The following is a 64816-nucleotide window of genomic DNA, read 5'->3' on the forward strand; positions in this document are numbered from 1 at the left end:
TGCCTGTTCTTCTGCATAGCCCATTTTATGTTTTCATTCATATTCGCTGTAGCATTTTGGAGTTAAGCACTTTATCATGTGTTTGTGATATTTGAACAGCTGGCCTGGTCAATAATATACTCATAGATGAATCAGTAACTTCCAGGACACTTAACAGGAGATGAGATTAGACATAGCAGACAAAATAAAGTTATGGTACGTGTGTGTGACACATTTCATTTTCAGTCTCGCTCCATTATGGTTTGCATTTTAAATCTAAGCCTAGATTTTAAAGAGCCACGTCAGCCAAGATTCTTCTGTTGATGAATGGAAGAAGAAAGGTACCCTGTCAAGCACAACATGCGTTCGTTCATAAACCATGTGCCAATTTTCTCAGATCTTCAAATTATCCTACTGATACCGAGTGCTTACAGAAACAAAAATTTCGGCCATTTCCGTACAAATTCCTTGAGTGATGTCATTTTCCTGGAGCGACGTTATTTTTCCTGAAGTGACGTAATCTGCAGCGTCTTCAATCACACAAAAGCTCATTCACAGATGACCTGGTCATTTGAGCAGAAGACTTCAGCTGGAGTTTTGTGAAGTCATAGTAGCGTCAAATGGAGTAATATGATGTCACACCAGGAATTAATACCGAAATGGCCGAACATCTTGTTTTTTGCACAAAATTGTACTACATGACCTTTGAATTGCCCAAGAAGCTTAACATATCTCATGTGGTAACTGTTTGTTCATACTATGTACCTATGTAGCATACTAGCAATTATAGCCTGAAAAGTGTGTGCACTGGAATGACTCTTCAAAGGTTCTGAGCCTCCAAAATGTGCATTATAAGTTGTTCAGGTCAGATGGCAATTCCTTCATGAACCCATATGAATTCATGGCTAACGAGGTTCTGACCACCCATCGTGTTTTTTTACCCACTGCTGTCATTTATTACTGGCCTTCACATCTAGTAAGATTCTCTATGTGAGTGTTATTAATGTGCAGTAACAAACTGCTGAAATTTGTCAAATTTAGCTACCCACTTATCATATTATGTGAACAAAACATTTTTTAGAATGAATTATCTTATGCTTCAATCATCATGAATCTGATGAAGAGAACTGTTGTACATGTATGTAGCTTACCCATCTTGGCCCTAGACTACTAATCCTTGAAAAAGCTATAATGATGATTTTTGCAGAACATTGCTTAGTCAATTTTTGCTAATAGTTTAGAATGCGACGAATAATTATCTTTCACAAAATGTCTATTACTGTTCAAAATCGGTGATAGTGTTTGTAAAAGTCATAAAGTAGGTTGAGTTATAACGTTTTCAAACATTAGAATCATTTTGACTCTACAAATAGTACAGGTACTAGTCTGATATTTAATGAAGGACAATAGTTTGAGCTGCTCTTGGTTAATACACTGACTTATTTGACTGGCAAATATGGATTTTTTTCCTAAAACCTTTGGTATAGTCTTTTTAACTGTTGTAGCTGGCTGTTCGATCCGTCTGACTGTTTGATTGAGTTACATGTATTTAGGTATTTAAGGGCTTATAAAGCCAAGAAATACTCTGGACAGGATGATATGAAGTGTTCATAGCCAGATGTATTAATTCTGACACATGTTATAATATTACCTTGTGAACATTATTGTAAACTAGCGTATAAAGCCTATCTGTACATGTACGATTTTTACATAAAAATCTGTGTAACCAGGATTTGCATGCTGTGATAAGCCGTGTTTAAAAATGAATCTCACTGTAGTTCTAATGGGTGGCGGTTTAAATGACAGGTATATATCTTAGATGTTACCTTGTAGCTGTTTTCATGTAACGAACATGTGTGTAAATACATACATATGCTATTGAAGACAAGTAGGATATAGTCTGTACAAGTATATGTCGCCGCGTGGCACAGCTGTTAATTTTCACTTTCGTTAATTAGATAAACTTGCCCCCGGACTGTGATTTCTTCAACCATAATGCACACCCACTAGTCAAATATTCTGGAGTACAACGTAAAACACAAGTTAATTAAATAAGTACGCAAATGGTTTCTCAGTTGCACTGTGACATTTGATGAAAGAATATAATATACGGACAAATTGTAGTCGTCATATAATCGGTGAAGTGTATCGGAACTAATAATTAAATGAGGGTTTTAAAATGAGCCCTCAACCAGATTCACGTCCCTGTCCTGTAAAACATCTCCATGCCATTCTGGGCTTCCTCGGAAGCTTGCTCCAGGTCAGTGCAATACTCCACACTGTTCTGTAGAAAAGTGATGTAAAACAGTATCTACACTGGGGCATGTGTTCATTGTTGTTTCGATATAAACACATATACTTTTTAACAATATAGGTGAAGCCGGTACGTATGTGTAATACTTATGGCTATATGTATTCAGACTTTTCCATATCCATCAAATGGACAAGCTGTGTCACAGATGGTGAAGAATACTTGTAATGCAGCATGTAAGTTATGTAGATATTGGCATGCTATGATGAATTGTGTGAAAGGTGATTGTTTAGCAAATATACATAAGCATATATAACGATGAACAGCGTTTTTTGTTGCTTGACAGTAGGTATACGGATATTTCCACGTGTTCAGAATCCCCGGTCGTTTAGTTAGAAAAAAACGTAGGCATTCATATTTTTCTAGTATATCTTGATCGCATAGCCACAAAGGACCTAGGGTATGTATAGTTTTCTGTATGAAGGTCACATAGCAACAAAGGGTTTTGGGTGTGGATAGTTTTCTGTATGAAGGTCACATAGCAACAAAAGACCTTGGGTAAGGATAATTTTCTGTACGAAGATCACAAAGGAGCTTGGGTATGGATAGTGTCTTAATGAAGGTCACAAAGCCACCAAGGACTTGGGAATGGATAGTTTTCTGTATGAAGGTCACAAAGCCACAAACGACTTGGAAAGTTTTCTATGAAGGCCACATAGCCACAGAGGGCCTTGGGTATGCATAGTTTTCTATGTGAAGGTTGCATAGCCACAGAAGGCAGTGGGTTCCTGTGCCAGGGTCATTTTGCCAGAAATGACAATATGAATTTTTTTTTTCCGTGTCAAGATCGATTTGCCAGATGGGCAGAAGGTATTGATATTTTCCCGTGTCAAGGTCGTTTTGCCTGAAAGGACAGTGGATACTGACATTTTCCTGCGCCAAGGTCTTTTTACCAGAAAGGACAGTAGATATTGGTATTTTCCCGTGTCAAGGTCGTTTTGCCACAAAGGTCGATAAAAGGGGTTGATATTTTCTCGTTAGCTTAGCTGAAAGGAACTGTTGATGCTCATATTGCTGTTTTTTTTTTAAATTTTTATTCATTATTTTTATTGTTTGGCTTTTTTGGTGGCTTAACTTGAAAGGTCTATGGATATTGATTGTTTCCATTCTGCAGTCCGCATGGCATACTGGAAATGGATCCACGATATGGCATGCAGTATTCGAGTCTAGATCTCATGCATGGTTTTTGAGCTACTTGGAAATTAGTGTAACAGGAGGGTTAATTTTTCCAAGCTGTCGTCCGTTTCCACCAAATCGGATCGTCGTAAAGAAAGAGTTTAGTTTATTCTGGTCATTGTATCAACCCAAAATGGTATGGCTGCATTTCATTCTTATTCGATCTGATATCAGAACGGACAAAGCGTTTTGTGATCGCAGCTATCCTGCACACAAGACTGGAATACCCGTCTGGACAAATAGTCGCTTCTCGGGCTCGAAGTTTTATAGTCGTGACCAACTGCTTACATCCAATTGTCTGTGTATGCCGAGTGTAAGGCACAGCTCAACTCAACTGAGTGTACAACTGGTTGGTCTCGTCGCTGATGACCATACCACTTTATACTGATCCGGCATACACCCAAATTAACATCTGGAATACAACTCCAGTGGAATCGTGTCGTTATTTGGCATACAAGAGCACTTATAAAACCACGCAACAGTGGTCTGGTTGAGTTCAGTTGGGTCAAGCTACCGTATGTGCCGAGCCTAAGACTTCTCTCAAAAACTCAAACACAGCTATAATTTAAATTTAAATCGCACCTTGTTCTCTTATCTGAGTGGACAATGGCTCTTTAAGCACTTGTAATTTATGATTTAAAGGCAAAGAATACAATAAAATAAAGTATTTATCAGATAAAAGACCATTAAACACTGTCCAGGAAGATACAGTAGTTTGATTTATTGTTGTAGAATTTTTCTAACCGACTAAAATGCATTTAAAACATTGGATTGTATGGTGGTCTGTTGGGACCCTGAGGGCACCAGTGACGTCACAGCAATATTTTGGCTTGGAATAGTTCGTTTGGGTCCATTGGTTGAAGATGCATTTTGAATGATGATGTGTAGCAATTTATGTGTGTCAAAAGGGTAAAGTGACATCACTGATCAGAAAAGTGTTCAGAAAAGGCCACTGTCGAATCCAAAATTTTAAATGCATTTACTAGGTCGAAAAATATTCCAAGAAATACATCAAACTATTTTCCCGGACAATATTTAATGGCCTTTCATTTGACATGTACTTCATGTCAGTGTGTTCTTTGCCTTTAAATCTTACGTTGCTTAATAATTATAAGCCCAGATCTTCTGATTACGCCTTTACGATGTCTACGTGATGTTTCATAAATATCTACTCTGTTCCTTTTGAACTGATACTGCTGAGTCTTTTTCAAGAAACATTTTCCATTTGCGCTGAAGCACTTTTTACACAGTATTTTGTTGAACATTTTGCTGAGCAATTCCGTGAGACTAAATCGACTAAATCATTTTTACCGGAGCCATCAAGAGCTGGATCCAAACTCGTTGCCTATTCGAATGTTTAAGGAAACAATCTGTTTACCAAGACCAACACAAATTAACAAACACACTTTCACAACATCTCGAAGATTTCATAAAAAGAGTGTAAGCAATAAGGTAGAGGAAACTCCTGATCTGTTACAGAAATCACACAGCGTGCTACAAAGTCTAGGTAAATGATTACAGCGTGTTTCACCTCCATTTCCAGATGACCGTTGGGTTAGGGCAACCGTATGCATGGCACTACACACATTAGGGCATTTCACACTGTCCTGTAAAACCAACTCTTCTAGCAGGAACTGTGATAAATGTCCAAGAAATTGTCCTGAGTTTATCCATATATCAAAGGTTATATCCACTGAAAAATGAAATCTGGTTCTTTCCGCCAGTTTGTTACAGTTGTGTCAGAATTCGAAAAAACTGGTTGTGCCAAATGAAAAAAATTCTCTGTGCGTCCAATATATTGGACAATATACATGTACCATTATTCCTGTTTAAAAATGTTGCCACTGGCAAACCAATATCTGAAAACTATTATGCTAACAAATGTCCTATATATCAAAGAATACGACAAGCTTCAAGACTCTACTGTACATGAAATACATGGGTTTCTTACTATACTATAAAACTCAACTCAAGAACGATATACATACCATATATAAAGACATGACTGGTGTATAAATATTTCAAACGGATCTCTCGTTAGGGTTATAGGCGATGGTCAATATTTCCAAATAGAAAATATCCCACATCAAAGAATACTGGGGGGTATAACAAATGCATTATGGCAGTGAAATTATGGCAGTGACTTTCTCCTAAAAAATCGTACAGCTAACCTTGTCGCAATCGTGGACCGTTTCTTAAAGGGCATACAGAACCGTTGCTGATCTGATTGGCTGGCCTAAGAGATAGACTAGACTAGATAGATTGACTATGCCAAGGCTAAGCTGAATATTAGATATGTCACCTTTATTCAGGCATGACCAAAACTAGTGAATTTAACCCGGAAAATCCTATCTCCGCTATAAGCCAATCAGCATCGATTACGTATCCCTTTAACACTCCAACATCAATATCGATTACATGATGGCTTCCTCTACGGTCGTTTATGGGGCGGTTTGCCAACAACTTATGAATGGTTGTGGGTTTCCTTCGGGCTCCGTCTGAATTCCTGCCAACATAATGTTGGCCGCCATCGTGTTAGTAAAATATTCTTCACTACGGCATTAAGCATCAAAGAAATAAATAAATCAATATCAACTGTGTCTTTCAACACTGACCATCTGGCGTAAGACTCTTATTGCCTTTTTGGGCTCATAATTTTTGCAGTATCAAGGTTTAGCACCTCTTGTTGGAATAACGGAATCTCGGTTCACTTGACTTGGTTGAGTTAAGGTCTTCCGTCACAAAACAGCATTAATTCTGTGCAGGTATATGTTTGTCAAACTACTACAGGATGGCAGAACGATGTCACAACGACCTTTTAACTTCTTTGTACATCCATGTACTTTGTCGGACTCATATTTCCTACCCACTCACTCCAGAAGCTACACAAACACTCATTCAACACGCTCGTGAGTCCCACCAAAGTCTCATACTTCCTAAATATACATGTACATGTACGAACCCGACCACGTGAGTCACACTGAAAAAATACTGTTGCACATCAGGGCAAAAAATCGTTCAACCGTTTTCAACAGACGTTCCTGTCATGGGTTCTTCCATTTTCTTTTCTGGCATTTCTTCTTCTTGCGAAAATATTCCAGTTTGTTGTCGATTTTCTGGTTGTAGTTCCTTACGTAACTTTTGTAGTCTATGGTAAGACGCAGTTGTCTTTCCTTGACAATGCTTGTCCGTCCCATGATAACATATTCCTTGCCTATCTTCAGCTTAGGGCAGCGGCATTTGTATGGCACCCATACGTACTCCCTGGATAGTAGTGGGATATCGTTCTTGTACGACTTAATGATGCGGACGTCATAACGGGTCTCGTTCTTAGTGTGGTAATAGTCCGTCACTTGTACACGACTTACTGCAAACGCAGAAAAATGCACCGAAGTAAAATACAGCAGTTAAGATACGAAGTACAGCTTGCGATCATGAAATGTAATGGCAATAACTGTAAAAAGCAAACACAAGCAAACATATTAACTCGTCACAGCGCTAAGAATATCAAGGATATATCTAGGGCTCAATCGTTTAAAGCGTTGATTTTTTAGATTAGGCGACGACGGCCACTGGCCAATGCGGTCGCACGCTCGAAATCAGCTCTCGCAAGTGAGTGTGGTGTTAATGTCAGGAGGTTAGCAATATATTTTACGAATAGACGGTTTGCTTCGCGCCACCTACATAGCCGTAACCTCCGTTGCATCAGTGGAAACTTTTTGAGTAGGGTGAAACCCAAATCACATAAATAAATAGAATAAATTAATGATTATCGCTTAACAGTACATCGCCAATATTTCATCTTTACTGTGGAGATGTAAAAAAATAGAATTGCCAATGTATGTTGAACAGTAGTGTAACCATTTATACCGTACCATGCACCTCACGTTTAATTACACCTGTATTGTTTACTTATTACTTACCGAAGGCACTAGAGCAGAACTGTTTATTCCTGTCATGTGGTCTGTGACAAGGCTTACAAAATGCTGGAAAAGAAGACCTCAATAAGTGGTACAAAAAAGAAATTTACAGTAGTAAGCCTGCAACATGCACTGTTGGAAATTTTCAGTAGATCTCTGGGATAAACGTTTGATTGTCCTATACATTTTATGTACTTTTCCAGCACATAAAGATTTATAAAATGTAATACATGTACATGTATATCAATTGATGCATATAAATATGCCGTAGTCTTACCTGGTTTTTCTTTGGCTTTCTTTCTCTCTTCCTTGGCCTTCAGTTTTTGCAAAAGTTTCGCCTCCCTGGCTTCCTTTCTCTTCTGTTTGTCTGTCTTAACTTTTCTTTTCTTCTCAATTTTGGATCCCGCATCTTGAAAGCTCTTAACAGTGTTGCTATCTGACAGCGCATGTCCATTTATTCCTGCAAAACTGCGAAGCTGGTTTTTGATTGGCGCAGACTTTGTTGCTCTGACGATCGGTTCTTCCGGTACATAATTCTTGTGCCCTGGCGTCCCGCGCCGCAAATCTGTTGTATAATACGTGTATTTCACAGTTTCATTTTCCCCTTTGTACTTTATCTGAAAGTCAAAATTAAAATTGATAACATATGAGAATTCAGAGGTTACAATAGGGGCAACTTTTACACCATAGTCTCATTATCAATAAACTGCAGTATTAACGTTACTTTAAAAAAAGCCTTGGATACTTGTAAATGACTCCCAAACATATGGTTAAACTATTAGGGGACAGTATGCTTGTTAGATACATTTTAAACGGTTGTAGTGGGTGTGGAAACGACTCACAGTGGGTTAGTGATAAACTAAAAGTTTTGAATTCTTTGAAGAATTCGTTTTGAAATCTGATAATAAAATCTTAAGACCTCCGTAAGCCGTGGAATCAACATTGATAACATTTATATTAGATTATTACCGTTTTCCACATTTATGCTATGTCTAAATTCCAATACGAATTTATTTCCAGTGCTCACCAGTAAGAATATAGGATCTGAAGTTGGCCCTGTAATATGGATAACCTCTCCCTGGTTGTCAAGGTGACGAGAATACGTCAGCTCCGAGCCAGCGGCCTCTGCTCTAAGAAATTTGTCAGCCACACTGTTCCCATTCAACAAGAAAGTACCCTTAGAGTCCAAAAGAGCTGAAAAAACAAAAATCCAGTCAGAAAAATGCGAGGAAAAGTGACGCGCAGGTTAGAGTAATTTCATCATCGTCAGCCGAATCAGCTTTCTCCAATTTTTGTAATGAATTAGTCTCTGTTCGTATCGTCACGAAATGCTGAGTTTGAGGGAAAACGTTGGCACGTAAATCGAAGAGACACGCATGGAATGTCCAGAGCAGACGGTCTAGCCGTTTGTGATTTAAAGAAGAGAAAGGTTAATCTAGGTGTTGATTCCTTCGAGAAATAGTATGACCCAGGTGTTCAACATTACGACACCAAGATAGAAGAACTGGCTGAGATGAAGATTGCATCTTACCATAACAGAGCACAGCAAGGAACTCTCCAATCTTCTTACAACAAATGAAAGTCAAAATTCCCCCAACCTTATGTAACGGAGGTGTTATGTATTACATAAACAGTAGGGGAATTTGATACTGACCTACGTAATTTCGGCTGGTTTCTCTGATCTCGATGTTGGTGGACTCTGCGGGTATCTGGCCTATATAGTAATAACCCAGAAAATCTGGTGGCAAAGATATAAATGCATAGCTTAATAACAGACTAATGCTTGTAAACGGCATTGTACAATGTTTTGGCCGATAGGACTAATTTTTTTATTTAACCATAATAAACTGATCGAATTAATTTTCAATCTAACTGTGACATTGCATGCTCTGAGCGTATGACACTGCAGGCATATACGTGTATAGGCCTGCATATGCGAAATGTAATTTTTTGTTTATAAATGAAAGTTGCACAATTTGCAACCGCTTTCTGATCGTTTGGTCGGGTATTGAGGCACGCATAGCCTACTATAAAGATGTGTTGCTCCAACCATCAAACACACATCGTCGCGCGGCATGTTGGCATAAATTGCTAAAAAAAATGCCATATTTCTAAGAGTATTTATAAATATCGTTTATTTCCAAGGTGACTACTTACGCAATCAACATTTAGGAACAACTTGAACTATCATAGGGAACAAGAATGCTAGCAAATTGTTGTCTTTCCAAGCTATAGCCCTTTTACAACATTGTTAAGTGATTAAAAAAAGTTGCCGTCATAATAGTTGGTAATCACTAAAATATTATTTGTTCATTGGACTTGTAGTTTGAAAAACCTGTTTCTTCTAAATATATGATTTATATGATTACTGGTCGGCATCTGCAGGGATAAAAGGCCAATCCCTATTTGCTGGTTGCGGAGAGTTGCTCTTACAAATGATAATGCTGACCATGATGGTAGATTTACTGTTATGGGCTCAAAAGATGCTCCCAACCACTGTGTCTCAGCGGACATCATATTTAATCTACCATATAGACAGAAGCGCTAATTAAACATCATACTTCTTAGTTGAATTGAAAACCATGAAGCGGCATTTGATCGTCGACAAAAATGTGCCTGAGGCCTGAGTTATCAACAACTCGTTTCCGTGATGCCGTTGTTGTTGTTTTCATAGCAAATACTTTTGAGTTAGGGATCCACTAAAAAACAAACACTTACATACATACTAGGCCAAGGACGGAAAATTTAAAAAATACTAGGCTATGAAAACACCATGTGTGATGCACATGTTTCCACAATCTATTAGAACAGCGTTAAAACCAACTCATTAAAATGGGTTGTAAGGCAAAAGATTGAGGTTACCTTCCGGAGACATCTGTTCTGTCTTCCTACAGAATACCGCAAGAACTGTCTAATAATACCTCTGATCTAGAAAAAGTCCTTCCTCATAGAATTTCATAGTGTAAAAATGCACAAGCCTATATGCACACGTGGTACCAGAAATAAACCTACCATACGGGCAACTTCATGTATTCCTTAATGCGTCATGTTGGGACTACATGTATGTAATGACATGCAAATTCTACACACTGAGAGGCCCCACGTTACAGGAAGAAAACAACTGCCATGATGCAATAATTAACGGTGTATTAACACGTGGTATTTTTAACACAGCTGACGGTACAGTGTACGCCATAATGTGGTTAAAGCTGCTAATTTTTTAACATTATTTTAATCTTATTCCACATGTACCAAACAATCGTCTTAAAACCGTTGACACTATGGTTCATATATGTTTTGGTGTTCCGCTTCATGACTGAATCCAATTTCGCGTAACCCGCGGCTAAAGGGTGTATTATATTCATCTTGTTGAACTGGACCACCACGTTGAAAGTATGAACCGTTGCAATCAAAGCGCAACTGAGATACATGTTTTATAATCCACAACTTATATTCTTGTATGGTGCACGATTTTAGCACTGATTTCACTCCTTCACCTAGAACATACCTTGCGTCTTTCAAACATTATTGAAAACTGCTGATCGCTTCTCTTTGCATGATTCCGGTTTAACGTCATACTTAATATAATTTCTAAGTTCTTTAGTAGTTCGTGTTATACGTCGTTTTGGGAAATTGACCTTGCGATTTTGACCTGGACCGTTCTTTATGGTTGACGGCTGGTTTACGAATGTCTGTTTCCACGCATAGACTCTACATGTTTTAATCATGGGCGTTAACACGTACAAAAAAAGAATCGAAGATAAAAATGAATAGTTCAAAGGCCATCGAGATTTGAAGGTTTATGCTTTTTCGTGCCGTAAGTAGAACGTCATGGTATTCTTCGTGTACGCCCTCAATTTAACTCTTTCATAGTGTAACAACTTACCAGACTGTCGAGATTTCAGAGGCAATACGGACTTCCTGACATGTGCACAGGAGCTGTTGTTTCCTCCACAAACTCGGCAGTTGTCAAATGTCAAGCCGGATCCCAGTTTGTTGTCACAGCCCACAGTCTGTCCAAATCATAAAAGTGATACATTAAGAATAAAACACACTGCAAATGTTAACATGCCATCAGTCTAAAAATGACACAATATGTTAAATGCTGTACAGTATGAGTGCCAAAATCTTAACCCGTTATGCTTTGTATAATGATTGTTTGGTGGTTGTAATATAACATGATGTTAGATTATCAGATTTTTAATAATGGTTAACACGTTAAAAAGTCTTAACCTACCGTTATAAATGTCAGAATTTAAACTTAGTAAAGTTATATATCATTTTAGATATAAGACAGCAAATCTCGACGCACTGAGAAAGATATTTTAAAGAATAGCCGTCAAATTAGAAAAAAAGCATATAGATTCCTGCTATTGTCATATTTCAAAACTGCCATCAGTGCGTATGTGATTATTTATATATATTCTATATAAGTTAACCTCATGACTTACGATAAAGAATGAGCTCTGGAAACCCAAGAACCCAAGATATTATATACTCTTCATTATATCAACAAGTGTAACCTGTGCGGATTAGGTGGTACCATATCCCGCAGGGAATATTTCTTGCCAGAAGTAATTACTCTGCAATTGCCACTTTGTGAACAGACTGGTTACGTAATACCCATTCATTGCACAGGAACATTGCTCAATTCGGCTTGGACCCCAGTCACCACTGAACCGGAAACGCCAACAAGCGCCACATCTAATAAATACTGGGTTTATTTTATCCGATGAAATAAAGCTATCTCTCTCTATAGAAAGTTGTATACACTGACAGAGAAGTTTGGGTCAACAGACTAAAAAATCTGAGTTCTACAACTGATCTAATTCGACTCAAAAAACCGATTCATGACCTGATCAGCTGAGTCATGAACGACTCTTGCGAGTTTTCCGACTAACCAAGCGAGTCACAACCAGATGAGTTCCATGACCCCGATCATATGACTCGGTTTTTCTGAGTCTAATTAACTTAATTGTAAAACTAAAATTTTTAAGTCAGTTGATCCAAACTTTTCTCTCGGTGTAGCTACGAATATTCTTTCACGTGACTTACTCGACAATTTCCACCAGCACATACTGATCTGTGGTCATCGGAACAGGGTGTTCCGTCTCTGGCATAACCGAAACTCTGTTTAAGCGTATATCCCTCCGCTTTACAAGTCAGGTCACAAGGATTGTCGGCTTAAAAAAGTAAAACAGCGACTTACTAACATCGATCTGTGTAAACCAGATTTATTTATTTATTTATTTGATTGATGTTTTGCGCCTTACTCAAGAATATTTCACTTATACGACGGCAGCCAGCATTATGTTTGGAGGAAACCACTTGTGTTCCACCTATATGGTGTTAATGAATATCTACACGTCACACGTGAAGAAGTTTGTCAGCAGCTTGTCAAAGGTCGTTGGATGGTTTCCTCCATTCATAAAACTTACCGCCATCGTACACGTGAAACCTTCTTGGGTATGGCGTTAAACAACAATCAAATTAATCAAATCTAACGAGGATTTCATGTGTCTCAAAAGTCTCAGACAGACTGTGACAACAGTTCGTTCGGCAATTTCAAATTGAAAACTTCAATCGGCTAACTGCTAACGGGGAGACGGGAGTTTATGGAAAATAAGCGAAATATCGTCCAATTTGCTTGCCATTAATATGAAAACCGAACCAAGTAACCGAAGACCTTTATATCACTTTCGATGGTAAGAAGAAAATGGATGTACACTGTGTAAAAACTTGAACCACTATTAAGATAAACTATTGAATTCGTACCGCTTACGATGGGCTTCCAAATATAGGATGTCCCCAGCAGGAAATGACGACCGTTGTTAAGCGAACACTGGTACGCTCTGAAATCGACGTCTCGAGGAGAACAGTCCTGCAAAAAGAGCAATGCATTCCACCATAGATCAATTTCTTCTTCAAACTTATTCACGTGGAAAAACTGCACATTATCCTGACCAGTCACAAACTGCACTATGTTGGATGTAGGTGAATTTTAATATTGATTACAAAATTACCAGTTCTCATTCTGGTCGAGTAATCGAATGGTTTCTGCTGAAATGTCACTTGTATTGGCCGCTGAGGTTGAAGGTCTGAACCTACGCATATCATTGCCTGGCACAAAAATCACTGTAACTCACTTTTGAAGTAACTCACCTGTTCCGAATATAGCTCACCTGTCTGGGACACAACTCATCTCTCTTGGACATAACTTACCAGTCATGATCATAGTTTACAATTTTGGATATTAATAAGCTACTTCGAACACTGGTGATTTTTTTTTGACATAACAAACAGTAATGGACATCATCCATCTGTCATTGTCACAACTCACCTGTGTTGAACAGTTTACTTATCTTGAACACAAACTAATCTGTCATCGACCCAACTAAAGTCTTTACTTTTCGTCTTCGACTTAGCTTTCATGAGTCATACAAGGTTATAACCTTTCGTGAATACGACTCACCTGAGTTGAATACAGGTGATAACCTTTCCTGAATATAACTCACCTGAGCCGATTAAAGGTGATAGCCTTTCCTGAATATGATTCACCTGAGCGGAATACTGGTGATAACCTTTCCTGAATATGACTCACCTGAACCAAATACAACTATATCCTTTCCTAAATATGACTCACCTGAGCCGAATACAGCAGATAACCTTTCCCCTAAAATGATTCACCTGAGCCGAATACAGGTGATAGCATTTGCTAAACATGAACTACCTGATTGAAAGTCAGTCTTTTCAGGAAAAATCTGTACTGGATACAGCTTATCTGTCCCGGACAAACATATGGCTCATCCCCGATCCGTACGTAACCCACCTGTATGTGAGATGTTACAAGGACAAGTGTACAGAACTCACCTTATCGGTACACAGCCTGTACTCCAGACTCCGCCCCTTGCAGTATGTGAGCACCGTGTGGAGGTACTTCTCCCCTGTCCACAGCAGACAGTCACGTGATCGCCTACTGACCCCCTGACCACATGTCCGCGAACAGTCAGACCACCATGACCAGGCGGACCACACAGTAATGTGGTCACGTGGTCGGTACGAACGTCCCGTCTGACTGAAAACCGGAAGTGCCTGCAAATAGGTTATGTAAATTTAAATCTTCATTTGCTTCACTAACATTTTGTCAAATATGATCGACATGGTGTGCCATTTAAAGTGCTTCCTCAGTGACAAAACATCGTATCGATAACACAGGACGCGACAACCTGCCATATCCCAAGTGGACTGACACCGTAGCCGGGTTAGCTGAACCATTTAAATTGGCCCCACTTTCACCCATCATTTTTCTATTACCTTTTTGTAAGTGGCATTAATTGTGCGGGTTAGAATGGCAAGTCACATACCTAAAGCGGCACGAGTTATGGAAAAGTTACAATGGTCTTTATTCTGAGCTTTAAGTTTTCAATATAACTCTTCTCGAGGTTGATTACAACTATTTATAGCTGTGCTTAGGCCTACGCGTGATGTTACGTGTTGATGTTGTGTACATTGAATTAAGTGCCATCGAGACTTATTGATAAGACAGAGAATTAAGGAGAACTATCAAAAAGGAAATCCGCCAATCTAGGTTCTAGTGGTCGTTTTACCGCTTTAAAGACAACAAATAAATAAATCCTGATTTGAAGGTCCAGTAATTTTCTAGAACAATGAAAGGAAAAAGGCTTTATGAATCATAATAACAGCAGATCTATCTTTTTTCTTTTTAATCGTTGTCAAAAAATTTAGTTTGACGTGAGAAAGACAAAGTCTCACAGGCGTGACTCGGATATATCCTCTGCGGGCTTTAGCAACCTCTTCGCTGGAGGTAAGACGAACTTCACCGCCACTGCCCCTGAAAGTAGTCCCTTCGGAGCAGGTGCCAGGGAGATACCCGATATTGAGTAACCTCCGCTGTGCGGCAGAGGGCAGAGGACTATGTGTAACAGTGTGGGGTTTATTACCGCGGGATAAATGAATCCACAGGGTCTGTTTACCCAGCAGATGGTGACATTTGGTTTTAGAGTCGCACAAACGGAAATAAACTGGTATTTGGCAGAGGTCTTCTTGCCTTTCATCTAGGGACTCATTACTTCGGGCGGAGAACGCCTGTTTACCGCAATCAGGTTCTGCTTACACGAGCGCAATGCAGCTGCTACGAAATTTCTCTTTCCTAGGAAATAGAAATTAATTCAGCGGCTGAATTGAAGCAGTCAGCAGCATTTATTAGCTTGCCGGGTATACAGGGAATTTTACAGACGTATGGCACGAGAAAAAAAAACAAGTCTACATCAGATAATTTTAAATTTTAGCGCAGATATAATAAATGTTCCTTGTAAAAAAAACTGTTTATTCGTGTCCATGGTAACCATGGAAGTTTTTCACAAAACACACTTTTACAGTTTCATATGAAGTATGTGCATGTACGGGCATTTACTTTAGTGTTGTTGTTGTGTGAAAAGTATTGCACAGCAATCCTACAGCTGAATTCTATACAGACGTCAGTAAGACAACATCTCTGCCTTGGACCGCCTCGAAGTCGGGAGTCCCGGGATCAAGCCTGGGTCACGCCAAAGACTGAATGGTATACTTATTGCTGCCTTGCTTGGTGGTCATCACTGAGAGGTCAGAGCAAGGAAACAGGACTGATTGGCTCTGTGTCAGTATAATACAATATAACTGTACGACGTTAAACGCCAAGCATTCATTCATTCATTCATTCTGCCATTTCACCGGTTGCCGACTTAGGAAGTTATTTTGTCCACGGGATATGAAATTTTTAATTAGAACTGGTATGTTTTCAATAAGAAAATGATAACGTTCTGTTCTAATTAAAAATTTCATATCCCGTGGACTAATAACTTCCTAAGTCGGCAAACGCTAACCTCTGCCACAACTAAGTGTACGAATTGTTTAAAAAAATCGTATCTCGTTCCTAGAAATTCCACCACCACCCAAGCAAAAATATGTACATCCTTTCCTCTAAATCCGCCCATAACTTTTCTCATAAAGTTGTGCGGACACAAACAGGCAGGCAAAAATCATTCGGCAAAAACCTTGGCGGAGGTAATTAGGAAAGAGTTAAACTGTTTAGTAAACTGACGATTTTGAAGACACTGAAAACAAATATTAAGGCCACTATAAGTTATCTGAAATACTGGTTAACACACCGACTGTGAACAGAGAAACAGAATAAAAAGAGAAAAAAAAACACCGTCGACTTTTTCCCAGGTCTTGGTAGAAATAAAGCGGCACATACTGACTTAAACATGTGTGCGTTTATTTGACATCTGTTTCTCTGATTTCTTTTTCCATCAAGTTTCTATATCTCGTTTTATGGCGCTTGTTAACATGAACAGATGGCGCAGAAGAGTGGGTACTTGCAAATTCTAATTCGACAAAGTGCTTCAGTGGGAATAAAAACATACAGAATCTGGTCCCACCACACAGTGACAGGTGTCTATAGCGGGTGAATGCTAACAGCACTGGCTTGTATGGGAACAAACCAGCAGAAATTTTTCACCGTACAAACCTCAAGACATCCGGTTTTATCTCACAAATTTGGATGACACACAGCCATTATTTGTTTATTCTTCAGGGGCGGGTTGACGTAACCGACAAAATAAGATGCTTGTCTTACAATCGCTGTGCCACACGAGGTGTTGATTCAAACCCGGCGTCGGACATGACTGAATCCTTGAGATTAGATAGATAATTAAGCTTACTTGAGATAACTGAATATACACTGCTTTTAGGACATGTGTGCCCTGATTTGACATCTGGTAGAGCTATAGTAGAGTCGTTTAGGTGGTCCAATACATGAACGTCATTCGAGATCACATATTTTTCACCAAAGCCACCTCTATGTGTACGTCACATGCAACGTACACAATCTTCGTGATGTTAGCTTATATATTCGGTGGTTTCTTTGGAGTAGCCTACTTCGGTTTTGTATGGCATCTCGCCTTATACCATTTGTTATATCTTGTGATTTCAATCAACGCCACAGGTTATTACTACAAAAAGTAGTGTGGCAAGGTTATTCCATTAAACACCCTCACTCTAAGTTTCTTAAGTTTTACAACAAGTATAATTCTCTTGTTAATTAATACGGAATCTCTGGTACTCTGTGTTCAGTTCAGCTTAACCAGGGGCTACGGGTAGTATATTCATATATAGTGTTGTACTTGATCTCTACATTGGATGTATGAACGAGATACATATTTTATGATCGACATCTTTTATACAAGCTCGGTACATGATTTGAATACTGATTTCACTCATTCGCCTAGAACATACCTTGCATCTTTCCAACATCGCTGAAAACTGTTGACTGCTTCTCTTTGCACGATTCCGTCCAATATTCGTACTTCATATACTTTCTTAGTTCTTCAGTGCTTTGTGTCATACGACGTTTTGGGAATTATAGCCTACCTTGCGATTATTGACCTGGAAGGTCCGACTAGTATACGAACGTTATGTTACGGCGCATAGATTCTTAGGTCATGAAGTAGCCGCCGTCATAAAAATCACAAATTTAGGAACTAATTCATGAGCTAAATTTCTAGCTTTCCATATAGTAAATTTCATAATAACGGGGAAATAAATACTACCACGATAATAAATGTGTAGTGATTTCTTGATCGTAGACAACTAAGAGACTCACGCCGTGGCAAGATGTATGTACAATTAACTGTTTCCGTTACAATTGTGAAGCAGAATCCATCTGATCGTTAAGTATCTCCTTGGCAAGACAGCCCTTGCACTCTTTTTGTACATTTACAACTGGTACAAAATGCATACTTCAAAGACAGAACTAAGACATGTTTGAGAATAGTAGTTACGACATCCCGATGACATCAAGATCCCTTTTACAACTTTGTGGCGAAGTATGGGAGCTGCGATCGCGAGATGTTGTCGAGATTTGGTCAAGATTCAGTGGAGACGCACATAGGGCTGATGACGCGATATATTGACGCGAGAGATTACGACGAGAAACCACAATGGAGACGCACATAGGGGTGATGACGCGATATATTGACGCGAGAGATTACGACGAGAAACCAAGAGGCTTAGCAAGAGCCTTGTGCAGATCGAGCGTTGCTGAATCTCCACCAAAACCTTCTTTAAACTGTACCTTCATTTTGGTTTTATATCTCTGAGAATGTCGGGTGTTTTGTGCATCGCAGTTTTGATGAAACAACCAGCTTATGAGATTTGAACGAGAATTTTAGCGCGACATTTTGCAGAAATACAGGTATATAGACGCGATGTATTTGACACCTTGAGACCTACAGAGGAAAGATCTTAAACAACATTTCGACTCAATCTCTCTCGAACTTGCCCGCAAAAGACGTATGCTTCTAAAAACAAAATTCATAAGAAATAAGCAAACTTGTATTAAGTTGATGGTTATACTGTACAGAAAACTATTTGACTCAGAAGCCGGTGACTGAAATGTATTGCTGCACAGAGGTTCTCACCCACACCATGTGTAGTTCGTGAATGCCAGGCTTTTCCCAATTTACATGGATCCGAACGGATAACCAGCCAAATTAATGTGTCAGCCTTCTGCATATTTGACTGTGGGCTGTATTTGGGTAGATAAATTTATCGAGTGAAAAAAGATTGTAAATTTAATTACATAGTACCGTTTTGCACTACCTAGCGCCATCGTTGTATAGCAATTAGTTGGCATGTCGGTTGAGTCGACCCGTGTGGTCTGCTCGTGTAACAAAGGTGTGAAGACATTAGCCTTATCACCCCTCGATCATCCATCTCATCATATTAACCTCGCCCTATGTCACACGCTCTCTGGACTGTTCACGAGTGAGTATATATACGGGGCTCCCAGGGCTTATAACAGTAGAGCACCGTGGTGGTGTTCAGACACCTATATGTTTGGTATACAGTCGATCCGTTAACGTGACAGAGAGACGCGAATGTGTCGATATAAGATAAATTAATTTTATTATCTACACTCGACTAGTAGATAACAATCTTCTCTACCTTTTGTTTTATTCTCAGCTAATTTTCCACGTGGTTAAGATGGCAATGACATTGAATGAATGAATAAAAAACCCGAAAAATTTTGAGTGAATGGAGACCGTCGTACTGAATTACCATAAATGTGGTCTTCTCGCCGCTATATCTAACTTCTACTCATGTATTTGCTCATAAATTCAGCTTGTAATTTATTCTAGAACGTGTTTTACCCATGCATCCTATTTTCACATAAATTCTCCACTAGTGCATAGAGATAAACTCGCGTAATTTCAACCAACCTATTTAACACTGAAGGTGAACACGTATTTATGGCGTTGCCAAAAGCGGGCTTCCTTTGATGTTTCTTTGGCAAAGAAAATCTGGTTTGTTTTCCGCGCGGATGGATAAATTACACAGAGCGTGAGGAATGTTCATAATGTAAGGTGCTTTAGCTGTAAACTGGTTTAAATAGAGGAATAACTAGAGCAGTCATGAATATACATGTATCCTTACAGATTGATTGTAAGCATACTTATATTATCTCCTCGCTTCACAGGGTCGATTTTACGCATGGCAGTTGTAGTCCTTGAAGCGGTGTGTTATGAGGTTATCGTATGGGATAGGTGCTTGGATAATAAACAAGGAATTATTCAACAGTTAACCACTGCAGTAATGATACAGCTACATGTACGTCTAGACGTCCACAGATCTAGACAAAGATATACCGCCATTTTTTTTTAAACGATGTAGATAAACCTATGCAAGCTGGTTGGAACAATTTCATGGGCCGCATGTTTTTACGTGCAAACATTCGCCACTGTTATGGTGAGGAGTATACAAAGAATTCCAAGAGAGTATGACCATACTTTCTTCTTATCATAAAACAGCACGAAGCCTACACACAAATTTTCCTGGCAAATCGACAATATGATCTGATCCTTTTAGACACAGAACATTAAAGTGACAAAGAACACCAAAGTGACAACAGAATAAAGCTGAAATATACCACTAAAATAGATCACGCGAGAAACAGAGCAGGACCCTGTAGGTGTTGTCACCTACAAGTGCTGGAAGAAACAGAGCGCTTTTCACTGGTATAGAAGAGGCATTTTAGAACACCACTAAGACGGCCGTGAATGAGAAAGTATGTAAGCGGAGACAGACATACGAGCAACAAGTTCGGTTTCATAATACCAGTGTCCTGGTTACATCAGGATGTATTTAGCGTGCAGCTTGTATAAATCTGTGTCATAAATAACCGGGGTCTGTTTCCTCAAAGTTACAGCAAGAAAATGTGGAAATCGTCACCATGGTGATGACTGTAAATAAACGGGGTATATAGGCGGCCGTATTTGTGTGGGTCATCTTGCCCGAGGGAGAGGTAGTATATATATATATATATATATATATATATATATATATATATATATATATATATATATATATATATATATATATATTGTCCTTAGCCCTCATCTGAGGAAAATGCATGCTCGGTAGCTCCAATTAATATTACCCCAAGTAAAATGAATAACTTTACGTCGTTATATCACATCTTTTCGCCTATAAGTAAGGGAACTGTGGCCACAGAACCCATTTTTCTGACCTAAATCAACATCTGAAATACATTTTTATCCAAAGACATCGGAATAAGTGGTGTAGCAAATTTTTCTTTATTGGGCCCTTCTTATTAAAATTTTGACTACCGCATAGGAGCAGGGCACCTTGCGATAAATATGTCAGACTATCAACTTCCAGTACAAAAAATTTTGGTTTCAGTCAGAAATGTCTATGAAATCTGCTTCTAGGCCTATGGTCTACACAATTTATCTTCCTTTAGTTGTATTTATAAAGACATTTATTACGCGCTGGACTGAATCTACAGTGACAGTGGGAAAACTGTAGCAAGTATATCTACAGATAATTTAAAATTTCATGCAATGGTGTATATAGGCCTACCGCAACAGATATAGTATTCAATAGATATATCTACCATAGATGAATTTATTGTAACAGGAATGAGCCAAACATAACTCCTCTCCGTGAAGTGTAAAGCATATACGTAAATCAAACCAACTATGTAAAGGAAGACCTCTATACTTTATTTGCTCAGGACGACAGACATTTCCTTTTTCTCAAACACATAAAAAGCCCAATCCATTAGGGACGACATGAAAGGCTGACATTTTTCATTGCCTCGATTATAACTCATTGTTTGACACTTTTGCCCTGGGACAAGCCTAATTATCTGGTGGACAGTACTAACTTACTCGTCAAACTGTTCATTGGTCACATACCTTATACGACAAAATGACAAGGGGTCAGATGGATTTGTCAGCAAAGGCTGTAGCCACTTCACCGTGTCAGTGTGGGCAAAGACAAAGGATATCCACGATTTATAGTTTTTGTCAATTTTGATGAAATGTGTCTAAAATATCTCGAACAGGAAATGACACAAATGGAATAAAAATAAAACAAAACAAAAAAGGCTAATCAATAAAAGCATACTGTAGCTTCATTAAACAGAACGTTTTAACCAAGGCACTGCACATGAATTAAGAAAAGGAAGTTTAAGAAAGTACAGTTATTCTTGTAAAAATCACACATGGACTTATGTATACAAAAAGAATAGACTTAATAGTATTTTTCTATGTGCAAATATCATGCAGTGTGCTGTTTATTTCCGAAATACGAAATATTTACTCAGAACCATATATATATATATATATATATATATATATATAAGTGTGTGAATTTTGGAGCACACATCGAAACACCCAGTCAGAAACACCGTGCAACTGCATGAGGAACGACGCCTAGGCTTTATACAGAACAGTCTATGCTTTAGGTACATACATATTCGGTGTTAAGTCAGCCTTAAGCCCTTATGAATGGGCGACGGTTGAAACCAGAGCTAGCCTTTGGGTTAATATCTGTGTTTGTTCTTCATCAGGGTAAGGACGGTTTGCCAAAGTAAGTAAGTCAGGTTCAGGCCACAGGTGGTTGGCGGATGGGCTCAACATTAAGAGGTCATGGGTTCCTGCAAACACATCCTGTAATAGTCTTGATTGAATAGGAATTCTCGCCTGCATCTCGTATTTCAGTGGTATACATGAAAGATAGTTACTCCTATATATAAACAGGGTATAATTTCTATAAGTTACAAATGACAAACCTTTAATTCACTGCAGGTTTGTCTGGCTTAGAATGAAGTTAAACTGTTTTTGGCCAATCACATACTGAATAACAAGCTTTGTTCACGCAGAATTATTCCACAGCATTAATACATGTCTACAGAATATGTTTGCCCCGTGCTACTTGTTGTTTTCGGCGAATGAATGTCTATAATGTTTTTAATGAAAAAAAAACTTTTACAGCTCCTATCTAGCGATATAGTCTTTCCATCTCCGGTACGTGCCTTCCTCTCAAGTGCTGAACTGTTTTGAAAGAAAACACTCTTCAAGCCAATGCTACCCAGCCCATTAACTTAGGACTACAGATTAGACCTGGATTGGTGTACAGGTCACAGAATGTCAGTCATTCCTATATTAATGTCGTCGATCTGGAACCCTTGTGGCATCGATAACGTCGTCTAAACATCGCTGACATTAATAAATATTTTTCATATCGAGAATATATTCCTGGCATAAGGATACATTAACAACATTTAGTTTTATCGTGAGTGAACACTTAATGCCAATAAGTTGCTGTACTCATCGATGTTGATAGCGATCAATAATTTATCGATATCCCTAGATGAATCAGTCGATATTAGTCACGTCATTTGTAATTTCAAATTTGTAGATTTGTGGTTATTAGAATAGTTGTAGGACTATACGCGACAGTGGGAAAATAAGCCTGAACTGGGTACGGTGTCGGTTAGGGTGTCCATAGCCTGATGCTTCAGTATAACAGCACGATAAAGTAATACTGGCTACAGACACTTTAGGGGCTGTACTGCCGAAAGAAAAAAACATCGTGTTACGACAGCAACAAAGTTGAAAATGACATTTTTCACAGAGTAAACTAGCAGGCAGGAAGACGCCGATATAAGCATACTGGGCTCTGGTTACCATCATACATGTATCTGTACTTACCAAGAGAAGTGTTGGAAGTATGTACCAACATCCGCTTATCATAGCCTGAGATGACATCACAGTGTGTGTTCGTGTCAAAGAAACCTGAACAGAAAAAGAAACAAGTGTTTCATCATGCAATCTAAATGTATAATTACATGTAGAAGCATATCTCCTCAGACTTTCTCACGTTTTTACCAATGCGGTCGCTGTGAGTTCATGTCCAGCTCATGCCGGCCCATCTCCGGCCGTACGTGGGAAGGCCTTACAGCAACTTGCGGATGGTCGTGGGTTTGTCCCGGGCTCTGCTAGGTTTCCTCTCAAAATAATGATGGCCGCCGTGGTATACGTGAAATATTCTTAAATACTGGGAAACACCAATCAAATAAATGAATAAATAAATAAATAAATAAATAAATAAAAAAAATAAAAAATACATTTCTCGTATGGGTTTTGGGACAGCCTGTCATGAATGAATACATGGTTATAGTTTCAACAAAATTTGCAGGCCTAATTAACTGTAGAATTAAACCTGATGTCAGGTTCCAAATAGCGGCCATGTCGTTTTTCTGAGGCTTTCTAATTCCTGATAGACGATAATCAGATTTTCACTCTAAAAGAAAGAAAGAAAGAAAGCTCTCTAGATTAGATTTACATAACTGTCATCACAAGCAAATGTTCTACAGAAATCTTGAACATCACTGAGGTCACTGGAGTTACTAGGATGTCAGACGACACAAACGCTCTGTTTCAACCTTTGTTTCTGAGAATACTTGATACAAATGTATCCTCTTTATCTACAGCATGCACAACATGATTTTAACTAGTACCTGGAACAATTTTAGTTACGAACGCTTCTTAAAGTTCCGCGCGAGGATGTCAGTGATCAGGCTAAATTCACGTGTCTCACACAGACTCCAAAGGTCAAGCTCGTCTATTGGTTGCAGTGATGTAAAGCGAGCGTAGAGAGCGGCACATGCTCTGTCAGGAGTACGACATAGATAACCATGACGTTAACGTCGTTCCACCAGGTTTTTGTAAGTTCACGTTATATACACACTCCGATTACATTTAACCATGTGCTAAGTACGGCTGATTACTCTGCATGTTGATTACACCATTTATCCTGATAAATGTCCTACAACATGCGAAAATTAAGTTTACACAGCTAAAAAATTCCCAAATGTCTCTAGGCCCACTTGCTCAAAATTCTCTTACCGTTAGGTGCACGTAACTGCCATGGCAACCAGCGGAATACATGTAATATTACAGTCACATAACATTAGCAATCACGCGCATGTCCGTAACGTCAAGAAAGGTTCGGGTTATAGTGCACGGAAGTAGAATGTTAGCATTTACTCTAAAGCAAACTTTAGACAAAACTACAAAATGCCTCTCTTTAAAGAATTATTCCAACAAAATACATAAACAATACAAAATGAACTGCTTTTATATGCAAATTTTAATTATTTTTATGGAAATAAGGCACTTTTTAAAACCTTTCTTTTAAATGCTAGATGGAAAGAAGATTTACCGGTATAGATACAATTTCTAGACTATATCAGGTACCATGTCTTATTTCGCCTTCATTTTATGAGGAAAATGATTTTCATAGCCTGTGTGACATTCGTGCACTTCCACAGAATTCTTGGAGCTTCTAATGTATAACATTCGATATGAAAACAAATATGATAAACAAAGAGAGCCTCACAAAGTGTGTCGGATAATATAGTTTTCCATATTTCAAAAACAGGGAGAGCTATGTCTCTTGTCAGATTATTAAAAGAATGGAGACTATAGTTGGGTTTGGTACAAGTATAGATGGCTCCGTCAGAGATCGTCCTGCGTGGTTTGTAAGGCTTAGTTCTGTATGCTGCCCGAGTGTAGTGTGCTTTCTATTAGCACAGTTCACACAGGGAGCTGTCATAGTGGTGGATATCTGATACCATACTGCGATAAATCATGCTTAATATCTCAAGATAACTCACTGACCATGTCGACGAACAAGAAAGAGATCCCAGCTTACTCTATATATTAACCCGTAAACTATGAAAACAGATGAGATGGGCTGGAAATTGACTATTCAGCTAAAGCAGCTTCATAAATATTGACAAAATCTCAGACCCAGTAAACGACAGACTTTTTTTGGTGAGGTGGGGGTGGGGTGGTGGAGATAGGGGGCGGGAATGGTTGCAGCGGGCGTGTAGGCTAACTTGAAGAGATATCGGGATACTAAAAGACCTCGCCCATTTTTACTTGGTGCCCAACACGGGTGTTTGTTACTGATACCCCCCCCCCCCCCCCCCCGCCTGCCTACTGCCTGGTCATACACTGCTAGAAGCTACCAGCGTTCCTGTCCAGAACTCACGTCTTGCATGACCTCGATTAACCCTCAAATGGACCGGATTACTGACCGTATTTACCCAGATTATTGACCAGAGAAGATCTGACCGGTGGTCAGCGGTTATTTATGGCCCTCACACCACTTGAATTAAATTCTTTTCACATCTGAAAGTACAGTGGAGATTATATCGACATAGAGTTAGAAGTGAACCTTGCCTAACTCTCACAACTTTCACCAATATACATACTATAAAATCGTCATTATTAACTACAGTTAGATAAATTTAAACATAGCATTGACTTTAAAATCAACTGACACAATAAAACAGTTTGAAAGGGGAAAATAGGTCAGGGTGAAGGGAATAGCTGTAGGGCAACATTTGTTTATCTGCGAGATTAAAGAAGTAAACGGTCCGCCTAGTAGTGTGCTGTACTAACGGTTCTACAAATGGTGTGGGTAGGATATAAATTTCAGTAAGTAATTTTTGTTTTACCCACACACAGATACCCTAAGAGGTCACTTTGCATTGGTATTTACCTAACATGTCTTAAATATCTTCATACATATATTCGAGTTGTTCGTTGGCCATTGCATCGGAACACGCAGAGCATATATACCTTGCAGTATCTGCAAGTATATTTTGATTACATTTCTTAGCATCTTAAATTCAACACCACACCATAGAAAAAGAAAACATTATTCTCTCAGCTGGTAACTTTGCTGAAGACAAAATATAAAAAAAGACGAAGATCATCAAACTTCAGCGTGATAAACCTTTAATTCACGTTTACAATAAATCAAATATTCTCTGAAACTATAGAAAGCAAACTTACCTTAATATGACTTTGAAAACTCGTTCCTGGACTTGTTTAATACGTCACATGTATGCCAGGAAATAAAACTGATATTCTTCCAGAGGCTTTACATTTAACGTACCAAGATATAATGCAGTGTAAGTGACGTTCCTTTATCCAAGCACAAGAATTCGCGAAATCCACTTCTCGAATGCACAGCTTTGTGAACTGTCGTCAAAGAGGTTGCTTATCTGCTTAATATTTGTCTGACGAAGTTAGAACAACAGAAGGCACAGTCAAACTATGAGATGAGTGATGATAGGTTGTGTACAATATGAAGACAAGATGGTTCCCAGGTTCGCAGATGATACGTCTCTTGCACGGAAAGTCACAAACACAAGGAGATGTTCTCACAAAACAGTTGTCAGCACTCGAAGTACTTGTAAATGTCTCCGCCCATGAATTGAAACTTCTCCCCTTGTATTCGTTTCAACCCTGGAAGCATAATGGGTAATCGAATATATAACATATGGAGAAGATTCGAGCATTCTTGGCAACGAACGACCCTTTCTTGGGGGTTTCTCAGTACTGTGGGCTGTAGAGGTAGAGAAAAAATCGATAGCAAAAATCTTCCGATAATTTATGTCGGTTTACCATGCAAATGATCTGATGCAAGATGACCTAAAAATGTGTAATTCACAACATATCCCTTGTGTTCAAGAATTAGTAATGAGCAATATCACGCAATCCATTAGGTTAGATGATTTTGCACCTTGCCAGAGATAAACAGAAAAATGTAATAAAAATATACACAATTTAACAGCTCAGCTGTTTTACCAGTGTCTTCATTTTTCACAAGTGGAATGTGATTTTGTCATCTTTCCCACCAATCTAAAATACTCCCTCGACATGCCCTTGTTTGTCCAGGTGAAATAATCCGCTCTACATGTTACGCTTGTGTCCATGAGATGTGCTACACAGTGTGTTATTCTGTACGCACGTGGTTGCTCTCCCGTTCTACAACTGCCTGGTGTCTTTAACACAGATTTCTAGTCTACACAGTGAAGAGCCTGGGGCTCAGGATTTAATTCTCACCCCACCAGAATGTAGCACAGGTTTACAGGCATCCAGAATGCGACATCCGTCGTCCATTATTCCGCGAGCGATGGCATTCGTCTATACTTTTGCACCAAGATAGTATTACAGAACTATTGTAACATTAGAAATTACACCACTTTTCACGACCAAGAAATTCTATTCACGAAAAGGAGGTACAGTGTTATTTTTAAAGACCGCTGCTATAAGAGCTGGGCGTCCCTCCTGTCAATCTAGGATCTATCCGTGCTGTGATTGGTCAGAGGAACACGTGGCGTTAGCTATAGCGCGTTCTACCCGGGATCGTCTGTTCCACTGTCATCACAAGTTTTACAGATTGATTGGAGTCACTTCATGCCCAATGTCCCGTAAACTTGAACACCTTGACCGCTTTTGTGCGTTACAGTAGGTCAAAATCAAACAAAAATCTTGTCTTGACAGTGCCAAACTTTGGCGTTAATGAGATTGTTGGAGGCTTTATTAAACTTTTAATTCCAACAGTGCACAGTGTAAAGTGTCTGCCCCAAGGAAAATACACTGCATGTTCCTTGTTTCGACGGTCCACAACCAAAAAGTCACAGTGCCAACATTGCAAATGGAGATGACACTTAATGCACAAGGCGTTGAAGTACTGCCGGTTTCTTCTGTTCGGGACCTGCCCGGATAGCACAGTTGGTAGAGCGTCCGCTTCGGGACCGGTAGATCCAGGATCAATCCTTGATCGAGTCACACCTAAGACCTTAAAAGAAGAAGTTGTAACTTCCCTTTTTCAGCATGACCCGTATCAGTATAATGGCTCGGGCATGGGCGGCTTACTTGCCTTCTCAGTGAAGCAGCACTAGATAAAAGAGCGGTGGAAATCCGTCCTGCTACAAGGAGGCACATTACACGTACATGCACCCTAAGGATTCCTTCGTCGTCACATGACTGAAAAATTGTTAAGTACCACGTTAAACCCCAAGCACTCACTCACTCTTCCGTTGGATCAAACGTACAGTGGAGAACAACAAATACAGTATAGAAACCTCGTCTTTCCAGGGACAATTGATAAGTGAACATTTCCGGTATCAGTTAACTCATTGGATGATTAGTTTGGTGTTGAGTTTAACGGCACAAAGTTTCCCCAAGATAAAAATTAAATACACGTCTGTGACCGGGACAGCGTGGCAACTGGAAAGACATCTAAACGAAACGTGAATGAGATTTAATAAACCATAAGATCTCCTAACTTCTAGTTGAATTAAGGGCAAGTGGGAAACTATGTTTGTCCGTGCTACGAAAGGCTATTTAGTCTCTATTCAGTCCCCATACATCTTCTTGGATCATTTTAAAATGCATACGCTTCCGCGAGATTCATCCGATCTGCGTTATTAACACAATAATATTTGTTTTGTTACAAAAGTATATACATGTTTTATCTACCAAAAGCCATCAAACTCGTGAATTTGACGGACACAGGTCTATCTCACCAGCGTTTAGTTTTAATATTACAACAGTTAAATATATTGGTTAGCACATCATTGGCGAGGCTGAGAGCTGGAATCGAGCTCAGGATGTAGGTCGGATACATTAAGAATGGCCGTGGTTTCTTTCAAACACAGCTTGGTTTTTCCCGTAATAAATTTTTTACCGCAGTCAAGCTATAAGTGAGTATCGCTTGAGCACAAGAATGAGAGCAAATGAAATAAAACTCCGATAAAGTCATTAAAAATACTTGTTAATAAAGATTGTCGCTAAGACATCTTTAAATTCAATTTTAATTTTTCAGAAAAAAGACTAGTCAACTGAAAGAAGCTAATGTGCATTGCATTACTCCCGGACTTACCTCCCTTGTGTGGTAACTTAGCCCAACACAACCGATGTAATAAAATAGATTGCCTTTACATGGTGATAACTGCATTACTGACAGTGTTTTTTTGCCACCCATGTAAGACATGCATGCAGTCATACACGTAGATTGAACTAGTTGTAGACGACTGATGTTAGTTTCTCAATAAATAATCAAATGTTTTGGCATATAGGTTGATGCTAAGACGGAGTTTTTCTGTCCACGCCTCAGCTCGCCCACTTTGATAAGCTTTTTCACTTATACACATCGGTATTTTGAAGGTTTCTCTTTTACATGCTAATCAGTTATTTGAAGACAGCTGAAATCGACCGCATCGATGTCCCAGCTCGTAAATATTCGAAAAATCCCAATGTTTTCGAACATTAAAAAAAAAACAGAAGAGCAGTGATCAGAATGCGAGAACCAACAGTTTTAACAAATGATTTCAGATGTGTTTATTTACTTTCTTTGTTTTAATTTTGTGGAACAAATCGGACAGAGCTGGGAGAGAACATCTGCGAGTAGACAAGTAGGTCAGTTGTACATGCATACGTGTGTGATAAATATTATAGAAAGACATACATAGGTAGGGCCTACATATATGTAATACAGTCTGTGGCAAATCCCCCACATCTCCGATACTACGATATATATTGCAAGTCAAGTGAAACCTGCTTTTGTCACAGCTGCACGTGTTTTCTTGACACTATTGTTAATAACACGACCTTACGACCTTAGCTATGGTTTTACACGCGCAGCGCTAAACGTCTTCTACATGATGGTTCTGAGACTGAAATTAAATGTCGGTATTTTCTGCAAAGTTTTAGAAATTTCAAATACATGTATGTATGAATGACGTAGTTTTCATTTCACAGTTTCTATCAATAGGTTATAGATTGGTAAATAATGCTGGGCGCGTGGTGTTATATGAGCTTTTGTCATTCACAGGTGAATATATCCACTAAATCCATTCTTCAAAAAAAAAAAAACAAAAAAAAAACATAACTTTCTTTATATCCGTGCACTGTGTGAACCTAAATCTTCTGATACGTTCCCTCCCACCTGATTATTTCACAAATGTATATACTACTAAACTACAAAAGCAGGTCATGATGTTGCCAATGGAGGTGACACGACTTGTCTCCCCTCATTAACCCATTACCACATACTAGAGGGCGTTGTGAGAACAGAGGTCAAAATCATAAGGTAGGGCATTAAAGACCTAGAAGGTCTAAATATTTACCAGTATCATATACACCGGGCGATTGGAACTTCCCTAAGTTCTATGCGCAGGCTAAACAAACGCTATCTGGTTATGCACCCAGTCTAAGCTATATCTAGGGTCACCAGACTTATCAATTCCTCGGTGCACGGGTTTGTTCGCCCAACCAGTTAACCATCTCGCACCGTCGCGTAGGAGAGAAGAGGAAATATATTAACAGTTGACGGCCACCACGCCCAAATCACTTTTCCAGTGGACATTTGCTCAGTATGTGTGACATCATTCTGTTGAGGCCAACTGACGAAAGAGCGGAAATTTGGGGCCTACATTTATTTATTACCCTGTAACTATCGAAACATGCAACGACATAGCATTTATTTAGATTACGAGTAACGAGAAGTTAAATAGTATGAAGAGTTAATTTTAAGAATCATTTAAACATAGTGATTGAAAATCGCGGGTGCTTTTCATCGGCGTATGACGAACAAGATATACAACTGATAAATAAAGTCTCAGCCATGTTCCACAAAGCAATTTGCTTTTTGTGTCGACAAAATAAATATAATCAACTTTAGTAAGTTTGTCTTACCAAGAAATTCCATAGAAGAAATTATTTTCCAGAACTTTTTCAAATTATTTTTAGCGCCTAAAAATCCATTAAAACTTACTGCGATAATCCTGAAGTAGTTCATCAGAAAATATTTGACATAAAATAACTATTTTCAAGATGTTCAGTAGGCAAATGAGGAAAACTCTTATGAATAAAGTGATGGGGCGTCACGAAAATGCCACCATATTCTATTCTACTTTAATTGGTTTCCTGTCTCAGCAAAAATTATGAAAACAGAAATGAAAATAGTTCTGGGGACGATTCCTCAAAGCCACTTCTGACTTAAGTAAAAATTTGAAATACTTTCTTAAAGCTTAATTTTTTGGGGGCTTTAGAAATTAATATTTTGTCCACCTCATAAATATTATCTTAAGAAAAACGTATCCAAATTTTAACTTTCAGGACCAAAAACTAAGCATCGTAAGAGAATTTAAATTTTGGCTTAAGCCAGAAACGGCTTTGTGGAATCGGTCCATGGCGACAGTTTTAGCCGGCCCTTTGAATGGCACTGACTTCCTCACATTCTTTATGTTCACTTTAAGATGATAATTTTTGCAGAACACTAATAACTGTACTTCTGTGTTTTGTGACCGATATTTAATAGCGTATATAATTCCCTTGGAAATATTTGTATCTTAGACAGACGAAACTTTTGCTGGTTGCCACACTCCGAAGCACTGTTTTCGGTCCTCGAGATTTCTCTGTTTACAAATCAAATGTAAGTGGTTTGCGGTCAGTTTTTTGTGGAACATTTTGCATACGCTGAAGAAAATGTGGCCACTAATGATGTACAGGATACCAACGAGAAATTTACTCGTGCACTTGTGCAATGTTTACCATTAGAGTTATCCATGTTCAGTGAACATTCAGTTTCTATGCCCCTGCCTTCAAACAGCTGTTGGTTGTGTGCGATGATGGTATCTCTCCAAGTTTGGCAACAAAGAATTCTTTCACGAGGCGGGATTCCCTGGGGAGAAATGTTGGAATTTTTTATCGCATGGCAATCCCGCTCTCCCTCTGTTTCCAACCTGATTAAGTCAGCAGTAGACATCAGGTCACCAAAAACCATCTGTATGTAAAAGACGCCAAGAGGTTTGTAAACAAAACTGCAACCGTCGGACCAATTAATGATGGACGGAAGTCTCGTCAACAACGCATGTATTTTTCAAATAAGCCCCAGTTGCATGCTGGGGAAATAGTGAGCCAACCATTAAGAGTTAAGGGTTAATATCGATACAACTAGTGTATTTTTGCAATTCATTTTGTAGTTAGCTACAATGTACCTTGAATGAAGATATTTATAGCTGTAATTTAAAAAAAGGCAAATATACATGTATAACAAATCGTGGATTTATTGTTTGCTTATGAAAATTCTTGTCAGATTTATAATGTTTATTAATTATATATTATATTATAAGTATATAAAGAAGTATAGAAAAAGTATTCATTTAAAAAACATTGCCATTTGACTCTGAAGGGGTTTTTAAAAATGAATACATATTTCTTTAATGGAAAATATAAGAATATTATCACCTGTGGTGAAAATCCCGTGGATAGAGAAAGAAGTTGTCCAGGTGGCACGAGTGCCACGAGATCCGCTCCACACGGTGGATGCAGTTAATTATCCTGATCTTGCTTGCGGTAAAACGCTGAATAGTACTTGACTTTGTTTCCAGTTTAATTGGTGTGTTCTGGTGGTGTGCTGACGAATTGCTGACGAATCTGTTCCGGACACAGGTTAAGATTGGAAAGTTGAAAATGGAATAATGTCCTTGGCCATGAATCATTCACTGTCGTGTTTAATAGGTCTACAATTTCACTACATGCTAAATTTTCTATGTTCTACCAAATCTTTCGTCCCTGTAACCATCACTACTGAGGAAGCTATCGCGGTTAGTGTTAAGAAAGGTGCAAGATGGTCGTATCAGACTTCTATAGAATCCGGCGGAGGGACTTTTTTCACAAGGTCATAATCACAGTTTGCTGAGTGATGCACGATAAGGGAAACTCTCCGCCATGGAAGTCAGGCCAAACTGTATATTCCCACTGTGTGATTTATAAACGCGTAGATACACTTATACACACTAGCTTCTGTTGTACAGATTTTTCATAGAGAGAGTGTGATGGGTTTTGGGCATATGGCCAAAACATTCATTTGGTACACTCCAAGGTTAAGTACATGTATATCAAAAGATGGTGTAGGTTTACAAAGTCAGTGGTTATTCTTTGGGATTGCATTAACCGCTTGCATTAACCGATGTGAATTTATAATGCTCCCACATTTGTATACTACTCGCAAAATCACAACGGGGCGCTCCAACCGGTAATCGCAAGGCCCATTTCCAAAACAACCCCAATTTTCCACTGGGATATGTAAGGAATAATATATAAGAGTAAAAGAGTGACGACTGTGGGTTCCGGAATTTAGTATATCGTGCAGAAAGACAGTTAATTTAATCTCAGGACCAGAAATTCACAAAGATAATTCACCATACCACATCTATTTACGTGGTGTTCGAATTACGGAAGACAAAGAGCAAAAACACCCATCGTGTCAAATGCCTTACACTCATTTCGTGAACTCCACAATCTCCGGGAACTGCCGAACTGTGCAATGTGTTATCCTTCAATCCCTTTTTAAACATTTGGAGATTAGGCTGTAATAAGGTTATTGTAAATGGCGGAACAATGTAATTCAATAGCACTGTTAGGAGCTGAAAGTCACCTCGACCTAGCTTGCGTAATGTTATGGACTTACTCTTTCTAACTCCAGTATGGCTCTGTCCTTTTATTACTGTATTAATTAAGTCATCAACGGCATCGAATGAATGAATGAATGCTTGAGGTTTAACGTCGTGCTTAACACTTTTCAGGCATATGACGACGAGGGGCCATTTGCTGTGTGTACATATACTGTGTCTTCTTGTGGCAGGGTAAGTCCATGCCGCCAAAGTTCACTTTTCAAGACACCAGACAAGACACCTAGTCACATTACACTGACACCGGTTCAACCAGTCTTGTTTTCTTGGTGAGAGCTGAGCGCCAAGCGAGTCAGCAATAAGTACCATTTTTAAAGTCTTTAGTATGAGGCGGACGCTCTGCAACTGCATCGAATGCAACTTTAATACTGTGTTTAATACACAAGATGATATAAAATGTGCCTGGATTACTCGATAAAAATATTTTATTTATTTAGCACTGATGTTTTTATTCGTAGTAAAACATCCATTGGATTGTACATGTGGAAGTATAGGCAAATTAAGCAAAGCCAAACAAAACCAAGATATACTACGGATACAGAGGGGTGGACTGTGCGGAAAATCTGAGCTGTGATTTAACATAATTTCTTCTTACTGCAGATCACCAAAACATCTTTTCAGATCATTCTTTTGTCGGTAATGGATTGATCTCCATACATGTTTCTGTAATATCTGTGGATCTGACAAACCGCGATCAGACGTCGTACTAAAACGGACACAGCTGTCTGAAATCATTTGTAACTTTTCTGTGGAAAATTCCTTCTAAATGGATGAGATGTTTGACAAAATTTTCTTAGTGATTGATGTTACAACGCCGTATTCAAGAATTCTTCCCTCGTGTGCGGCTCTGGTCAGGTGGATGCTTGGAGAAAACTGGAGTTACAGTTGTAAGCATATAGCCCTGTTTAGAGTGGATAAAATTGAACGACTGTTGGGCTATGACGAGCAAGACAGTGAACCTATACTTACCTCTACATGGAGATGATGGTCGTGTGCCCGTTTCTCGTATGTCCTATGCGGGCTTTCTTCTGCTCTTGCATAGACAGTACCGGAGAGGGTCTTCAGTGCTACATATATACACGCACATGTAAGGCTATGATCTCGGTTTAAAATACCCCAGCTTTGTAGAACTGTATATTTCTGACGAAAACATGTGTGCATTAAGAAACGGTTTTAGGACTGTGTATACCTGCCCCGACATATTTTATTTGAACCACAGCCTTTCGTTTATCAGCACTCACCAGTAAAATCTGTTTTCTTTGATCTTTATTGTCACGGGTTATTTGAAGGTGCTATAGAAGAGGTGAGTGGGCAAACCGTAAGCTCGGAGGCTTCGCGACACAGCATTAACCCTTCGGTCTCAAGTTTCATGTGTTTTATTGCCTTATGTCGTGGCTTTACAAGTTAAAACGGTGCAAACGTATAATGCTGTAGGTACACCTTGTTGGGTCATAGAGAGTCTATGGGCCTATATACAGGCCGTGATGTGGAATATCTCAGCGTTTGTTTTTTAAACGGCTTTCGTGAAGCAGATGCTCTTTCACCCACAGGGCTACTAACTTGACATGCAAATAATTTTATCTATATGTAATTAACCCGAGACCCGAAAAGGTGAACTAGATGTTTAATTTAGCGATACCTATTCTTAGTTTATATATTGTATAGCACCCGGCTCTATACTTAGAAATGCCGAAGTATACAGTTTTCAGAGTCTTAGGCACATGAAAAGGTACTATCTACTAAAAGGTACAAACGCTAAAAAAGAAAAAGAGGGAGCGCAGGACCAGCTTACAGCTCCCATGGAATTTGGGCTCTTGTTTTGACGGCTATTTTCGTCGATGTCACCACAGCAGGGTACTTAATTTCATTTCATTTAATGCTTTATTTATTTATAGAGGATTTCCCACAGCCAGTGGCCACGAGGGGTTTTCGTCAACAAGATTATTTACACTTAATTACAACATTTGAAAAATGGTATTTGGAAAATAATATCTGCTAACTTACAATTATATAGTAATAAAATAAAATGAAGTAAGCGGAAGATTAAGTCTTACAGATATTCAACATAAAAAAAAATTATGATCGATTACGTATTAAATGGTTAAATCTTAGTTTGGAATAAATAAAAGAGTATTGTCTACATAAGTAAATGTAAATGTACATACATGCATGTTTGCATATAAGGTAAAATGTAATACCATTTGCGAACATCATTTGTATTAATGGTTGAATCTGTTGGTGACCGGGACGTAATTGTGGATTGTTTGAAATAATTTAATGTTATCTAAGAGTTCCAAATCTTTAGATCCAAAGAGTAACACTTTAAATAGGTACTTGGAAGTGAGTGAATCAGCCAAAAGTAAAGACTGGTGAACTCCTGGATACAGGATTTTTGCAATGTCTACAAGCATATGCTTTCCTAGGACTTACTTTTCTTAGTCATTGACCGCTGATGCCTTAGGAAAACTGTACCTTAAAGCCATATTCACGCCCCAAGAAGAAAGTTGAGAAGCCTTTTTGTAGTTTTATATGTAGAAGCAATCACATACTCTGTATTATGAAGCAGAAACCATGCGTCTCGTGTATCTTTTAATTCAATGTTTAATTATATCCGAATACACTAAAACTCGAGTGACTGTGCTTTTACTACTCTAAAACGAGGGATTAAAATACTACGGGTTTATGCTTCATGTAACATGTTTTAAGACAAACGAAGCATTTTCAGATGCACCTTTCCTTGGTACGTATACATATTGGCATCAGCCAAACCGCACTCGTGCTAAACGGCCTCAGATCGACCCGTTTCAAAAAGCGATTTCGTGGTTAGCCTGAAACTGTAAACCAAATTCTTAAATATATTCATTATATCGAAAAATATTTTGACCGCTGATTCTATTCTGTAACGATACAATTTCAGTCAAGTTTGAGCATCCAATTTCAGTCAAGTTTGAGCATCCAATTTCAGTCAAGTTTGAGTATCCACTTTCAAATATTTGCTTCATAAATTAAGAACATTATTCTTATTTCTTTAAAGATTAAATAATATCTGATTATTTATTTCTTTAAAGTTTTACGCCGTAGTCAAGAATACTTCACTTAAGAACATTATGGTAGGAGAAAACAGGGCAAAGCACGGGGAAACACACGACGATCCGCAAGTTGCTGGTATATCTTTAGATGGACGATACAGAAGGTTCAAGGTTTGAACTATTTTTTCCAAAATGGCTTTATGAAACAGGTCTCTAGAGCTTCCACCCTAAAATGGGATCCACCCCCACTGTCTTCGCTGAGGCGGTGACACTGATATTTCATATGCCCATCTGGCTTTACCAAATTAAGAGTTCCTATATCATGTGCTCAACAGTGTAAATTTTGAATAGAAGCACAATACATTGCCATGCTTGGTCAGCTCAGGTCCTGCAGAGACAGCTTATACAGTAAAATGGACTTTCAAGTCATGTCTACTATTGTTGATTTAGGCCTTTCAAGGTTTCTGAATGTGTGGCCAACCATTAATCCATGAAATGTTACCTGTATAGATTTATGGCCTTGACGATTCCTACTATCAAACATGGGAAAATCTCGCCACAGTAAATAGCCACCAAAGAGGCTAGAGGTTGTTTATTCATCGTGTTGAATGGATATATGAACAGTTGCAATCAAAGCGCAACTGAGATACATATTTTATTACCAACACCTTATACAGTACAATGGTACGCAATATAAACACTGATTTCACTCATTCGCCTAGAGCATACCTTTGCGTTTTTCCAACATTATTGAAAATTGTCAACTGCTTCTCTTTGTATGATTCCGTCGAAATTTCCTTGTGTATTTAAATTCCTTAGTTCTTTGGTGATTTGTGTTAGACGCCCTTATGAGAATTGGACTTGAGGTTATTGACCTGGAACGTTCATATTGGTTGACCGCTGGTATACGAATGTTCGTTTCGAGGCAAAGATACAAATAGGTAGACGTCTACATACCTTGAAATAAAGTGATACAAAGAGCTTTAATGGAAAAACTGTCGTGAAGATTTTTTCTTACAATCTTGTATGGATTTGCATGGATGGCAGTAATTGTACATGTAACTCTTGATTCTTATTTATTTGGGCGCATATATGCTCAACACAATAATCAAGGCAGCACAACAAAATTCTTCGAGCGAATACTTTGTAGACACATAGGGAATGAAAGGGGGTGATTTATCTTCTGATATAACGGAGTATATTGTACATATGAGGGTCAGTAGGTTCCTATAGATCTGGCCCAATTGAAGAGACGTTTCACCTTAATAAATAAGGCTTTGTTCAATGGAGACACCTAGGTCAATATAGGAATCGAGTTTATAATGGTATGACTGATTAATTTGTGTATTATATAACGACCGATGTGATCAAGTTTTTGATATATATATATATATATATATATATATATATATATATATATATATATATATATATATATATATATATATCGGTAGCCAGGTTTATGGAAGGAGGAAACCACAGTGCCAGGACTAAACCACCGAGCTTCCTCTTGTACATGACAAGGCCACAGGCGAAACAGCGAGAACGGGATTCGAACACGCGACATCAATGGTCAAAAGTCATCTCTGCCAACTGAACCCCCTTAGTGTGTCTTTATGTGGATGGTCAGGGAACAGGAAGAGGGGGTGAAAGGGTGTATGTACGGTGGGGGGAGGAGGTGGAGATTATAAGCCTTGCTGTGAAAAAGTTCTCACCTGCACGTTCTACCAGAGTTGATGGGCTTTGGTCGTACCCGCGAGACAGTAGGGAACAAGGGACACAACTCTGCAAAGAACTCTTCGCACAGTTGTAGCGCGCTGAGGATGACAACATTTTGACATATTGACAAATTAACTTTCAGCGCTGTTCGCGATCTGCGTGAGTATTTTACGACAATACATTTGAGTTTGCTGTCCAGCGGTGTAAACCACAGTATTTCGTAACAATGGCATTTATTAAATGTGGATAACAATGGCATTTCATTGCGATGATGATGGGATATTTTGCCTTTGTTAGTTGTTGTTGTTGTTGTTCAGTTCTACCTTATGCATCCATGGGTGGATGATGAATCCAGATGATGACCGTAGATGATTTGTCATACCAAACCTGTTGATAAACTTTCTGTCCCAGTTTCACTGTTCTTTCATGAGGTTACGAATTTATGATACGTAAAGGGCAGTTGTTGAACCCCTTCCCAGATGTTTATTGTGAAAAGCTGGTTTTTCAATAAATTAACATCATTCAATCACGTGACAGCAACCTGAACTTTAAATTTCCCGGATAAAGATTATGTTGTGGATACAGCTGTTTTAGTCCAAGACTGTTCTGACGTTAGACTTGGCAGAATTTTGTTTGGCCAAATATGGTCCCAAACCAACGTCAGAGCGTGCTAAATTTAAAAACCTGATGTAGTTGCATCAAAAGTTGAGACCCATCCAATACTTCTCCATCGCCTTAAGCTTGCAGACACCACAGCCAGTCGTATTGATCCTATAGGCTCAGTCATGTATGTGTAGTATGCACAAAGAAGGACAAGGTTGGAAACAAATTTCTTGGTGTCTTGCAAGTCTCACACTGCCAGTAGTTTGCCAAAAATATCAACAGTGTGGGAAGAATCCATTAATCCAGACATCAACATGTAGATTAATGATTTATCTGGACACAGTACCATATCAACCAAGTTTGAACGTCAGGCTTCAAATATTTTTTTTTTTTCTTTTCTGTCTATTCTATCCGGTAACATGACATAGGTTGATATTATAGAGTAGACAGAAGACAATGGTGCTGTGTCCAGATAAATCACTGTAACTGTGACCCATGTATTGAAATCCTTCAACCATTACACTGGTGCCGTGACCATGGGCGTGTCATGGGAGAGGGGATGGATTTAAGTGGGGAGCCGTGTAAGGGGAGCAGCTTTCCAGTGCTGATACTAGCAGTAGCTGGTAAGAATTTCATTTTAGCCCAGTTCGTATAGCACTGACTGCAGAGACCCAAGTTTGCATCCTTGTGTGGCCCGCGTATATGAAATCCTTAACCATTACATCACTAATCTACTTGCTGACATTTCGATGACTTCTGTTTACATAGTGGATAATTCCCACAGTCTGTTGGTGGCATAAGGCGAACATGACACCACAAAGTGCAGTTGAGTGTAAAACTAACAGAGAAATGCTTTGTTTCTAAAATCTGTGAAACTTTCTTTGCAACCTTGTCCTTCTTTATATATACAGTATACATATATATATATATATATATTAGTATGGCCAGGCCTGTTGGATTGATTATTTGCCTACATTATGTGTAGTTGTGTATTTGTTTATCTACATGTTTCTCTTTTGTGTTTTTTTTTTTCTTTTCCCAGGAGATTTTGTCAAATTAACATTGCAATGATGGATTTCAACTACCGAGAGAACGACTTACAAGAAGCAATAGAAACTGGCGACCTGGCCAGAGTGAAGCAACTGGTGGAGAGTGGGATAAACCTGAACTCTATATTGCACAGTGTCAGGCGGCGTGAGAGTGCTACCATCCTGGGTATGGCTGCCTTTGAGGGACAGATTGAAATCATGGAATACCTAATAAAGGCAGGGGCTTCAGTCAACTTGAAAGATCCTTACTTTGGTCGCAACGCTCTTCACTGGGCATGCCAGGGTGGCTGGTTTGAGGGGGTGAAGCTGTTGCTACAGTTTAAAGTAGACGTTAACTGCGTAGACAGAGACAATGTATCCCCAATACTGCGTGCTTCCATGACTGGTAGTGCTGACATCACAAAACTGCTCATTCGCCATGGTGCTGAGGTGAGCCAGCAGGATCGGCTGAGGTCATCTGCGCTTCATTATTCCAGCTTCCACGGGACTTCCAGTGTCACGCGGGAACTCATCAAGGCAGGGTGCATACATAATAATCCCACTATATTCGGTCAGGGAACACCGCTAGCTAATCTGGTCTACCACAGTGATATTACAAACTGTTCTCTGCTCCTTGAGGCTGGCTATACACTAGAAAATGAAACTTGGCTCAGCAGCTACAAGCACAGTTCCCTGCCAAACATCGACAAAGATCTCTCTGCCTGCGTAGAAATAGTGCTCAGAGCTCGGAGGACTGTTCCCCCTCTAATGAAGATATGTCGTATGGTTGTGCGCAAAGTAATGGCTGGGGTCAATCTGAATGCTAGGATGGCCCAGTTGCCACTGCCACATTCCCTGGTGTGCTACCTGTGCTTACAGTAATTTTAAACATGTTATCAGGTTAGCATGTTACAAGTATGTGCCTGTGGATCCCTGATGACACACTGACATGTGGCTGTATCAGACTATACCTAAGTATTTCATTATTTACTGTTTATTTGTTTGTTTCTAAACTACAAGTGTTAGGCAAGGAGTAATTTTGGGTTGCTTTTGAAAACAAGTCTGTACACTGAGATCTATATACTACTAGTCAGTTTTGTGTAGTGTATGGAAGTGTACAAGGTCATGATTCACTTTGTTGTAGAAAAGTTGATTGGGCTTTATTAGAGATCTTTATTGTTGCTAAATATATTGGAATGTTACTTCTGGTCTTGTGATCTATCTTCTGTTCTTGCCTGCGATACTTGCATTGGTCACAAACGATTAGGTAACAGGCACACAAAAACATACTTATGCTGATAAATTGCTGTGTCATCCACCTGCAGGGATTATTTTGACTCCGAGAGCAATACTTGTTTATGTTAGTTTTCACCTGGCTTGTAGACATGACAGTCAGTATTGTTGTTTGTTACTTTTACTATTTTTGCAATTTAGCATGATGTGTTATTTTCTCTTTGCTACCTCCAGTATCTGTTGTGAGTAATTATTTGTTATCAAAGGTGGGTTTTGTTTGCGGTTGTTCAAGTCTGCAGTTGATTATATGATGCTTCCATGTTTGCGGTAAGTAACATTTGTTGTGCTACTACATTGATATTTGTATGTATATACATTGTATAAATATAATATAAGTGTACAGATACGTTTGTATCATTGTAAGACAATGGTGGCTGTTTACCAATAACACACCACAAAGAATATATTCTGAGGTATGAAGCTTATTTAGTCCTGAACCTAAGATTTAATATTTAAATTTATATTTTAGTATTTAATGCCAATGTTTGTGCTGCTGATATTTTTAGCCTTGGCAGTCAATCCATCATTTTTGTGAGCGAATCATGCATTAGTATTTTATTTCCTAATCCATGCATGGATGGGTGGAAACTTTGCTGGTTCTACCAAGTAGACCTGCACTTGTCAGATTCATTAAAAAATTATGCAAATGAGCTATGATGTCATCAACTGTCTATAAATTTAAACAGGTTCAAGTTTATCTTCTTATGAAATATCTTTTCAGTTTTTTGGCAGCATATGGAAAATGATTTCTGCCACCAGATTGAGTGATTCTATTTTGTAAACATGATATTAATTGCTAAGGCAACCACTTACTAGAGCTTATATATGGACCGGTTACTTTTGATGAAAATGGTTATTTGGGATCCAGAATATAAACATTAACTGATGGGAAATTAATGTTAAACATTTAATGCTGCTGAGGTTAACAAATTGAGGTAACAAATTGTTTTTATAATCTGTGAAAATTAAATCTGCACAAAATAGTCTCCTTGTGCATAATTGCATCTGTTTACACCATTGTATTAACATTGACATGTAGCAAACTGAACTTCACAATTATGGATCATTGAATTAACACTGACATGTAGCCAACTGAACTTCACAATTACAGACCATTGAATTAACATTGACATGTAGCAAACTGAACTTCACAATTACAGACCATTGAATTAACATTGACATGTAGCCAACTGAACTTCACAATTACAGACCATTGAATTAACACTGACATGTAGCCAACTGAACTTCACAATTACAGACCATTGAATTAACACTGACATGTAGCCAACTGAACTTCACAATTACAGACCATTGAATTAACATTGACATGTAGCAAACTGAACATCACAATTATGGATCATTGAATTAACATTGACATGTAGCCAACTGAACTTCACAATTACACACCATTGAATTAACACTGACATGTAGCCAACTGAACTTCACAATTACAGACCATTGAATTAACATTGACATGTAGCAAACTGAACGTCACAATTATGGATCATTGAATTAACATTGACATGTAGCCAACTGAACTTCACAATTACAGACCATTGAATTAACATTGACATGTAGCAAACTGAACGTCACAATTATGGATCATTGAATTAACATTGACATGTAGCCAACTGAACTTCACAATTACAGACCATTGAATTAACACTGACATGTAGCAAACTGAACTTCACAATTACAGACCATTGAATTAACACTGACATGTAGCCAACTGAACTTCACAATTACAGACCATTGACTTAACATTGACATGTAGCAAACTGAACTTCACAATTGTGGATCATTGAATTAACATTGACATGTAGCCAACTGAACTTCACAATTACAGACCATTGAATTAACACTGACATGTAGCAAACTGAACTTCACAATTACAGACCATTGAATTAACATTGACATGTAGCCAACTGAACTTCACAATTACAGACCATTGAATTAACACTGACATGTAGCAAACTGAACTTCACAATTACAGACCATTGAATTAACACTGACATGTAGCAAACTGAACTTCACAATTACAGACCATTGAATTAACATTGACATGTAGCAAACTGAACTTCAAAATTATGGATCATTGAATTAACATTGACATGTAGCCAACTGAACTTCACAATTACAGACCATTGAATTAACACTGACATGTAGCCAACTGAACTTCACAATTACAGACCATTGACTTAACATTGACAGGTAGCAAACTGAACTTCACAATAACAGATCATTGAATTAACATTGACATGTAGCCAACTGAACTTCACAATTACAGACCATTGAATTAACACTGACATGTAGCAAACTGAACTTCACAATTACAGACCATTGCATTAACACTGACATGTAGCAAACTGAACTTCACAATTACAGACCATTGAATTATCACTGACATGTAGCCAACTGAACTTCACAATTACAGACCATTGACTTAAGATTGACATGTAGCCAACTGAACTTCACAATTACAGATCATTGAATTAACATTGACATGTAGCAAACTGAACTTCACAATTACAGATCATTGAATTAACACTGACATGTAGCAAACTGAACTTCACAATTACGAACCATTGAATTAACATTGACATGTAGCCAACTGAACTTCAAAATTATGGATCATTGAATTGACATTGATATGTAGCCAACTGAACTTCACAATTACAGACCATTGACTTAACATTGACATGTAGCAAACTGAACGTCACAATTACAGATCATTGAATTAACATTGACATGTAGCCAACTGAACTTCACAATTACAGACCATTGAATTAACACTGACATGTAGCCAACTGAACTTCACAATTACAGACCATTGAATTAACATTGACATGTAGCAAACTGAACTTCACAATTACAGACCACTGAATTAACATTGACATGTAGCAAACTGAACTTCACAATTATGGATCATTGAATTAACATTGACATGTAGCCAACTGAACTTCACAATTACAGACCATTGAATTAACACTGACATGTAGCCAACTGAACTTCACAATTACAGACCATTGAATTAACACTGACATGTAGCAAACTGAACTTCACAATTACAGACCATTGAATTAACATTGACATGTAGCAAACTGAACTTCACAGTTATGGATCTCTCTATTGAAACCTGCTCCAGCTCCTTTCTTCAGTAAAAAAAAGGAATACATTATAACTGAACACATGTAAAGCTGTGGAAAAAAGCAAATAAAGTTACGTATTCTTTATTCGTAAGACTTGTGTGAATGATAGTTTATAATGCTAGATTTGTCAAATACTAGTAGTGGTTACATGTCATTGCAAGACCTGCACAATATTATAGGGAAAGTAGATCTGCTCAGGGTATGTACTGTTACATGCATTTCATTGGAAAACTAGGCGTTTTGGGGACCATTAGTAATCCAAGCAAGCCAAGAATATTCACTTTCGCACTTGTAAGATGTGAATGGTGCATTTTTCTGCATAATACTTATATATTAAATCAGGTAGATTGAACATAATACATAATGATAGCTCATGACATGTACTTTTTGACAATTTTTTCTTAGGAACATTATGTTTGATGATCATGAAATGAATGTGACTTTCTGGGTAAAACTGAATGATGTTAGCTTACTAGAATCTATAGGTGTAACATTAAGTCATAAATATTATGTATGTTGCCAATTATCAAGTTTTTCATTAGATATTGCAATTGGAACTTTACTGTCATGATGTGGCCACTTTGAATGAACCAGTTGAAGGTGAGAATGCTCTCATTGTAACCTTGTGCTTGCACCTACTTGGTTACCAAAGTTGTCAACATTCAAGTAGACTATATTAAGAAACACACATAAGCTGATAAGGTATTATGAACTGTCATCTACACTAAAAAAAATATTCTGTTAATCTTAACGAAAAGTCTGTTATTTGAGTGATGCTAGAATGTATTCTGTTATTATAATACAATATTCTGTGAGATTCAACATAATATTCTGTTAGACTAATATATTCTGTATGTTGAATTAATACATTATGTGTGTTGTATTTAATAGATTAATATGTTGCATTAGCAAAATATGTTCTAGCATCTCTTAGAGAATGACTTTCTGTTAAATTTAACAGATTGTTCTTTTGAGTTATTTTTTTTGGGAGCATGCCTTCAGATGTAATTGAATCTACCATGTGTTATATAACCGATTGTGTTTTTATTGTGAATATGTTTATTGCCAGTGCCATATTATACATATGGTAATGTAGTTAGCTGTATGCTGTGCTGTGATTCACACCACAGAACAAAGTTATAGGCTTAGCCTAGGCTTTGTCATACTTATCATTAATAGTGGTAAGATACAAATGGATTGCCACCATCTTGAATGAATATTTTTATTTAGAGAGCATTCTAAAATTTAAGAATGCATGGTGTTAATATTTTGTGTTTTGTTTAAAATGATACTCTTGGACATGGTTGCTGAAATATAACAGACAGAAGACCCAACTGGACAAAGGTAAATAACTATACACGAAAAGCAAGTGTTTGTCTGCTCAAGGAGTTGTTTCCCCCGTAATACTAAAAATACTCAAATTTATGGCCATCATGTTAATATGATGTATTGTATGAGCCGGTAGCGGTGCGATAGTATAAACCGGCTTGTGTATGCCATATAGCCTTTATGTCTAAGGTGGGAACAATGGGCGTGCATAAATGGGAAATATAGCCTATGTTGTTATCTATAAAGGGAAATGGAAAGATATTTTGACTAAGAGCTTCAGTATTTCAGACAATGTCAGATAATATCTGGAACAATTCTTCCACTGAATCAATTCACGAAGATAAGTGAGCCCACGGCCGCTTCTAACTGTACGCAATAGGGGCAAGATATTTATTCGTTAACAACATTTTCATTTCAAACGTATATTCAGATACAGGTTATTGGTGTTTTCTGAGTAAATAAAATCATAATATATTGTGCCTTTTTTGATATTGATTCTCTTTACTTGCGACAAACTCAAATAACCGGCTACATCAGTCGATCTGGGTGAATAGCGCTTTGTTACATCTTATACTACCATCTGTCGCGTGTTTATATAGCCAAGCCCCGCTGGTTATAAGCCTGACTGCGACATACTTTGATGAATACAAAGTGGAACGCAGGGGGATTTTGTAGAGCTCTGTGCACTTCCCGGATGCATTCTGAAATCTGATCGGCATGGTATAAATAAATAGATTCTTTCCAGAGAAGATACTGGACATTTTAATGCCAAAAACCGATAAGTGATAAGTGAAATCCAAGTGATACTTTGCTATTGTAACTACAGGGTGTAAGAATGAGCGATAAAATGCATTTAAGTACAAAAGGGCCCTTGTTTGGCAGTTGTGTTCTCGGAGAGTAGCAAGGTACCAATGTGCCGTTTTGGAATTTGCCCTTGCGATTTTGGATCTGGAGCGTCCATCTTGGTTGGCGGTTGGTACGTGAATGTTTATTCGGAGGCATAGATTCAAGTGGAGCTGCGATCTGACTATACTTTGTGTATGTCAGGTAGGAGCCTAACTCACGATCTTGGACAGGGCGAGTTCAAAGGCCACGCAAATCAGCATGTCTGACAGGACTTTTGTTATCTTATCAGTTGTTATAACGTTCCCAACAGCGTATCTGCATGTGTACAATGCAAAGTCTGTTAAGCAATTTTTCACAAAATCTGTCCATGAGACAGTGCTGTTGTGTGTTATTTCTTGGTGCTTGGTCTTCGAAGTCTGTGGAATCCGTCCGCATTCAATGCTTCCTGTTTTTGCGAACGACAATGCGAATTTTACAATGACCCCCCCACTCCCCCCTCTCAACCCAGTTCAGTCAAATACATGAAGTTTATGTACGCCGACGAGAGATAAAAGTCAGCAAGCTGGTGTTTTAGAATTACATGGCGTCTCAAGCACAGTGCTTAAGAAACGCAAAATGTATCGGTAAATGAACTTACTGGTTTAAAGACAAGGCGATGAAACTCATTTCTTATGCATTCGCAGTTTGTCCGTGAATAGGAGAAACTGATGTTAAACTACTCACAACATCATTTTAATCAATAATCACATCACTGATTTGCCAATATTGTCTCTTTATTCAGTGTGACGAAAACAATGGCTGATTAACATATTTGTACAGAAAAGAAAGATTTAGCTTATATACAAATGCTTCATTTCAACTTAAGGAAAATCTTTTAAGCGGCGTAAGTCTTAGATGCAAGCTTAGTGGTTCTTAAGGGGTGAAAAGGGTTTTGAACAAGTAAAAAAAGATGAAGCAAAACTCCTTAATGTGTACATTTGTATATAATGTACACATTCCGGCATTGTTTTTTTTACTCAAATAACCTGCAATGTGACTTGAAAGTCTCATGCGCAGAAATATGTAGAAGTTCAAATATTTTTTTTTTACACCGTCACATTGTATAATCCAGAAAAATGAGACAATGAGTGAGTGAGTGAGTGCTTGGGGTTTAACGTCTCCAGGAGATTACGAATTATTTAATAACTAGACACTGAGTACACAGTATACTGTGAGCCCGAGGGTTACATGTCTGACTGCTTCTTCAGCAAACTCGAGTGAGCACCACGGGTCACTGGCGCTGGTGTATGGACAGAAGGTAATAACAATTCGTAACTGGCTAGTGGGTGTAACAAAACAAAACTTGCCCACCATAAGACACAGGAGCGAACTTGTAAATCCAAGTGACGTCACTGGAAAGGCAAAAGTACAAAAAGCGCAGCATTAAGAGTGTTAGCAGAGGTGGCCCTGGCACGGTACACCGTACATGTTTCCAAACTATATATGCGATACCGTTACAACTTCCGAATCAAGCTCCCATTAACATCCAAAGGTCGGTCTTCTAAACATTGGTTTAAGATGGCTCATTTGTGGGTATTGCTCATCAGCACAGCGGCTGCTGTGACGCCTACTTTACAGGGAGATATCGACACCCAAATACTGAGGCTTTATCAGGGGAACTTTAATGGTGATGTAAGTATTCTATATTTATCAAACATAAATGTGCCGTGTTTATGAAATGTAAGTATACTATTGGGTGATTGGTATAATCATTTGAAATGAATTGTAAACGATTGGCCACAGAACGTTGTTGTTTTATGTACAAGTTTACATATCTGTTAATTTATGAAAGCATATATACATTGATTGTCTTCGGACGTGCAATACACCTTGTGGGTTATGAAGCAACTAAACAATGGAACTATGTGGAAATTTGCAGCGTCTAGTTAAAGTATATGTAACAAAAATTGTAAAAGCTTAACCACTAGTAAGTTGACTTATTGTACAACAGGGAAATATTTCACAATTTGCATCTGGGGCCAGTGGCTGAAAAAAAAAAACAGGCTTAAATCTTCATGCGAGTCTCATCCTAATACAAAGTAGATGACCCTTTAGTCTGGATTAATGTTAATACCGGGCTTAAGTCTTAATACACTTTTGAACACCTAAGCCCAGTATCATGCCGGGCTTCTCATGATTTGAATTCGTGTGGTTTCGAGAGAAGTTTCTGTTGCCCCCCCCCTCCCCACCAAACACACAAGAACAGAGCATTTGTGTTAAATTTATCCATCTAACCACAATGATGCTGTACAGTTTACTCATTTGATTCTTTTAAGGAGTTGAATGAATCAGATTTTATGGTTAGTTTATTCATTTGACTTTTAAATTTGCAATAAACCCCAGCGTTTCTCTTAAATCTACTCATTTGACTCTTTTAAAGGTGCAACAAACCACTGCATTTCTGTTAAATTTACTAATTTTCCTCTTTTAAAGGGTTGCAATGAACCGGAGAGATTCTCTTAATTTGAATTATTTTACTGATATAGCTATTTCCACAAATTCACTCTAACTGACTAAATTCGATCCGCATTACCAGGTATATGAAAAGTAGGTAAATGGTGTTCAGTGTATTTTTGTTTATAAACATTTGCTTTACAGGCCACATATTATGGGGAAGGCTCAAATAGGGGAGGGTTGTGTCAGTATTTCCCCCCGGGCCTGCCACCAGCGGGAAGAGCCCCAGGGATGAGATCTGCGGCCCTTAATTCCCGACAGATTTACAACTCTATGGGCTGTGGCATGTGTTTTAAGGTAAGTGAATGTAAACGCACAAAAAAATCAATGCAATATTTCCTTGTACATATAGTTGTACTGGCAATTGTTTCTCAAGCTGTGTACTACACGTTTTTAAACCTTTTGGTATTTTTGTAATATTTTCTTGGTATTTTTAGGTGATGTGTAGTTTAAATCCATTGCTCAATGTTAACAGTATCGCACTACTTAATTACAAACTTTTTGACACGCTAGAGCTCAGTTTAACAAGGCATAAAGATTGACAAATACCTCACAGCACTTTGTAGTCATAAAAGGCAAACAATCAGTGAATGTTTGAGTGAATGTATCGATGTAACTCCACGTCGGCAATATCTCACCCATATAAATGCGAACATATGTTAGGACCAGTAACAAACATCAGAACCCGGTTTTTCAAAACTGTGTTAAGACTTAATACCAAATTTACCTGTAACCCAAGTCTTCAGTTTGTACTTAGCCCTAACATAATTGTGTAACAGTATAATGAATATGAACTAAATCTGCTGCTGTTAGATCTGCTTTGACTTTGGACAACAGCATTGGCTGCTGACTTTGGCTAAACTTTTAAGTATAAAATACGACTTAATACTAGTATTAGGTAATAAACAGTCGAATGATTGAGCCCGGGAAGAAAGTGTTACAAGCTTAGTCTACAGATGTTGACTAGCAGATCAAGGTATACCACATGTACATGTGTGTAATATTTATAACCTCAGCTGACTCCAACTGTTATGCATTTATGCCGGTTGCTTTCTCCAAGCGTCCAGTCAATCAGATAAAGCGGCTTGTGATTTAGTGACTGATTTTTTATACCCACAAATATCCTCACCGTCAGGAAAGAAGTCAATGTACGATTTGTCGTTTGGAACAGTAGTTCGCCTTTTCCATTGTTGTATTCTGGTATTCGGGTGGTATTCGGCTAGTCGATAAGGCAAATCGCCCCATGTGACGGTGGTATAAAGCATTTGTTGGAACCGTCACAACTAACTGACATTATGTAACCTTCTTGTGGCCGGAAGACGATGGCACAGGCAAGACAGCCTACGTTGTGTTGAAAGCTTGACAAAAGAAAGACAGTGTATATTGTATCGAATACTGCTGTGACGAAGAGAGATGACCTTCCTTGTATTGAAAACTATGACAAGGGAAGACAATGTTCGTTGTATATTGAAGAGTGTTGGGATAAAAGAAAGAAAACGTTCGTTGTACTAAAGGCTGAAATGGACAAAATGAAATAAACGTTCTATGTAATCAGGACTGTTGTACTGAGGTTGCCATGCGTGGCAAAATATTCAGGCCTCAGACAGTATAGGTATGTATACCAGAAAGAACAGACAATGACAGATGGAAAAAACAATCAAGCAATAATAAGATAATGTTTTTAAATTTTACATTTATATAATCATCGTTGCCCACAGCAATGTGACACTTGATCATCTCTTTAATTTCAACTAATGTGTCATTTACATATAACAGAGACTAATTTCTCGGCATGTTTTTATGATACTAGGTCTATTAATTTTGTTAGGCCTTTAAAGTGAACCTAATGTCAGCCACTAAAGCTGAATTAATTAATAAAGTAGTATTCCAGAAATGTCCTAATGATATTTTAAAAATCTACACCGCTTATCAACAAAATAAATAGCTAATAATCGTCAGTACCTAGCCACTCATTTGATGGCACCATTTTGCCATATTATAGCTATCTAGAGTTCCTAGGAAAACCTAAGAACTCTTGGACTTCACACAATTTACCGAACATAGCAGGACCTTCTCATTTATAAAATACCCTTTCATTCAGATTTTGGAAAGACATTTTCTGATTTGCTAAGGAAAGATAAAGTCACAATATTTTTCTTCAAGTAATGACTCTCCCAAGGCAGTTTTCTTGGCAGCTCACCTTGGCAAGTTACTGCAGTATCCTGCCCCACATGTGTGCATTGTGACACAGGCAGCCGTTCTGAGTTCCCTGTGTACTACTATCATTTTTTCTATGTATATATAGTGGCAGGCTTTATGTTCACTTTAAAATTAATGAAAATTAATAATGACAGAGCTAACACAAAGTAACATAGCCGCTGCATTGATAACACGTGGCATTAATTATCAATGCTCAAAATAATATTTTTTTCACAACAATTTGTTTGCGGAAGCTCATATATAACTCTAAAAAATAACATCAACATGAAAGTACGTCATGCATGTCTTGACTAAGTTAACTGCCTCTAAACATCGGTAAAAGTATAAAAATTTCAAGTAAGTTCTTGTCAACACTGTAATCTTGTAGATTTTATTCATGATCTATTATGTCCAGCCTTTATGCAAGTTGTTTTCTAGAAACCTAAAGGAGCTTTTCAGTGCTGAATGAAATACGTTCGTACCTTTCATTTAGAAGTAAGTTTGAAATAGGATTACCAAGGTGAATTAAAAGGAACGCTTTACGCTTGCTCTTATGTTCCCTTGTGTGTATTTGTTGGTTTGTGATGTAGTACGATAACTTAAGAGCGATTACTTTTTCTATGAAACTTGTCTTGAAGTTTTCACTATAACTAGCCAAAAAAAGAAAGACCACACATTGGGTACTGGACTGCATGAATACGAGTCTAGATTAGATCTGTTAGCTTCTGAAACCACATTGTCTTGTTATCGGTCAGTATCAATCGATTTCTCTGTTTCTGCACATTCAGGTCCATGGCACAGGGGATGGATTAGGGCAGACCCCAGTTGTCGGAGACTCATACGCCTTCGTTGATGACGTTTGCCCGGAGTGTCACGAGGGTACGCGTGTATAAACTTGGTCTTTATTTATCACGTTGTTTTAGATCGACATACTGAAGGATTGTTCCCTTTTAAGATGGCAGTCAGTTATAAGGGTGGAAAAAAAACAGGAGTGTCGGGGTATAAACCACCGACTATTTGAAGTTACATATGACATTCTAAAAGTACAAATATGTACAAATCTGCAAACATCGTAGTCGAAGACAGCTGGCCTTCAACAAACATCAAACTATGTACCGGACAACGCCTTACCCGTACACCAAGAACAATGCAAGTTTACAAATTCTCTGTCCAATTTCGGGTTTGAACTTGCGGTTCGAATGTCCTAGCGATTTAAAAGAAAGCACGTAAACCCCTTGACTTCAACCTACTTCCACGAGAGTATGTAAATGGTTTTGAAACGTATCAGTGATATCAATTGTTATTAAATCGCTATTCCATCGACAGAGGGAACAGAAATTTACCTTGTTCAGTTATTCTTGCTGCGCTGGAGTATAATTCTAGGGCTGGACTGTTAAGGCTAAACGTAGAGTCAACATTTATATGTTTATCTTCGAATTTTGCATGTCAGCGTACAATTATTTATTTATTTATGTATTTGGTTGGTGTTTTACGCCGTACTCAAGGATATTTCACTTATACGACGGCGACCAGCATTATGGTGAGTGGAAACCGGGCAGAGCCCGGGGGAAACCCACGACCATCCGCAGGTTAATGGCAGACATGTCAGCGTACAAATAATATATAGGTTCAAGAATACATAAAAGCAGTACTCAGAACATAACTCTAATGGAGTGCTCCGGCCGCTTTATTGCGATCTTGCCTTTCTTCGGGATAAAGGATAGCGAGTTGGTGTGTAGATCTAGACTGCTAACGTTAGCCCCAGAATTGTGGTTACGTCGTTGCCATTTATTTTAATAGAGATATTAAAGTAGGTAATATAATATGGATATCATTGTGCTGGTACATTTTTTTCAGGTGATCTTGACTTTTCCGAGGACGGCGATGGCCGATGGGATATCGGAATTCAAGCAGTTCAATGTCCAGTTGGGGACTCTAACATAGAGTACAAGTTCCAGGGCAGCCATCAATGGTACATCAAGCTGCAGATCAGGAATCATAGGTATGAAGCTCATTAACTGAGCGTTGCAGAAACTTATACTCTTAAATGTTTAATATACATTTAGAAAATGTGCAAAGGGCGGAAACTCCACATCAGTACACTTTATTGTAGTGTCACACATGTTCATTTGTTATATCCTTATTGTTTTTAACGTATATGGGATGGTCTTCCAGCAACCTGCGGTTGGTCAAAGGTTTCCCCCGGGCTCTGCTCTGTTTCCTCCCACCATCATGCTGGCCACCGTGGCATAAGTGAAATATTCTTGAGTACGGCGTCAAACACCAGTCCTTCTTCTCCAGTCGTACTTGAAAAGGTCTTACATCAACCTGCGGGTAGTCGTGGGTTTATCCCGGGCTCTTACCGGTTTCTTCTCACCATAATGCTGGCCACCGTCATATAAGTGAAATATTCTTGAGTACGGCGTAAAACACCAATCAAATAAATAAATCAATTAATCAAACACCAGTCAAATAATTAAATAAATATTGTTTTTAATTGTATATAAATATACTTGCCTTTTTTAACCCCTCAACTAAAACTTGGCACTGTGGTATTGCCTATCCGTTCGTCTGTCTGTATATTTCTTCGACAACAGTCTGTAATTTTACGCTTGTAGGTATATAAGTGTCTGTATATTTCTTCGACAACAATTTTTTACGCTTGTAGGTATATAAGTTTACCAAACTTGTACCACGTATATACACCCAGTATTGGGAAAAACCTTGTTTATTTTCCACGATGTTTTCAATGTGTTTGAGGTCATCAGCTGTGTTGTTTTTTGACAGGCTGGGAAGCAATATTTTCTATACCTTTTCGAGTAACTTCCGTCAAGTTTGTAGCACATGTGCACTTAGACATGCATAAGAATCATGATGTTTTTTTATTCTTGACCGACATATTTTCAAGGTCATTTTTCCCATGCATTTCCTCTTCCACATACTAATTTAACAAAATGATAAGTCACCAATAAATCCCACCAATAAGTGCTTTTGAAACTGATCTGTGCTCCCTTTCGGATTTCAGGCACTTGTCATATTTTTCACTCAATTTCACATCCTTAATACTGTCGTTCAGCTGAAAAAAAAAATGAATTCCATGATCCAGGTAACACATTAGTTCCCAAGGCAACAGTTTTATAGGGTTTATCATATGTACATTCTTTATATAGTTCAGTTGTTAAAATGGGGTGAAAAAGGTGAAACGGAATTTCTTCACCGTTGTCGCTAGTTTTATTCACTATATAAATAGGGGGTACTGGTATTCTGCAAGTTAGGAGATATGCGTCCCTTTTATATACACCTTGCCTCTGAAGTTTTGAAGACATGAAAGGTGTATTACGGTATATCGTCGTTGCTCTCCGTACAGAATCCCTATTACACACCTGGAATTGTTTCAAAAAAAGATGAAGACGTTCTTACCCCTGAAACACACCTTAGACGGTTTCTGGGAGCTAGACGACAATCAGATATGGGAGAAACCCCTTGAAGTACCCTTGACCATCAGATTGACGGCCGCCAATGGGGAAGTCCTCGAGGATTCTGTTGATGCTATAAGTAGGTGGAAACTTAAAACGTAGGAGTCAATTCCAAAGCAAAAGCCATGACTTATCTAGGTGCTCGTAAGATTTATCTTTAGAATGTCTCTTCATCTTTTTCGGTAATTGCAAAAATTGTTTTTTTTTTTACCGCGGTGGGGAGAAACCCTTTGGCATGCTGCAAGAAATGGCAACAATTTCAGAACTATTGTAGAATCGAGTGTTATAACCAACAGCAGAGTAACTTTAGAAATCGATTCCTCCTTTAGCTATTATCTCAAATGTTCACTTCATCTATCTTCATTTCAGAAAACGACGTTGTCATCCAGGGAAGTGTTCAAGTGTCCCTTGATCCAAGTCTTCCCAGCATGAAAGAAACATCCAATCCCGGGCCTACTTCCACGGGAAAACCAGGAGGTTCTCTAAAACCCAATTCGTCAACAAAATCTATAACGACAAACAAACCTACAATTGCGCCAAGTTCCACAGCAGCCAAATCTCCCACGACGGACAAACCCACGACGAACAAACCCACGACGAACAAACCCACGAACAAACCCGCGACGACAACCAAACGCAGGAACGCAGACAGCCCTACAGCTACACCAGCGTTAACAACTACGTCACCAGGTACCTCAAAGGCTCGAGGGCTGTCGTCTTCGGGGTTTTGAAATTCCTTTCGCGTGCCTCTCTTTGTTACCAGAACCTTTGTTAGCAGAACCTTTCCTAGCCGAGCGTCCTAATAATAAACGTTCCAATCATCATAAATACATATATTAAACACAAGACTGTAGTTTCACCAAGATTAAAGGTTTGTTGTGGATTTGAATGTCCCTGAATTCAAGTCGTAAGCATTATCTTTATTTTAACACTACTTCAGGAACGGGCATCTTGGATCTGTATCTCAGTAACCATACTGGATTTGTGAGTATTGTTATCATATTCTTACCACACTAGTCTTAAAAGTGGAAGAGACAAATGAGTATAAATACTGCTGTAAAGGTCCACAAACTTTGCCCATCAGTTGTAATGTTTGGGTGCTTTAAATTACGAGATAAAACATCGAAAACACATTTCAGAACGGTGCAAAAAACATATAACATATAAGTAGAAAATGTGTCCTGAAAATATTTCCTGATGAATATATTTGATTTTTAAATTTTGTTCTTTTTTCTTTAAAGCATTAGCGCTTTTAATTTTCATTGTAAAGTATTAAGATTTACATGTCTCCTACCAACAAATGTATGTTAATAATGTGTTTTACCACACTACAGAACGAAAAATTAGTAATAGAAGGGTAATAATTTTACGTATTAACAAGGGCAAAAGCTGTTTTCCAATGCAGATGCCTTTATTAGGCGGATAACGGATTTTACATCAATCACATGTAAAGCACTTGTTTTCATCCATTTGAGTACAGTTCATAAGGTTTGTATATTTATGTGTTGAGTGTTTCTGGTAGGACTCGAGGATTAAAGAGTTGGCATTGATCGACGATAGCGCACTGGCAAACTTTAGCACCTTTCCATCACATGCAATTTAATAAATTTTCTATAACGAATGCCATGAATTTGGTTTCCTCGTATTTATTATGTAGGCCTACATGTAAGTAAGCTTTTGACATATCTCTCCTCTTATCATATGAAGCTGTAATTACGTGTAAGTGAACACTTTCACCGTTTACAGCCTGTGATTTCAGGCAACATTTTCGGGCACCCCAAACGGCTCTCTGTGTCAATACTCTCCACCCGCCCTGCCCCAGATAGCCAATTCGAACTTTATCCGGACAACAGCTGGACTGACTGGGTCCCTGATGTACGGGTCTCTGGCGTGCGGAACTTGCTTCAAGGTGCGTTACACACGAGTCGTTTTCGTTTTTGTGATTGGATAGGTGTTTTAATACCCCACAATCTGAAGAAATTAAGGCAAGACTGTGTGTAGTCTTCATAGACCAGTGAGAATCAGAAATGATGTATACATTTGGCCATCGAGTTGCCTTATGTTTGTACAAAGGATTGTTTGCTTACTGGAGAACTTGGCGCTGAAGACGGAATTGAAATAATGTGAAAAACTGGTGATCGTTTATTATCGTAATCACGTCCCTGAAGGCTGTACGGAACACTTTTGAACTATTCGGAGTAAAAAACCATTTGCATAAAACTGTTGTGATTACTTTTCTACATGTTTTTGATTCACCTATACTGCCTGATTATTATGTTTAAACATTTTGTGAATTGCGTTCAAACCAGTATCTGGTTTTAAAATAATAACTGTGGGGATGACCATACGAAATCCATTATAAATCCCATATATTTAAGTCAATGGGACTTATAATCATAGCATGGAAGATTCATGGCGCTATACTTTGTAAGCATGTATCTAATCCCATTTAACCCAGGCCAGGGGCATTATAAACACTGCTGTTTTCATATCACTGCTGTGTTTATATGAACAGTAACCATACAAGCGTAACCGAATTACATGCACCCTTGTAATTTTTCTTGCTTCGTAGCTTGATATTTTGTATAACATGAGTCTGTCCACTGTTTTAAGCATAGTATTGTGGTCTACATATGTACGTACTGTATTTAAGTTTTTGGTTATCACACACGCACGATATTAATGGAAATGCCGTCTACTTCCATTTAACTATCTTCCGTTACACCTTTATATGATTTTAAGAGATTGTTAATTTTAATATGATTAACGACAGTGGTCTTTGGGAATATGACTTTGGATTTTGCTTCACCTTTTGACGGTCCAAACCGTAATTTGGATATACTTTGCTTATCAGTTAACCCATATTTGATGACAAACAAAGCAAAAACAAACAAACAGTATGGTTTTGTCTTCTCTCCTCCAGGCCCGTGCTACAGGCGGTGGCTCCGGAACCCCTCAACTGCCGGAAGAATTCTATGTGTTTGTGGATGACATTTGTCCAGGCTGCACTGGAGGTATAGCTTATCATGATTACGTTTAATCCCACAATGCTACTGGTTGTCGTCGTATAAGTGAAATATTCTTGAGTAAGGCGTAAGGTACCAATGAAATAAATAAATAAATATCATGATTACCATAAGGTTACATGGACTGATCATTCTTCCTTGCGTAATTTTAACTCATGTTAGTCCACTTTTCTTATTGGAATTCAGTGAAAACACAGCGCACAGCTTTTTATAAAGAGGACATACAACTTAGTCAAGACGACCACAGTGATTAATTGGGCGTTGAGTGTCGCTTAAACTAATCCGTATATAAAATACATCAACTAGGTGTTTATACGTTGTGTTCCCCAAAAGATCACAGTCTTCAAATTCCGAAGGAAGACAAAGTATAATTATATGTCTTGTATGGAACCGTGGTGGTTTATTGTGCATTTGGAGATTGGATATGCAGTTTTCTGGTATAATAGAAATGTGATAATCGATTAGATAATATCTGCATGTGCTATTTTCAGAACATGGCACAATTATTTGTGATATATATATATGTTTGTTTTTACCTCACAGGGTCTTTAAACTTAGCTGAGCCCGGATACGATAGATGGGACCTGACAATCAATGCAGTCCAGTGTCCAGTGGGAGAAACTAAGATAGAATACAAATTCCAAGGAAGTAATCCGTGGTACATTAAACTTCAGACCAGAAACCACAGGTGATATGTCCTTAAGTACTAACAATTTTATAGTATAACATCGTCTCTTGTTGCAACACACATTTGTCATATAAAGCTACAGATCAAGAATCCCTGGTTTGTCATTTACCAGCAAAATGATGTAGGACAAACCGTGATTTGTTTGGCCCACTGCATAAGTTTTATATTTGTACTCATATTTGTATATTGCAATTTGACACGTGATTGATATATTATATATCTTGATATTTTTTAACTGCCTATATATATGATTGCTTTTTTCTTTATGTTATTGCCGGGGGGGGCTAATGGCTTTGTAGACCTTAAACATGAAATAATTAATTCAAGTCAGTTAATCCCAAAGGCAGCATTTTTATAGGCATAACTATACTTATCGCTTGGTTCCCAGAACGAGGTGAAATAAGGAAATACTGCCACACTGGATAGACAAATAGGCCTTCAGCTTTGATTATTAAAAGAAATAAGCATAATGTAAGAAAAGTGGGTCCTTCTGAATCTTTATGAATGAAAAAGAAAATGACAATTATTTGTCACAATACGTGTTACTAAATGTAGTCCAAGTTGTTAAGATTCACTTCCCATACGTGTCTTAGCAGCGTGAAACTAAATACAGGTTGTATCGTCGTTGTTATCACCACAGAATCCCTATAACCCACCTGAATACAGGTTGTATCGTTGTTGTTATCACCAGAGAATCCCTATAACCCACCTGAATACAGGTTGTATCGTCGTTGTTATCACCACAGAATCCCTATAACCCACCTAGAATTGTTTCAAAAAAAGATGAAGAAGTTCTCACCCCTCAACCACACCCTTGACGGTTTCTGGGAGCTAAGTGACAATGAACCCTGGGAGAAACCCCTTGAAGTACCCATGATCATTAGAATGACGGCCGCCAATGGGGAAGTCCTCGAGGATGTTATTGATACTATAAGTAAGTACACACTTAAACATAAAAGCTAGTTCCGGACATAACTTATCTATATGTTTGTATCATTTACTGTTAGAATATTTCTAATGGGTTTGGGTAATACTTTATGTCACGAAAAACATGCTTTCTATACTGAGTTAACGGCTTTACGGCAAGCTGCCCAAAATGTTATTGTTAATGAAGCTTCCTGCATTCTAGTGTTGTAACCAAGAATTAAGTAACTTGACTGCATACAGCTATTTAATTTCTATGTTCATTCTAGTAAATGACGTTATCATCTCGGGAAGTGTTCAAGTATCACTTGATCCAAGTCTTCCCAGCATGAGCGAATCATCCAACCCTGGGCCTAAACCTGCAAGTTCTCCAAACCCCAGCTCGACATCGAAACCAGCTACGACAAACCAGCCACGGACGACAGTCAAAGCCAAGAGCACTAGCAGAGCTAGGTCAAGATTAAGAGACTCGCCATCAGGTACACCAAATTCACGGCAAGCTAAACCAGATATATAATAAAAAAGCATCTATCGAGTGACGTACTCCAAATAAACACAGCAATCGCGATTCCTTGCACCACTGCTTCTAACAAGATGAATTAAGTAATCAGTTGTTTTTCCCAGCAATTATATTACATCGGGCGTCATTTGAGAACAAAACAACGGTTTTATTGTTTTCTGACAAGCCTTAAAATTCTTTTGATATGGCAGTTAATCACGTTATTTACAAAATCATCAAACAAAATACATGTATATGTTTATTTTCGAAACACGCCCATCTTTTAAAAAATTACCTGAGCTGTAGCCCCAGGTGAATCGTACGTGAATGGAGATCTGTACACAGCTATAACAACTCCGCAGACGACAACGCCTTGGCACGTGAGATCGACTGTGAACGTTAAGCTAGACTTTGATTAACATTTGATATCTTCGGGATTTTTAAATCCCATCATTTCTGGTACCGCTCTGTGTTAACATAAGTTTTCTCAACCGATGAGAGATTCCAGTTGTCACGTTTCATCATGATGATATTTTAGTCGTTATTTTATTTTTGTTTAGATGTGGGTATCTTGGACTTGTATCGAAGCAACCATACTGGATTTGTAAGTATTGTCAGAGGATATGAACTTGTTTTCCTAAATGCTTTTGTTGATTGTTTGATTGACTGATTCGTGTTAAAAGCTGTACTCAAGAATTTTTCACTATATTATTTTTCAATAATATAATTGTTATGAATTAAAAAAAGAAAGCTCTTCTTTATCATTTCTTAAAACATTATAATACTTTGAGGAGATGAACCGAAAAAGATGGTGTTTGTTTCCGGTCTGCATTGAAAACTTAATTTTCTCGTTTATTCCCGCACAGTACACCCTACATATCTAATACCTAAGTAGAAAAATTGTCTGCAGAATACTTTGTGATGTATATATTTGTTTTTGAACTTCTGTTTTCCCAAAGCATTGCCGCCTTTTTGTTTAACTGGTGTTCAGATACATGAGTCTTATCTCTTCGAGGAATGTATTTCCATGGATCATTTGCCAGCGAATGGAAATGTAGTAAACAGCGACAAATAGAAAGCCACAATGAATTCTATATATTCTCAACCACAAAAGCTATATATCGATGTCCATATTTAGCTGATATTCCATTTTAACTGTATATATCAAATTGGATCAATATTGAATCTTCTGCATGAGGATAGTCCATGGGACTGTAATTATCTTGAGGTTTTCTGTACTGGAGAGTACTCTCTAACACATGATAATCGATCAGTTTTTTTTTGACCTATCAAATATTTGGTTGAAATTATAAACAACGTGCTCTTATGTATTGTGTAAAGAACAACTCTTGATACATATTTTCGCTTCTTTTCATTCCAAGCTTGCATTCTTTCCTTGGACAGGATGTCCTTCCTTTTCAACCATGGGTAAATGTGATTTCAGGCAACATTTTCGGGCACCCCAAAGGGTACTCTGTGTCAGTATTCGCCACCCGCTCTGCCCCTTGTGGCCAGTTCGAGCCTCATCCGAACAACCGCTGGATTGGGTGGGTCTCTGATGCACGGGTCTCTGGCATGCGGAACTTGCTTCAAGGTAGGTTACAACGGCTCTGTGTTCATCGTGCTGAATTAGATCCCCGCTGTGGATATATGAACAGTTGCAATCAAAGCGCAACTGAGATACAGATTTTATTATCCCGCATCAGACGAAATACTCAGCTTTCCATTATACAACAACAATCACGTGGGGTACAGATATAATCTCGAATCCTACAAACGACGTCAAATGTGTCTGCTGAGTAGGTTATCTCCCTTTGTTGGGGCCCAACGATGGTCACATCGCTGAAGCCATTCACCTATACATCGGTCTTCTGCACTTAATTGACTGGTCTTTGCAGGATAAATTCCATACATGGTTGCTCCGTGATAGGACACGCAAATATATGGTGTCTATAAACCTCACGACGCCTCGCCCAGTATGAGGAGTATTGGCACCATACATATGTGTCCTGCCACTGAGTAACCATTTAACTAATATTATCGACAACTTATATTCTAGCATGGTACACTGTTTGAATACTGATTTCTCTCAGTCGCCTAGAACATAGCTTGCGTCTTCCCTACATCCTTGAAAACTGTTGACTGCTTATCGTTGTATGATTCTGAGCTATTTTCGTACTTTAAATACTTTCTTAGTTTTTTGGTGGTTTGTGTTAAGCCTCGTTTTGGGAATTGGCCTGGTTAACGACTGGTATACGAATGTCTATTTTGACACATAGATAGATACGCACTGGTCGTTTTTGTCTTTGTCATTGGATGCGGGTTTTGGTACACCACAATAAACGGAAATAAACGCAAAGGCCATAATCATAGACCATTGAGACTCTCAAATTGTACATACATTCCCCCGACAAGTTGCTTTGTTTGTACAAAAAGATTTGTCAGGTTACTGAAGAGCGTGATTCGATAAATGTGCACAAAATGGTATTCGTGTTTTACTGTGACAATGTCTGTCAAGGTTCTACGAGGCACTTCAAGGAATTTTCTAGGTATGAAAACTCAGCATATGCATGAAACCTGTTTTGATGTTATAAGAAGGATGGAAATGGATACTCTTCTTATCATTTTATTGTACACGTTTGTCTAATACTTTGCCATCTGATGAAAAACAAAGCAAAAAAAAACAAAAAACAAACAAAAAAAAAAAACAACAAAACCAAAACAAAAAAACAAAAAAACAAAAAAGAAACAGTACAGTTTTGACTTCTCTCCTCCAGGCTCGTGCTACAGGCGGTGGCATCGGAACCACTCCGCTGTCGGGAGACTTCTACGTGTTTGTGGACAACGTCTGTCAAGGCTGTCCCGGAGGTATTGCTTATTATGATTGCTATAAGGTTACATGGATGAATCACTCTTGATGTTTTGGTGCAATTGGGGCTAGGTGTGCTGGTTTGGCGATTTGGATACAGTCAACAGCAGAATGTGTCTAACGAGTGGACATGTAAGGAGACACACAACAGAGATCAATTACAGTATCATTTCGACGTTACCAGATGTTTATCCATAGTAAAACATTGACAGCCGAAACATTCTAATATAGTTACGTGTCTAATATGAGACCATAGGACTGTTATTGTATGTTTTGCATACCGGGTATAATTATGTCTGCATGCAACACTATTGGTGTTATTTTCAAACATGCCATAAATATTTTTACGATGTATATGTATACATGTAGGCCTGTACATCTGTACAGAACTATGATATCTTTGCTCCGACAGGGTCTTTAAGCTTAGCGGAGGCTGGAAATGGTAGATGGGACCTGGAAATCAACGCAGTCCAGTGTCCAGTGGGAGAAACTAAGATAGAATACAAGTTTCAAGGAAGTAATCGGTGGTACATTAAACTTCAGATCAGGAACCACAGGTAAATAACATGCAAATACATACTAATGATTTGATAAAACGGCAGCGTCACTTCTTTCAAAAGGGATGTTTCAAAAATGTGTTTATCTAACTCAGGGTTAATGTTGTAATCAATGATTTTCGACTTGTACCTGGGGAATCTCATGACTTAAAGGGACAGCTTGAGAATCAAGCTTGCAACTTTACCAGATAGGGGCTGATCGGACAAAACAACGCTTCATGCGAAGGAGATTAAGAGAGCCGAGTAAAAAATTAATGTTAATGTTTGATGTACGAAAAGAATTTTTTCCTTTGAGACATACTTCCATAAAAAAGGCTCCTTCAGCCATAAAATCCTGTATGTCACGTCCGATTATCTTGACACAGCAAATAGAAACAACTTCAAGTACATGTATAAAGCAAAGCACGGTCATACCAAAATCAAGACTCTAATCAGAAATAATTTTAATCAGCTTCCGTGGGCGTGGGTTTAACTTACTGTCACATCACGCAAGGTGATCGTGGGTTTCGTGTCGGCTCTGCCCGGTTTCCTGCCACCATAATGCTCCCACCCTCGTATAGGTGAAATGTACTTTAATATGGCGTAAAACACCCATCAAATACATCATCATTTTCTGGAAAAATCAAGCGCTTGCTAATTACGTATTTGTTATTTCCAGTCATATTTCATTCCTTGTTTCTAAAAACATATTTAAACTAGACATCGGCATTCTGTGTGTGAATCACCACCGTTACATTGTTATTTGAATTACGATATGAACCAATTTACATATTAAAGTATTGGATTTAAGAAAGCAATTCTCACCTGCGTTAATATTTCATTTTACAGAGTGCCAATTACTGATGTCAGACTATATCAAAAGACAGCACCAAAACGGAAATGGACGCCACTGAAACACACTACAGATGGATTCTGGGAAATGGATCCTGATGAGCACTGGATTACACCTTTGTCTTTACCTCTGAAAATTAGGATGGAGTCGGCTAACGGAGC

General features: G+C 38.3%; 3 protein-coding genes across 4 annotated transcripts; 2 read left to right on the forward strand and 1 right to left on the reverse strand.

Moving 5' to 3' along the window:
• Nucleotides 1-4870: 4870 nt before the first annotated feature.
• LOC135472993 (ADAMTS-like protein 5) lies at nt 4871-27829 on the reverse strand. Of its 2 annotated transcripts, none has more exons than XM_064752755.1 (12): nt 27420-27829; nt 26622-27077; nt 23466-23549; nt 14257-14478; nt 13162-13267; nt 12442-12569; nt 11273-11399; nt 9041-9124; nt 8414-8580; nt 7664-8003; nt 7390-7452; nt 4871-6833 (listed from the first exon to the last, which is right to left on the reverse strand). In XM_064752755.1, the coding sequence occupies exons 3-12, from the start codon at nt 23520-23522 to the stop codon at nt 6511-6513; spliced, it is 1617 nt and encodes a 538-aa protein (XP_064608825.1). In that variant the 5' UTR covers nt 23523-23549; nt 26622-27077; nt 27420-27829; the 3' UTR covers nt 4871-6510. The 2 variants fall into 2 exon arrangements, with proteins under 2 accessions (XP_064608825.1, XP_064608826.1); XM_064752756.1 differs by lacking the exon at nt 27420-27829 and adding an exon at nt 26326-26415 and having other exon boundaries at nt 26622-26641.
• Nucleotides 27830-38920: 11091 nt separating this feature from the next.
• On the forward strand, nt 38921-43330 carry LOC135472899 (26S proteasome non-ATPase regulatory subunit 10-like). Its single transcript, XM_064752625.1, has 2 exons — nt 38921-39003; nt 40490-43330. The coding sequence occupies exon 2, from the start codon at nt 40515-40517 to the stop codon at nt 41355-41357; it is 843 nt and encodes a 280-aa protein (XP_064608695.1). The 5' UTR covers nt 38921-39003; nt 40490-40514; the 3' UTR covers nt 41358-43330.
• Nucleotides 43331-48649: 5319 nt separating this feature from the next.
• On the forward strand, nt 48650-55991 carry LOC135473619 (uncharacterized). Its single transcript, XM_064753480.1, has 6 exons — nt 48650-48763; nt 49730-49882; nt 52573-52663; nt 53642-53786; nt 55152-55339; nt 55630-55991. The coding sequence occupies exons 1-6, from the start codon at nt 48650-48652 to the stop codon at nt 55989-55991; spliced, it is 1053 nt and encodes a 350-aa protein (XP_064609550.1).
• The last annotated feature ends 8825 nt before the right edge of the window (nt 55992-64816 follow it).

Source organism: Liolophura sinensis, chromosome 8 (assembly GCF_032854445.1).
Source record: "Liolophura sinensis isolate JHLJ2023 chromosome 8, CUHK_Ljap_v2, whole genome shotgun sequence".
NCBI lineage: Eukaryota > Metazoa > Mollusca > Polyplacophora > Chitonida > Chitonidae > Liolophura > Liolophura sinensis.

Bases quoted from the DNA above. Each gene is read 5' to 3' on its own strand.
- LOC135472993 (XM_064752755.1), bottom strand. From the start codon at position 23,522: ATGTCATCTCAGGCTATGATAAGCGGATGTTGGTACATACTTCCAACA. The intron at 11,400-12,441 runs GTAAGTCACGTG...TGATTTGGACAG, and splicing joins GTGCTGGTGGAAATTGTCGA to ACTGTGGGCTGTGACAACAA. The intron at 6,834-7,389 runs GTAAGTAATAAG...CTGCGTTTGCAG, and splicing joins GTTCTGCTCTAGTGCCTTCG to TAAGTCGTGTACAAGTGACG.
- LOC135472899 (XM_064752625.1), top strand. From the start codon at position 40,515: ATGATGGATTTCAACTACCGAGAGAACGACTTACAAGAAGCAATAGAA.
- LOC135473619 (XM_064753480.1), top strand. From the start codon at position 48,650: ATGGCTCATTTGTGGGTATTGCTCATCAGCACAGCGGCTGCTGTGACG. The intron at 48,764-49,729 runs GTAAGTATTCTA...TTTGCTTTACAG, and splicing joins AGGGGAACTTTAATGGTGAT to GCCACATATTATGGGGAAGG. The intron at 55,340-55,629 runs GTAGGTGGAAAC...TCTTCATTTCAG, and splicing joins GGATTCTGTTGATGCTATAA to AAAACGACGTTGTCATCCAG.